The 72,089-nt window shown below is 35.2% G+C and overlaps 2 protein-coding genes across 9 annotated transcripts in view; both read right to left on the bottom strand.

Annotated features, from left to right (window-relative positions):
- Positions 1-12,312, bottom strand: part of Ing3 (Inhibitor of growth family, member 3) — a 21,905-nt gene extending 9,593 nt beyond the window's left edge. The window contains exons 1-6 of one of the 3 annotated variants that reach the window (XM_069826744.1): positions 12,294-12,312; positions 11,413-11,484; positions 11,133-11,261; positions 10,780-10,914; positions 10,587-10,673; positions 3,597-3,829 (exon numbers count right to left, since the gene is read on the bottom strand). In XM_069826744.1, coding sequence (XP_069682845.1) covers positions 3,597-3,829; positions 10,587-10,673; positions 10,780-10,914; positions 11,133-11,261; positions 11,413-11,440 — 612 coding nt within the window. In that variant the 5' untranslated portion in view covers positions 11,441-11,484; positions 12,294-12,312. Of the gene's footprint in view, positions 1-3,596; positions 3,830-10,586; positions 10,674-10,779; positions 10,915-11,132; positions 11,262-11,412; positions 11,485-11,739; positions 11,995-12,293 lie in introns of those variants that run through there. The other 2 variants (XM_069826742.1, XM_069826743.1) reach the window with 2 other exon arrangements.
- A 25,173-nt stretch (positions 12,313-37,485) lies between these two features.
- LOC138700249 (zinc finger protein Paris-like) lies at positions 37,486-59,567 on the bottom strand. Of its 6 annotated transcripts, XM_069826740.1 has the most exons (5): positions 59,354-59,552; positions 59,141-59,206; positions 56,025-56,192; positions 52,048-52,313; positions 37,486-39,247 (listed from the first exon to the last, which is right to left on the bottom strand). In XM_069826740.1, the coding sequence occupies exons 2-5, from the start codon at positions 59,168-59,170 to the stop codon at positions 38,188-38,190; spliced, it is 1,524 nt and encodes a 507-aa protein (XP_069682841.1). In that variant the 5' UTR covers positions 59,171-59,206; positions 59,354-59,552; the 3' UTR covers positions 37,486-38,187. The 6 variants fall into 6 exon arrangements, 3 of the variants coding, with proteins under 3 accessions (XP_069682841.1, XP_069682840.1, XP_069682842.1); XM_069826739.1 differs by having other exon boundaries at positions 59,141-59,552; XM_069826741.1 differs by lacking the exons at positions 59,141-59,206; positions 59,354-59,552 and adding an exon at positions 58,947-59,092.
- Between the last annotated feature and the right edge of the window lie 12,522 nt (positions 59,568-72,089).

The following is a 72,089-nucleotide window of genomic DNA, read 5'->3' as shown; positions in this document are numbered from 1 at the left end:
AGTTGATGCAAAAGTTCGTGTTTTTTTTTTTTTTTTTTTTTTTGTAACAAAAGTTATTTGAGACAACTAGAAGACAGAAATCAGTCAGTAATATATTTTCACAGAAAGTTTCACAATAACAGATTAAGAAGCAAAAAAAAGGTATTAACTAGAATGGATAAGAAAACACGTTTCAATTGGGTCCCATTACATATAGGGCTTATGGAAATGAACTTGTCGATAATCTTACAAAGAAGAAAACCAGAATAACAAAGAAAAACAAAGGCCTCGCTAAAAACAATAGTTAAAATATCATCTGATAGAATGGAAATGAACTTGTCGATAATCTTGCAAAGAAGAAAACCAGAATAACAAAGAAAAATAAAGGCCTCACTAAAAACAATAGTTAAAATATCATCTGATAGAAAAATTAACAATAACAAACTGAAATAGCACAGGATAAAATTTGGAAAAATATAGAAACATTATATACTGAAAATCATAAAAAATAATAAGGAGAAGAAAAGAAGTGGTAGCAGCTTTTCGACTCAAGACAGGGCATGATTGTCTAACAAAACACTTACATCAAGTCGTCATTTTAGACTCTAACAACTTCACCTTATGATTATATTAGATTAGATTAGATTAGATTAGATTAGATTAGATTAGATTAGATTAGATTAGATTAGAGTAGATTAGATTAGATTAAAGTCATGAGTATTATACAAATACTATGGACATAGTCGTAATAAAACAAAACAGAATGAATAAAATTATATTAGAAACATAGTAAGTTATTAACAGAGGACTCAAAGTATTCATTAATACTATAAAAGAGATGTTTAATCATCCAGCGTTTTAAAACATTCTTAAATGTGTTATAGTTAACAGTGTGTGCAGACTTATGTAATCTATTAAACATAGATACTGCCATGGACATAAATTGTTTTTAGTTGTTTCCAGTCCAACATTAGATTCAATCAAGTGAAAATTATATCTTGTATTATAATTATGATGATCAGATCTATGATAATAATTTGCTAAATTTTTCTTTACCTTCAGCAAAGAAGTGAAGATGTAAATATTAATAACAGTCAGAATAGCCTCATTTATGAATACTGGCTTACAGTGCGCATCATAAGCACAACCAGTTTGTAGAAGGAGAACATTAGATACATGTTATGTTTTATTTAATGACGCTCGCAACTGCAGAGGTTATATCAGCGTCACCAGATGTGCCGGAATTTTGTCCTGCACACTTAAATGCCTGGCCTGGGATCGAACCCGCAACGTTGGGCATAGAAGGCCAGCTAATTAGATACACTAGAACTATTTCCCCATATAGAAATACCATAGATTATTATACTATTGAAGAAGGCAAAATAAGCACTTCTTACATATGTTTTAGGCACCAGTGATTTCAATTTGCTTAATAAATAAATGACCCTTGAGAGTTCAGTACAAACATAATCAATATGTGGGGCCCAAGATAATTTGGGATCCAGTACAATTCCTAAAAGTTTAGCAGATGACTATCAAACTCCATAAAGGATTCGAACCACCTCAAACAATGTACCACGCTGAAAAATGCAAACAGAGATATAAAGCACTGTATTGGGATGCCCGAAGCAAAATGGTTTAAATACCACCAGCCTGATGCCATTGCAGAAGAAGAAGAAGAAGAAGAAGAAGAAGAAGAAGAAGAAGGAGGAGGAGGAGGAGGAGGAGGAGAAGAAGATTCTCTGCCAATGCTAGGATAATTTTTTGATTCTGCATCTGAAGAAATCTGCTAGTTTGGAGTTAAAGAAGTCGTCAAGCCAAGTTTGTAAAGCATCTTCGTTATTAAAGGAGTTCCCTTGAAGACTGTTGGATACAGAACAGAAAAAGTAGAAATCTGAGGGCGCAAGATCGGGAGAATATGGAGGATGTGGAATCATCTCCCAACCAACCTCCTGGATAGCTGCTTTTGTCATGTTAAAGAAATGTTGCAACAGCACATGATGCAGTCTTCCTTGTCGTTTTTCTTCAACTGCGGCCGCAAGACATCTGAGTTGTTCGCAATAAATGCCAACAATTATGGTTATATTCCTGAGAAGCCTTCTTTATCCCACCAACATAACACCATCTTCTGTGGATGAACTAACTTTTGTATAGGGTGTTGTGTGTTGAAATGACAGAACCATTTTCTCCGGTGGTATTCTCCCTGTACATGGCATAAATTTTTCGAGCCGCCTCCACTGCTTTTGCTCCTCTATTAAACTCAATGAGTGTTTATAAGCACAATACTCCAAGTAACAAATGACAAACAATAAACAGGATTACTGAAGAATGCGATACAGCCACATTAGACCTCACTGACGAAACAAAGATGGTGACGATGACGTAATTAATAATTATATATGCAAGGCATACCAAAAGTCTCAACAAACCTAACTTAACCTGTCACCGATTCTTGGCTTTACGAAAACTCTCAATCTTCCAAAAAAAGTAAAGTTCCACATCAGTAGACCATAATAAACAATCTCCTAACAACACAGTGTTATGAGGAACAAAAACATTACAAAATTATGCAGCAACCTAATATTTCCACTATTCGTTGTAAAGTCAGTTAGTTTTTACCCTCTCTAGTAAGATGGCTGAATAGATAGACCGGCATTTACAAAGTATAAACCTAGGAGGTTGTAAATCACACTTTTATTCCAAATAAATTCACTTACGTATAACAAGGTGTTACTAAATTTAAAATTAAATTAAAGAATCATGCTTAGAGTTTCATTATAAATCATTAATACAGTTATTTCATTTTTAAATGAATACAGGATGTATCACGAGGTTTTCCCCTGGTTTATGGAGGTGATTCCTGGTGTTATTTGGGACAAAAAATGTAAATACAGTAATGTGGTGACATTCATAATTAAGGAGTTACAACAGATTTTCGAAACACACCATAGTGTATGTAGCGCTAGACATGTTTGCGCAGAACTAACGATGTTTGGGGGGAAGATTTAACGTTTCATATTCCAAAGAGTAGAGAATTCTTCATGAGAATGGGCTGTATCCTTTTCGTGTGCAAAAAGTGCAGCATTTAGAACCACATGATCATGCCAACCGTTTGCTTGCCAGTTCCCCAGATTTAACACCCTAGATTACTGCATCTGGGAGTGGATGAAAGACATCGTGTACTAGATTACGGTGCAAACACGAGAAGAGTTGATTCAACGCATTCTCAATGCCGCAGCGACAATAAAGAAGGAACATGTGAAGTTACGAAATGCTACACACATGGTTCACACCCTTGCGAATCTTCGCCTTCAGACGCAGGGAGGAAATTTTGAACATTTGCTTTATATCCACTCTACATGCAAGAGACTGGTACAAAATGAAGCACTGGTTTGTATTCTAACTATGATTTCCATTTTTGTCAGTGACATCCTCAAATAAAGTTTTTGTTGCTTTTTTCAAATTGATGTAACTCCTTAATTATGAATGTTATCCCATTACTGTATTTACGTTTTTTGTTCCAAATAACACCAGGAATCACCTCCATAAACCGGGGGAAAACCTCGTGATACACCCGGTATTGTTAAAGTCTCATGCACACTACAAATCAGCTGTACCTGTTGTGTTGCTGCAATTGCTTGTGATGCTGCAGCAGCAATGGCATTTCCTCCCGCTCCAATGTGACCCAGATTGTAACTAACATTTGTTGGAGTAGTAGGTAAAGGAGTTGTTGGCAATGATCCAGAGCTAGCTGACAAAGGTCTAGGCTCAGGAATAGTTACTGTAGGCTTCTCTACTGCAAGGCGTTTTTCTGTACTAACAGTTGAAGCATTTGAATCTCGTCGTTTTTCTGTAAAAACACACCAGCTGTTATTAGAAAGTAATATAAAAGTTTATTGAAAGTTTATGTAACCATCAACACACTTCTTAAATATTATAAGGCAGTACAAAACCTCATTCCATCTTGAATCTTGCGTACACTACGTTTAACACTTAAATACAAATGATTGATAAAATGGCAAACTTACTAGTGTTAATTATATAAGCACGTGTGGCTTACAGCTGTTTCGGTGTATACTGTACACCATCATCAGAGCCTATTAGATTCTGGCATCATCTAGATATCGCTGCCTGTTGTACGAGTGTGTTTGTGTGTTGAAAAGTGGAGTCAAATAGTGAGTGTGTTCTGAAATTGATCTGTGTGTTGAGAATTTGATTAGGGTGTGTTTTAGTGTGTCTCTATATTTCGTATTGTTCTAGTGTGTTGAGTTTTTGGTTTTTGGATTGTATGTGTAGAATTTCCATGTCTGTATTTATGTTATTGTATGTATGGTTAGCATTAGTTATGTGTTCGGCATATGTAGATGTATTGTGTCCTCTGGTTATTGCTTTAATGTGTTCTTTGTAGGGTGTTTCGAATGATCTGCCTGTCTGTCCAATGTAGAACTTGTCGCAATTATTACATGTGAGTTTGTATACGCTGTGTGGTCGTATTTATTTGTTTGTGTGTTGAGATGTCTTTGTAGTGTGTTTTCTGTTCTGTATGCTATGTTGTATTTCTGCTTTCTGAATGAAGATGCGATCTTATGTGTGCTTTTGTTTTCGTATGTTAGTGTGATGTATTTCTTGTGTTTGTGTTGTGTTTTGTGTGTTTTTGTGTTTGTTTTGTCTTCCTTATGATGTTGTCTATTATATTTGGATTGTAACCATTTTCTTGTGCTATGTATTTGATTGTGTCCACTTCTTCATTGTAATGTTGTTGGCTCATGAGTATGTTGAGTAATCTGTGTATCATTGTCCTGAATGCAGCATGTTTGTGTTGTATGGGGTGGCTGGATGTGTTCTGTATGTGTGTGGTAGTGGTGGTGGTGGTGGTGGTTTTCTGTATATTTTGAAAGTGTGTTTGTTGTCAACTTTTATTATGGTGATGTCTAGGAAATTTATGGAGTTGTTGTTTTCAAGTCCCAGTGTGTAATGAAGTTTTGGGTGTATTTTGTTTATGTATTGGTGTAGTTTGTGTATTTGTCCTTTGTTTCCTTTTTTTTAACGGTATCATTTGATGCAACAGTAATACACGAAGGCACTTTTATGCCAACATTTAAAGTACAAGTGCAGGCTTATAATTTAATTGGAAGTCTTCTTCCAGCTCTCAGTAAAAGCCTGATATAGAGCAGTTTGATTTACCGCGAATTCATATTTAACACGGGGAAAGTATGTCTCCCAGTAAAAATCATAAAATATACACTACAGTTAGTGGAAATGGATCTTTAAAAAAAAAATCAATGTAAAAGATAATACCACATAGAGTGTTTCTGAAGTATAATGTACTGCTTCAGCAGGTATAGGCATAGCCCTTTGGACAATGACCTTTTTTCGGGGTTGTAAAACTGCAATCCAAGGGATTTTGCAGGCACAATGGGAAACAATTTGTGCCTTAACAAGTCATGAATACATTTTTATTTTAGTTTTCTCAAATCTTGTAAAGTGAAAGTTATACAGTACTGTGTTTTAGTCTGTGTCACATGTTCTGAGTCTTAATTTAATTAAATGTTAAGTGCAATAATATCGCAGAAATGAAAAGCATATTCAGTGAGTAAAAAGCTTAAAAATGGACTGTGTAAAAAGCAGAGAAACAAAGACAAACTTATAGCGGGAATGCAGCATTCCAGAAGGTTCAATTAGAGGGTGAAGATATCATAAATGTTATACAGAATGAAAATAGTGGTGAAAATGAAGAAAGCTACAATGAAGATGGTGGTGATAGACTGTTGTAGAAGAGAAAGACATTCCAAGTGTTACTGAAGTGACATCTCATCTAAATAATATAATGTTTTGGTTGGAAAGGCAAAGTGAACCAAACAGTGTTCGTCTCCTCCATCTTGCTAATATAAAACAATACGTGGAGAATAAATGCAGTGATTTAGTCCACCAAACAAAACTTATGGACTTTTTTTATGTCAGTGTAAAATCAGAATAGTTTATAAACAGTTATAACTATTGCTAAAAAGAATGTAATAACAAGTTTTATGAAATAAACTCCATAACTGGTGAGTGTTTATTTTATATTACAGTACGTATTACATTATTTAAATTCACGTTATAGAGTTATAGTGCATACCCATCTCCATGTGACTTGTCATTTCCTTAACACATGGACTAAAACCACTTCCGATATATCACGGTTCAGCTATAACGCGGGGATTAAATATGTCCCCCAACAACCGCACTATATCGGGCTTTTACTGTATATTTTCTGTTAAATCCATGGCGCTACAGCCCTTTAAGGGCCCAGACTGACCAGCCAGCTTCTGGCTTCAAGTCCACATGCCGAAGAAGAGGTGGACAGTCATTCAAACCAAAATAAAGGTATCATGTGATTATCACGATTATCCTCGTAGTCGTTATAACTGCTTTCGTAACCGGATTTCACCACCTACCACAGCTCCCCAAGTGCATCACGATGATGGGTGGGCACTGGTCCAACTGTTGGGCACTTAGCTTTCTTTTTATTAAAGATCAAACAGCTTTACTTTTGTTTCCTGAAGTTTCTATGAATTCTAAATTAGCTTTCTGTGTGTGTTGGTCCTTAATAGAAGCGGAAGTCAATGAAATGAGTATATCAGTGCAATGTCTACTGGGAAATTGCAGTTTGAAACCTTATTTTTGGACTTGTCTGGAGGTCTCTAGACTTAGAGATATATTTGGCGATGAAGTAAAAAACTTCGTTGAACAAGAAACAATTTATTGCCATTAATTTTGACTGAAGGTCCTTTTTGCTCCTAGGAACTTGTTTTTTTTTTTGTTTCCTTCCAAAGAAGTTAAGCCAAGCAGGTTAAAAAGCGACCACCCTGAATAAAGTTCACATTGCAATATGCTATGTAAGTCCAAGGACAAGCTAGTAGTCATTCGACCATCAAAGACAATGTACTATTGTTGCCACAAGTTATTTTGAACCTTCCATTCCCTAAGTCTATCTTTCGAACTTCTCGGTGTGGCACGTAGTTACTTGTCAACACAACGGCATGGCATGGATGCCCCTCAGCCAGGTAACATGAGTCTTTTCAGAAAAAACTGCTCCTTTCATTGCAAAGGAACTTGGTTAGGGACTGATAGTATGAAATTAGGTACCTATCTCCTCACAGTACTTCAATTTTCAGAGAAAAATATGATTTCGTAGTAGGTCTTCATTAATCTGTACACATCTAAATACAGTCGTGTATACTATCCTTCCTCTCTCATCGGAAATCGGCACTTCTTTCACATAAACCCCATTGTTTTTAACAGATTGCGGGGTGAAGAATAACTCCACTGCCACTCAATTTTCTGTTCTGAAACCATAATAATTTTTCTAACTGTTCTTAACCAGATAGAATTTTTCGATCGTATCCCGAATGACACATTAGCTTAAATCAACATCCAAGTCATACAGTGAGAAATCATTCATTTCAATATGTATCCTAGTCCCACCTAATAGCTTTCAATTGTAGTAATCCCAATATCTATTACATTAAATTTAACCTTGGTCTAGTCTTTTGAAAAATTAGACCTTCTTTTTCAAGTGTTTGCTGAGTCTGATGCCTTGAGTCTTCTATACAGTGCATTCTGTGTTTGCTAAGCAGTCTTGGTAAGTGTGAAGTCAGTGCATTTACTGTTAATTCTCTAAGAATATTTAGAAAAAATAGTTAAGATTGAATATGTTTAAAAATGTTTCTTTTCAATTTTAAACATATTGTTGGAATTTTTATTTTCATTTTTATTTCCTATCTTGGATACAACTGGTATTCCCTTTGTAATTTGGAAATTGCTATGTTCCTTTTTAAAGAGTCTACCGATATCTTCTTTCAACAAGCCTGACTGATGTTCCGATTTGGTACAGTAGAATCCCAAATTTAGATGACTTCCATTTAACGTTTTTCCACATTTAAAGTTAAATTTTCATGGTCCCAGTAATTATTATATAGGATTAATGCATTTTAAATTCGATTTAACATTATTCTTTTTGCTGTAAAACCCTCATTTTAGGTTAAAAATTATTCTTAAATGATTTTTTAAAATCTCGGCTAATGAAAAAATAAATGCATTTCTATTCATTGTGCAAAGTACAAACTTTTTTAAAGAGTTATTGCCTTTATACATTATTCAAAAAACAGGTGCTTGAACTGTTTTTAAAATTATAATTATGTAAATTCTTATCCTTTATTTTTTTTTTGTCACTTTAACAATGTTATATTCTTAATTTTGTATGTTTATTTATAGGCTATGGTACCATTTGTGTGTTTGTTTTTGTTTTTTTTTTCTTATTCTTTTTAAACTTTATGTGTAATTACAATTAACAGTTTAATCACAGTTGTAATTATTATTATTATTATTATTATTATTATTATTATTATTATTATTATTTAATTTATGATTATTTTTTTCTTCTATCCAGTTTTCATTATTGGTCACACCCGATCTCAAGCATCTTGCTTTTTCGGGTGTGACCCAGTTATAGTTTGAAAACTTCAAGTGAAACCCTGTAAAACACGCCAACTTCTGGAATCTCTCTCTTTCTTTCTTCTCTCTCCCTCGCTCCTCGTCATTCAGTCACCAATCACCACGTAAATATCTGAGAGGGTGTGTGTGTGGGCATCGCGACCTATAGAAGAACCACTCTCCAGTATTACCACAATAACGGATTCTTTATTTTTGCCTCGACTGTCAGCTAGGAAGGTTCCATTATGCTAGCATTGCAGGCAACTAGTCAACCTTTTAATGCTTTTGTTAGCAGGTTTGACAAACTGTGAGTGGACCTGCAAATACATAGTGCATAGTGCTCTCTCCCTTCCCCCCGTGCTTTCTCACTTGCTCCTCCCCAAGACAGCCAGCGCTCATGTAGTAACTCGGTCAGGGTTTCAGTTCGATTTGTCAATCTATACATTGTATTTATACAATAATTTGTAATATGTAGGCTATTTGACTATGAGATTGGTAATCAATTTCGAATTCTGAAGAATATTCATATACGAGTATTACGATAGTATTGTAAAATCTTTGTTATTACATATAATTTTTGCTTGCAATAAAAATCTTTGTTTGTTGTTGTTGTTCATTTTAACGCTGCTACTTTGCTGCCACGTGTTAACTGAGTGGGCCACACGGTCCCCACTCCCTCCCTGAACCTACACGAAGATGTGTGTCTGTTCATCTGCTAATTCCCACCATCCATCACAATTCACAACTAAACAGTATGAGTCACTTCTTGTCTTTGTTGTGTTTACTGATGCTCGTCAAGACAGTGCTACTACAGTAAAGAGACAGAATTGTTCTCACTGTTACAGTGCATATCACTAGAAAACAATGGCTGCGGAAAGAAAATATTTTCTGTCGCGGAAAAAGTTAATTTAATTCGCGAAATGGAAAAGAAATCCAAATGCAAAGATATTCGAAATGGTGAGAAGACTTGATTGGCACCCAGCTTCCCCTTAATGTTTTTCCCTTTTCTCTTACAGTATTATCTCTAATTTACTTATTGTAGTTTTTTTTGTAATTAAATTAAATTTTTTTAACTTTTTCAAAAATGTTTTGTCAACCTCCATTTAAGTTTAATTATTCTGTTTTCTAGAAAAACAATAAATAGGGGTTCTACTGTATATCATGGTTGTTGACGAGGAACAAAGTACAGCTAATGTTTGTCCGTTGTGTGCTATACTAGAAACTCCCAAGACAGAAACCACTGTCGTCGTTGTGTCAGTGAGAGTGAAACTCTTGGCCACGTTTTGGGTGCCTGTCCTTTCAGCGAGATGCTGCGGAACTCTAGACATGACAGAATCAGGTCCATGATTGCCGAAGCCTTGAGGAAGAAATGTCTCACTGTATACGAAAAAGTCCATGGCATCTCTCAAGAGGGATCCTGTCAGTGAAATGACATGCTTGCCATTCCACCAGGCTCTACATCCACCTACATTATCGACCCGACAGTCAGGTTCGAGGCACAGGAACAACAGCACTCTGAAGTCCACGCAGAAAAATGCAGAATTTATGAGCCATTCTATTTGGAGAAATATCACCTCACCTCCATTGAAGTAGTTGGGCTAATGGTTAGCGCTAGGGGCACAATACCTCGCCTCTTTGTCAGTTTCTGCAAGAAGTTCCAGCTGAACAACGATTTCATTTGTGATGTTTCCCTTACTGCTATCAGAAGATCACTTGCCATTTTAAAATACAACCTGTACTTTATTTCCTAAAAAGGAAGAACTTTTGTTTGAACGTCTAACCTATTTGTTTACTATGTTTATGCCTATTATATGTATGCTGTTATCTTTCCTGTCCTTAATTTCTCTTTTTTTGTTTGTTCCCTACATTTCTCTTTTGTGGTCTGTTTTGTTTTCACTCTATGTGTTAGTTATGCTTTGTACAATGGGGCAGTCCCGTTATTGGGAAAAAAAGATGTAAGAGTGTCTTTCATATTATTATTCCTCTCATAGGGTTCAATGGACCATACCAAATAAATTACAACAGCAGTGAATTTTGAAACCAAAAGTTACCTCAAACAGCAGACAGAGCGCTAGAGAATAAAACTGTGCCAGTAATCTTTTTTAAGACAACACAAAACCCATATACTGTACCATGGTGAGAACTTCTTGTTGAGCCAAAGTTATAGCGATTCTCCTTCTGGCTGCTGTTTTGCTGTGGTTGATCCAACTCTAAGGAGCCTGAAAATGTTACACAAACGTGAGAATAAAAAGGCACGATTCACATTAACTCTAGTTACATTACAAAACAAAAAATTATAATAGAAAATTTATTGCAAGGTCTTACGTTTTTCCAATACTTCAGTTATCCCTTTATTATCTGCTTCTAATTCCATCTTAAATTTATGAAGTTCTTGATCAAGTCGGCGAAGATATCTTTCTACAAGATCATGCATTTGATTTGCTAAGTGAACTTTCTCATCTGAAATTAAAGATACATCAAAAGTAATTATCTAAATTTAGCAAAACACAATAATTATAAAATGCTTCATGTTGACATATTTTAAGGAAGATCATAGGTATAATATAAATATGAAGTGGAAAAAGGATTCTAGCCTATGCCATAGAACTTATTTTATGGTTAGGTGAAACAAGAATGGAAATAGGCTATTCATAATATAGCAACATCGACAATCCAACCTGCATCTTCTAATGTTTTATAATAATCCTTTCTTATGAGTTCATATTCATTTTCTTTATCTTGTGGTTTCATTTTCTTCGCATTTGAAAAAAATGTCTTGACTCGTTTCTCTAAACTGTCCATGTTATCTGTAGAAAGAACAAAAATCGCAGTTTTTCTTTACAATTTTAATACGCAGAAAATACAGCATACTCAAAAATTAACTGTATTAAATACAAACATACACCATTGCTAAAAAGAAGAAAAAAAGTTTGTTGGACTATTTTATATCATGCTTACTTTGCACCGATAAGTCCATTTCACGCATTTCCGTAAATCTGTCTCGTAATTCTTGTGGAAGATGCTCAATCACTGTAATTATAATGAAAACAATATTAATATTCCTAATTAGTCAGCTTTAACCTCAAACTTTACATATATACGCCATTCAAAATATATCGTGCACACAATGAAAACACTTTAATATTTATCATGTGTTTTATTTTTATTACTATAAATAAATGCAGTAAACGAAGCCTATTAGCACAAGAGCTACATTACGATAAATTAACATGAGTCATAGCTTATGAGTAAAATGCAAGCGCATTATTTTGGAACGGTCCTTACATCTAGCGTGAATATGAACCCTGTTGTAATTTAACCGAACGAAAACATTATACATACTTTCGAGATAATCTTCCAAGTATAACATTATCAGTAAGTGGAAATTAAAGTTATATAATCCTATATTACACAAAATGTTAAAAAATATTCACAGCTTTAAAAATATAACTTATTTCCTATAACATTATTAAAGAAACTGCAGCTCAGACGAATGCACTTCTCTTTGTGTTCTTTAGGTTATGTGTGTATATATGATAAGTATTTATTAAACTTTTCGAATGAAGTTGTAGTTTTGTGATAAGATATTTTTATGTGATGTCAGATTGTTAAAATGGTATTTTAAATAATGTAATAAATAAGCATAAATATACAATTATATTCATTGACATTGTTACCAATTGTTAGGTACCGTTCAGCAAAGTAAGGAAGTTAATGTAAATTTTATTTAACGCAATTGTTTTAACATTGAAGCCCTTAATAATAGTAATATTTAAGAAAATAACTTTTTTCGATATTTAAGCGTATATATTAACAATATACTGCAAAAAAAGAATTACCATCGAGCTATGCCAAGTAGTAATAGGTTAATTAATTGCCATGAATCTCATATTTCTCTATTTGAATTGTAATTTTATATAATCTGCTTTTTAAACAGATACTGATGATTCGCCGAAGCCCAACACGTATTGAACTGAAGCTTGATGATATTCAAGAATATGAATCCATGAGGCGAGAACAGGAGAGCCGCAAGGAACAACAAAATGAAACCCATAGCTCGTCTGTCGAGCCATGGACACCAGCAGTCCCCAAGACAAAACAGGAAATAATTCACGAACGTATTGGCTATGTCCCACAACCTCGCATGACTTAAGGAAACCCAAACACAGGGCTTACTACAGATGGCATTCAGTTCAAAATACTTTTGAAACAAGTTTAGGCCCTACAATTAAACACTAAACACAGAAATATTGTGAATAAACAATGTATCTATTGTCGATATTATTTTATGTAAATTTTGTAATTCCATGTATAAAATTAAACCAACTTACTGGTAGCCTAAATACAACTACTGTTTCAAGCAGGCAACTCACTCATTCCTATATCAGCTCCCTCCATATGTCGACGCCAGCCGGCATTTGGGGAGTAAGCCTACTATGGAATGATGGAATGAAGACTGGACAGATTGATGTTGATACCTAATATGGGGAAATAGAAGAACCCCGAGAAATACCCTGTGACCTTGTCTGCCACAAGACATGTCACTACAATTTACAGATTTTTCAATTTGGCAACTCAGCCACCACATGATACACATACATTCAAGGGTGTGCTGACAATAATTTAACAAAGGGCTTGCAAAAAAAATGGGGCAGCCAGCAGAGAGATATGGAGCAGGCGAAGGGAGAAACAATAGTACATTACAATAATAATATACTAATAATCATCATCTTCTTCATCATCATTTGCAGATCAAGTATTAGACACTAGTGAATCCATTACAATCTCTTGCCAACGATTCATAGGATGTCCCAAATCCTTGTAATGTTGTGGAGTATAGGACAAGATCTGTTTAAGTATTCTGCTTGGAGGCAGGGCCGCCGAGAAGGGGGGGGGACAAAGGGGGCGAGTGCATATGGGCCCCTGAGCAATAAGGGCCCGTCAGATTAAGTGAGTCTGATTACTTTTTATTATCACGAATAATTATTCACAGATACATACGGGTACTATAACATTTTGTAAGAATATTTGTTACATAAATTTGACATAGGCCTATTAACTCAACAATAGTAGAATTAATACAAATTACCATTTCACATGTATGTAAATATTTGACTTTTATATAATAGAATATCGGTTTCCCGCATTAACGTTCACCGACATGACAATTGAGGGCCCCGGCATTTGCCTGAACTATGTTCCCGTCACTTATACTGAACACGTTCAATTATCCATTGGCTTGTCCTTTTTAATTACCAAACTTCTGCTGGCCCACCACAATATGCTTGCTAGTGGACTCTCTCAAACCGAAGTCGCAGGATACGTTTCTTTTTCAGTATATTGTATGTTTCGTGTCGAAACTTTCGTCTTTTCGTTGTCGTTTGTCTAGTAAATTCTGTTCATTAGTGTCACTGATTATAGTTTAACTGCACAATGGACAAGTACAGGCATAAGTCGAGAGCTAAGAAGCACAAGGAGAGACAGAAAAAATTGGAAGATATTAATATCGATGCTAGACTGGGTGAAAAATATTATGAAGATATTAAAAAAGAGCTCAGTGATGAGCCGAAATATTTAAAACGAATTCATGCCTCTAATTTAGGGCCAATCCCACTGAAATCTCGTAAATAGTCTGAGGGAATTAAAACTGGACAGTTTATTTTCAAATATTTGCATAGCTATTAGAATATTCTATACAGTTGCTGATGCTAAAAGAAGGAAATAAAAAATGTATTCAGATAAACAATGTGTCAAGAACGACTGAGTAACCTTGGCCTCCTTAATCTGGAGAGCGATCTTGCTAGGTCTTTAAATTTTGATCATATAATTTTGCATCAGTGAAGTCAAGGAGAGTTGTTTGTTGATGTTAGACTGCAAGTTAGAAATTACAGGCATTTAGGAATAATGTTTTATGAATATAATATATTGTGTTAATGTGAAGTTTTGCTAAAAGTTTCCAATGTAATAAAAGTGTATATTTTTTTAAGTTTGTATCTGTGTATGGGGTTACCTTTTATTTATTTTGCAAATAATTATTATGGTTAGAATAACTGGTAACTTGTAATTGCTAGCTTTTCAACGGGGATCCGAGTACAGTACTGTATTGCATAGGGGCCCATAAATTCTGTTGGCGGCCCTGCTTGGAGGCATCCATTCTAATAATAATAATAATAATAATAATAATAATAATAATAATAATAATAATAATAATAATAATATCTTTTTTATCTTTAAAATAGGTTTCAAACTGTCATTTTGTTTACCGATGGGTCTGGCTCAGGTGCAGAATGCACTCAAGTGCCAGTGGCGAGCTGATGATTTCTCAACCAAAATAGCACAAATGGGTCTACGTCCCATCTTTTCATAGGTTTTCTTTGATGTGAGTATAATGGTGTGTCAGTATGCTTGCTCAAAATGCGTGTACCTTCGCCCATGTCACATCCGAAGCATCTGGCAACTGACGGACTTTTTTTCTTTTATGTTAATTTTATTATTCAGTACAAGTAAGATGTAGATTATGTCAAGCTGACCACATCCAGTTGGTGATGCCCGCTCACTATTGATAGTACTAATAATTCGTACTGAAAGAAAACAGATAGTGCTGTAAGCTGTACAATCGACATTGAGCAGCCTGCACTACCTATGCTAGAGCGGGACAACTATATGACTCTCCTCCCCGGTAACCATGACAATAGTAGTTCAACCAATAAGATAGTTGGTTAATGGAATATTTAAACCTGATAAAAACCTGTGGGAGGAGACAAATTTTGAGAAACCCTACTCACCGCTGACAAGAGTACTGCTAGTCTCAGCTGCTTTTGGCTATGTTCAGCTGTATTAGCATACTCTCTCTATCTCTCTCCCTCTTTCTTTCTTCTTGGCTTTAGAAAATTGCGTTATGTACTCGAATTGTTAGTTTTTCTCCATGTAAAAGTTGTTTTATTTAGGCACTTTTTTCTCTTGTTTGCAGTATTGCTGTTATTTTTTGGTGTTACGTTACGATACATATATATATATATATATATATATATATATATATTTGTTGTTGTTGTTTTCTAATGCCAGGCGTTTGACAATAAAGTCATTTGACCTCTTGCACTCCAATATTTTTCAAAGATATTATCATGGCCAGCCACTGAAGCACAGATTTTGAGGTGTTCCAAATCCATTTCTTGGTTTGAGTTGCACAATGGGCAGTTAGGGGACTCATATATTCCAATTCTATGCAGGTGTCTGGCCAAACAATCATGGCCTGTTGCCATATGTATATATATATATATATATATATATATATATGTCCGGCTTCACAGCGAGAAGGGTCGCCTTCCAGATCCTAGTTGCAATCTTCTTCTGTCCTCCCAATCACCGTCTTGTAACTCTCTCTGTGACATAGCATTATTAACTCCTTCAATCCATGTATCTCGTGGTCGCCCTCTTCTTCTTCTCCCATTTGGAACCCATTTCAAGATAGTTTTCGGCAGTCTTTCATTTTCCATCCGCTGAACATGCCCGTACCAAATTAACTGTCTTCTTTGTATTTCTTCGATGACTGTTTTCTCTATATGCACAAGTCTTCTAATATCCTCGTTCTTAACCCTATCTAGTCTTGACTTCATGGCTGATCTTCTCAGGAAATCCATTTCAGTAGATAGAAGCTTATTTTTCATACGCTCAGGTATCTGCCAAACTTCACATCCATAGAGTAATGTGCTTTTAACTATGGATTCATATATCATCATTTTTGTTTTTGTCCTAATGTTCTTCTGCCATAGAATAGAATTTAGTGTTCCTGTAACTTTCCTGGCATTAATTATTCTTGAATTTATCATATTTTCATATCTTCCTGTATTATCAAATTTTGCGTTTTCTAAATATGTGAATTCATTACATGATTTTATTGTTATATTATTACTCAAATTCAGATTTTTACTTACACCCCCGTACACAAATATTCGGTTTTATCCCAGTTTATTGTCAAACCCCATTTTGTGTATTCCTCGTGTAATTTTCTCATCATGTATTCTATATCTTCCTCCTCTTGGGCAATTACCACCTGATCATAAGCATAGAGGAGTGTAAACAGCATTTTACCATCTTCTACAGGTATTCCCATATTTCTGCATTTTCTTCGCCATGTAGTCAAAGCAGTATCCAAATATATATTAAACAACAATGGTGACATATTACAGCCTTGTCGTAATCCTTTATTAACTTTAAAATTTTCACTAAGATCTGAGCCTTGCTTAATCCTGGATTGTTCATTATGATATAATTCTTTAATTACTCTTATTGTTGATGGATTGATCTGTGACTCGTCTAACACTTGGAATAATTTTATTAAGGGGATAGTGTCATATGCTTTAGCCAAGTCTACAAATACCAGATGTGTTTCTTGAGATATCTGTGTTCGTTTTTCTATTAGTTGTGTTAGCCAAAATATGTTGTCGACTGTGGTCAGAGCTTCTGGCTATAGTTCATGAGGTCCCGGGTTCGATTCCCAGTTAGAGCACAGGAATTTTTCCTTAAAAGGGATTATTCCTGTGTTCGTCCATGGTCTGGAATTTAGGTTAAGTTTAGATTTAAGACCTCTCCTGGCACTACATTATCATAATCATCCTATCACATCATCTGGGTAATGTAACTCCGCCTTCCAGGCGCCCCAACCTCAGAAGTGGGTTACAATTAAGCCACAGCCAGGAGAGAAGACCAGAAATGTCGAAAAGACAACCTGGTGTTATTGGATAAAAAAAATATATATATAAAACATATATTTATATATACATTTATATAATATATATTTATTTATACAGTATATTAAATAATGATAGTTTAGAAATAAATGCAGATTTGTCTCTAGTTTCTTCTAGTAGTAGAAGTTCAGTATGTTGTGACCTAATTGATTGGTTTGCAAAGGAAGATTGTTGAGTGAATTTGCTATACAAGTATGTAATAGTAATGAGTTACGTGACAGGCCATACTTTTTTTTATGTATGAAGTACAACCTCTCATCAGTCACGTCTTGGCTTCTTCAACTTTCAAACCCACCATCCACCACTACCACCTGAATCACATAGCATTGATTTTGACAACTGGAACATTCTCATTCCAGGACTCTAATTTCACACCTATTAACTTCATCTCAGTAAATCAGAGCAAGTCGAGAGTGAATTAAGTAGTCTTGTTAGACCCTTAGAACTTCCAAAGGCTAAAGCAGAGTTCCTAGCAAACCGATTTCAAACATGAAACATGCTCACTGAAAATATCAAACAATCTTCTTAATGTATCCAGCTGTTTGCTGATAACATAAAGTCCACTACAGTCCACTGTAGTCTATTCAGTTGTTTTTCACGAGAAATGGGGGGTATTTTGATCGGTGTTCATTATAGATGCCTGTTGCTACTAGCCAGAGGTGGGGTGTAGTCAATATGTACTGCAGGGCTGTGTCTTCTGCAACTGGTACTGATGATTTTAATTTACTTCTTTTGTGGTTTATGGATGGACAGTATAGAAGAATGTGTTCCAGATCTTCATCATGATTATTACACCACATAGAAGTAGGATTATCAGAAATGTGAAATCGGTGTAGGTACAATTGAGTGACAATGTGACCTGTTCTGGCTCTTGTTAAAAATGTTTGAACATGTCTGGGCAAGTTTTTGTACATTTCCAGGTCATTTGGTTTCTTTTGTACAGACTGTAAAATTTTTCCTTTGTCAGAAGAGAGCCAATTGTTGATCCATAGGTTTGTAAAATGAGACTTTACTGAAGCAAAAGCATTGGATAGAGATATCACTTGAAGAGGTCTTGGTTGCAAATGTTTCCTGTTTTGCAATATCATCGACTTTCTCGTTTCCAGGTATGCCACAATGACTAGGTATCCATTGAAATGTTATTTCCTTTTGAAGTTCTTTTAGTTTACTTAGTTGTTTCTGAATTGGAATAATTCTATGTGCGCATAGGTTTGGTACATATTTAATTATATCAAATATAGCCCCTTGGAGTCGGTAAGTATGCAAATAGATTTTTCAGAAATTTGAGTAACACACTGAAGAGCAGCATCAATAGCTAGTAATTCAGTGTCAAGACTGGAGGAGGATGAACATGGTATGAAATAACTTTCTTGATATTTTGGAATATAATACCCTGCTCCTGATGAAGACCTCTGTCTACAGAGCACATCAGAAACCTTCAGGATTATTTTTCGAGATCAATAATGACACTATATTCTGTAATGATGTGCAAGGACTTATGGAATCAATAAGTATCCAACACACAATTGTGTGCTCTTTTTTTTTTTAAAGTGGTTTTGTAAAGCACTACAGCAAAAAGAGTCTGAAAAAAAAATACAATCTGGCCAGCCGACTGCAAAATGGTGGACAATTAATATTGGCTGGTTTTACTACAGTAATAAATTTAACAGAACTAAACATGTTAAATAGTTTTGACTCGGTAAGTATAAGTGGCAAATATGCGGTGATTTGTAGATGGTTACGATCTTACTTCAGTCTACAACAAGAGTACACAAAGTATTGCTGTTTCCTATGTGAATGACGCAAGAGGAAAGATTGCCCACTCTGACAAAATTTGGAGCCAGGATCTAAGAATGTTGAGCAGTGGCAGCCATTCACTGAATCTAAGATTTTGATCCTGCCTCTAAACATCAAACTAGCAATTATTAAAAACTGTCTAAAAGGCAGTAAATCTTGATGGGTTAACATTTACTTACTTTTTCTCCAAATTTCCAGTATTAAGTAAGGCTAAGATTAAGGAAAGTACTCTTATTTTCATCAGATTTAGATCATAAAACTTTTCTGATGGTGAAATTTTGACAAATAAAGAAAATATTGCTTGAAAATCTTTTCAACCAATCACGCTCCAAAACTATTTGTGGACAATATGTTGCTCACTTATCATGAAATGGGATGCAACATGTTAAAAATTCGCTTCTCATATGGACTTTTCCCCCAGAAAACTGTGATATGATTGATTAGTAGTGAACATGACGACCATTTTAATTTAAAGATGATACCAAGACAAATGCAACAAGTCCAAGATGGCAGACTATTACTAGACAGTGGCAAAAAAAAAAATACCCTCAAAGTCGACTACAAATGACATAATAAAAAATGGTATCTCTTTAACATAGCTGGAGAGGGGGGAAAGAGTATTTCGAATAATGGAGAAAAATAAAAAGGAAAGGAAGCATTGGAAATTACGAGAAATTTAACACTCTTTCAATAAAGAAATTTAATTTCGTAACAAAATATAATTATACTGATAAGGTAGAAATTTATTTTTGAATTACAATTATTATAAATAAGTTCAATGTAAATATCACCAGATTATAAAAACAGGACCACTACCTCATCTTCTTGGCTTGCAAACGGACTTGAACCTGTAACAGAAGAAACTAATTTTAATTCAAATTATAAGGGTTGGATAAAAAGTAATGGCAACACTGCTGCTACATCAGCCACATAAGTCAGCCTTAAGGCGCGCTCCCACTTAGTAGAACTGAACCAAAACAAAATGTCTGCCACTGCTCAGGTCTATAGTTGCGCCGCTGTTATTCCCAGCGTGACTCCTCCTCTTTGCTTACGTCTTAGGAAGTCAAGGCTCTATAAAGTCTAGGTAGGTAGTATCGTTCGCCATTTTTGCTCTTTCGTTGCCGAGCTACCAGACGAGGGATCTATTTGCCACACCGGTAAACATTATCATGTCGTAACTCCTATGATAATATATCAAACGCACTGTAATTCAGCAAATAATTGAGCGGCAAATAAAGTCCTCGTGTGCTTTCTGTGAACGCAAATGAAAGAGCCAAAATGGCGGGCGATTATATTAAGTATTTATCGAGCCTTAGGAAATGTATAACTTCTTCATCAGCAAATCACAAGAGGCACACTTTTAAATGTAGCCGACCTGTAACGTGATTGGCTGCCGGAAATTAGAGTGACGGGACTTTAGTAGAATCAAATCAAAAAGTGTAATGAAGTGTAAAATGGATTGCATAAAGCTTTAGTAGTTATGTGATGAGGCGGAAAGAGAAGAAATACATATCCAAAACAAGAAAAGGAAATATTGCATTAATATTTTTAACTAGGGATATACATAAAGAATTTTCCACTTTATTTCACTGTATTGTGAGAGATGAAACAAAATTTCGTTCTATAGCACTTCTTTGGATTCCAATTTTTACCTTATGTTTCTGTTAATTTACTTATTTTGCTTCAAGCATTGTCACGGGAATAGTTATTACTAGAGCCAGAAAGTTCATGCATTTGCATATATTTTTCCATTGGTTGTAATTAATTGCTGATTAATTATCTTCATGAATCACCAACATTTAAGCTCATCAAACCAAATTTTATGTTGCATATATTTGCATATTTTGACGTGCTGCTCTCAACGATAAATATAAGTTTAATCTAGTTTCACCTATAATCAGTGAGGGAAGTGAGACGGTATGCGCCCGTATGGAATACCGCCACTGGTTTCTATGACCAAAAAACATACCGTTAGAGAAAAATGACATACCGTCACTGAAAAAATGTGATCCGTAAAAATTTGTTTATACATTTCTTCACAGTAAAGAGTAATATCTGTTTGCTTCGTAAATCTAACCCACAGCCTTCTGGAACTGTATTCAGCTTGTATTTAGACACGTTTATTTGATAAGTACATCCCTGGAATGCTTATCGACGGTAGTATTCCAAGTATAGAAGGCTGTGGCCTGTAGCTTGTGGTGGTCATTGTTGCCAATTTAGTCACTGTCATTTTTATTGTTGTTGCACGTTTTATTAATAATTAAGTAAGGCGCTTTGTAGCTTTAACATTATTTAAATGTAGTCTCAATGGACATTGCAAAATAATAGTAAATAACTGAAGTAACTTGAAATTATTTTATTAAGAAATTTAATGTGTTGCGTAAGCTTCAAAGATTCGTGTTACTAACTGCGCGAAACAATTTATTGTATACATCATGTATGTGTATGTTGTAAGGGAGATGGTATGCTTTTTTTAAATAGAAGTATGTCAAGGTAAAATCTTGGGTAGCATACTGCCTCTGGTTTTTCCTCACTTCCCTCACTGCCTATAATGTTATTTCACTCATTGATTTATTGCTTATTATTATTATTATTATTATTATTATTATTATTATTATTATTATATTTATTACTTATTACTGATATCAAGAAATATAGAATTTTATTAGTGCATATTATTTATTGGCATATTTTGAGATTTTTTAAAGGCATACTTGGATGCAAATTTATTAGGATTTTAGGACATGAACTTCCCGGCCCTAGTTATTACAGTAGTACAGTACTTTTGTGTTTTGTCATACTATAGCGAAAAATTATGAACACAATTTATTAATTTTTCTTCATTCATATTATTAAATTGTAATTTTCTGTATACTCTACGTACTATTTCAGCATTAAATTTCGATAAACAAATTATTCTACCAAAAATGGATATTGCTCATTTGATTTTTCACAAAGGCTTCATGAGAACATACAATCATAGCCGAAACAAGAAATTCTGTTCCAGCAGTGGGATAAATATTCTAGCTCAGTCTTCTTAGCTGATGTTATACCACCAGCATTCCATTGTAAGATGCTTAGTTGATTCTGTACCATTAAAGAAGTCCCCACCGGGAGATCGATTGGGGAACTATTTTACCTTAATGGTACTCATTTCATACTGGAGTGAAAATGGCAAGTTGTAGCCGATTTAAGTGAACACCATATTTTAACGTTTTGGTGGCTACTTCATTCACACACAACCCCCAGAATGTCTGGAGAACCACACCTGCTGTTGGTCGACGGGTCCACTGGACCTAGCTGGGAGATCTTGTTGATCACCAGCTTTCCCTCCTTAAGCCACTGGAGGACGATTTTAGTGCCATAGCAGGTCAGCACTAGGAACAGAAAAGTAGGAAGGGTAGGAAGGAAAGTGAAATGAACCCCTAGGCCTCGAAAGCTATAATACTGTTGGGGTCGAAGAAAGTAAGAGTTCAGTCAGAGGACTGGATAGGAAAGGGTAAAGAGGGAATTAGGTATTGAATAGAGGAAAATTATACCAAATTCGGTCATTAACTCATCAAGCTAACCAGTGCTAATTGATGAGTAGCCCCTCCCTTTAGTTCAGCTTGTAAAATTATGCTTACTAACAGCTGCACCACGGGAAGGTAGGGATGGGACATTGGGTATTTGTCCAGGTTGGTTCCTGAAAGCCTTCAATGGGAAGGATTAATGGCTCTTCCCCCTGTAGACTTCAACAAACAAAATTTGATAACACAATCTCAAGGGAAAAAATGGAACTCTCTGCATCATAATCCACAGTTGATTCACGATTTACCACGAAGAATTGGAATATATCAGTCTCCTAACTGTCCACTGTGCAACTCAAATCAAGCAATGGATTCAGAACATCTTAAAACCTGTGCGTCAGTGGCTAACCACGATAATATCTTTGAAAAATATTGGAGTGCAAGAGGTCAAATGACATTATTGTCAAATGCCTGGCATTAGAAAACAACAACAACAATATTCTAGCTTATGAATTCTATTTGATTCGGTTCGACACACTGCTTTCTGCTATCTTCCATTTAAATAAATTGTGAAGAGAAATTCTGTTCAATTCGATTCTGCTAAGTTGGAGTGGGCCCTTAGGGTGTTGTGGGGCTGAGAACAGAAGATCAGACGAGCTAGTGCAGCGAGTGGTATCGGTTGTACAATATTCAGTCAAATACAGCGATGCCTTAAAGTAGAGGAGGAGAGTGCAAGAACCCTAACAACATGTTTACAAAGCTGGAATACCATTCGTGGATCAAAATTGAAGTTGCATGAGATAGTAGTGCACAAGATTGTTATCAGGGGCTGCGTGAGGCATGTGTTGATGCAGCAATGTCATAGCCAGTGGAGCGATGGGTGGAAATGTTTCATAAAGGCAGGGATGCTGTTCAGGATGACCAACTACTCAGCTTCTTGCTTCCCTGCTGGATGTTGATCGCCGATGGATTGCGCATGAATTAGCTGCAAAAATAGGCATATGCCACAAAACCATGCTCCACATTCTGCATGATATTCTTGGGTTACACAAAACTGCAGTTCAATGGATACTCCATCACATCACTGAGGTGCAACATTAGGTAACGAATTTGAGGTAGTTTGTGATCACTAGAGCCCGGATGTTAGGAAAATGCCTTTTTTAAACTGAGTGTATGTATGAAAGACCTATTAGAGATAAACACATTTCCACACATATTCATCTCACACAAATATTTGCTGTGAATCTTATTCTCCAGTAATACATATGTTTCCAAGAAGTCCTCAACTTTTCTCCCCTACCGATTCCATCTTTTATGTCACTTAACAAAGATGTTTGAATAGTATAACCCTCAGTGCTCAGGTCACTTCGGGGTTTACCAGCGAAAGAAAGGGAATGAGGGAAGTATTAAAAGCAAGTCTCCAGGTCCCGTTACTGTTGTCGCTTGCACGCACAAGTCACGTGTATTTTTAAGTCTTAATCCCTTCTCACATCCCTCTTTTTGAGACAATACACAGTCGGTTTTTCCCGATCTCTGAAAGAAAGTAGAGATAGTCCTTCTGAAATAAGTTGTTTTAAGTTTGCTCCAATCACTTCAGTAGAAGTACAAAGATCTTCTTCCATCATGGAAAACGTTCTCTCTAACAGGTGGCTCACTATAACAGTTGACAACTTAAAAAAGCATCTTGCTGTAACATGTAACCAAGGAAAGTGAGTACGTATGAGATAGTTTATTGAGTATTTGTCTATGTTTTGTCTGTTTCCATGAATAATAAATGCCTATTTCACTGCCTGTTTTTACTATTTTTAGTGCCTATATGCCTGCCTATTTTAACCAAAATAAATGCCTAAACATCCGGGCTATAGTGATCACTGATGAAATATGGATCTACTACTAAATACCAGAGACAAAACAGCAGTCGAAACAATGGAAGCACAGTGATTTCTGCCTCCAAAGAAAGTAAATGCTGTTTATTTGGCTGCAAAAGTCATGGCGTCCATGTTCTGGGATTCTAAGAAAATAATCAGGATTGACTATCTAGCAAAAGGGAGAACAATAACCGGTGAATATTATTCAAATCTCCTGCAGAAACTGAAAGGGAAAATTCGCGAGAAGAGGCTGGATATGGCCAAGAAGGAAGTGTTGTTTCATCACGACAATGCACATACCTGCAATTGCAGTTGCTAAACTACACGAATTACGGTTAGAATTGTTGCTGCAGCCTTTCTTTTCCCAAAGCTCAAAACGCACTTAGCTGGGAAGAAATTTTCGTCAAATGAAGAGGTTATTGCAGCAGCAAAGTACTTTTTTGCAGACCTTAAAGAATCTGTGTCCAAGGAGGGTATAGCAGCATTGCAACACTAGTGAACTGAATGAGTGAATCTCAGAGGGAATTATATTGAGAAATAGATTGTTTTAGAATAATTCTAGTTTAATTTTACTTCAGGCCACGAACTTTTCAAACAACCCTTGCATTTATATAGACTAAATGTATAAACGACCTAATACCTGTTTCGAAATAATTTATCAATTTACCTTTCCTGGTTTCCCGTATATATCTAAAATTCCATCCTTTTTAATTTTTCCTTTTCCACCCACTGATTTTTTTTTTGGCTTGCCATTTGTCTTTTTATGCTTAGATCTTTCCACTGCGAGCAGTTTCTTTAGTTCGAGCTGTTCTTTCCTTTGTTTTTCTTTTATCTGTTTGTATTCCTTATAATTGTAACCTTTTTTTTTAGGAGGTTTAGCACCAAGTTTTACAGCTAGTGCAACTTTAACTTCTTCTTTCTTCTCTGGCTTAAAACCTGACATTCCAAATTTAAAAACTTCATAACGAACTTTCTTCATATCCAACTCTTTTCTTTCTTCCTCAGTTTTTCTCTTCCTTTTCAGATGATCATTATGATCGAATTTCTTATTGGAATTATTTTTAGAATTGTGAGTAACTATTTCAAATCCACTATTTGAATGTTGCAGGACTGCAGAACATCTTGTGGGAACAGGTGAAGTCACTTCCATCATCCTTCATTCGGCACCTAATAAGCAAAAAATAAGATATACATTAATGACGCAAAGAAAACATGCACGCACACACACGATCTTTCGAAGTTACTGGACTGTTAGCAGGTAACAAAGGAATAAATGCGTTCTTGCAACCCACCACTAATCTTTTACTCAATTATTTTACTCAGGACCCTTATCCTTCAATCGCCTACTATTCTTTATTTAAGCTCATATCACAGAACTTGAATTACTGACAACTTTTCTACATTACTGCCTACCTCTTTTTATCTATCTTTATATAGTAATTACAGTGAAACCTCTCCTTACGGACACTCCTTTATATACGGACGGATTTTTATGTTCCAACTGAAATAATATAGAAATAATGATAAATTAAACTCTCGTTTACGGACACTCTCAGACACGGACACGGACAGCTGTTTCACAGTCCTAAAGCTTGCTTTATCTCCTGACTGCGGACATAACTTGGATTTCAAGACCTAATATGTTAGAAAAATGGAAAATTTAGTTTTGAGAACTGTACAGAAATTCCTTAATATGAAAGAAGACAATAAGGGACTCGATAGGCTACCACTAGCCCAGCCGACTACCCCTTGTTAGCTGGAAGAAGGAGGATAAACAAAGTCATCAAATTTAACGTGTCTGATGGGTCCAAGGTTTCTGCAATCGTGAAATTGTATTCGACACATGATAGGATTAGTAGGATTATTCTCTTCACTTCAATCAGTTGTTCTGTTTCGAGAGACATGGCACCTGAACGTAAAGGTTAAGTTGAAAACTGTAAATTACAATACTGCATAACTGTAGACCTAGAATAAAATTGCATTGCACAGTACTGTATTTTTCTTTTTTCAGTCTAATCTACTGTAGTGCAAAGTTCCAAAGAATTTACTGTAGTATACTGTATTTAGAATTAAACTACAGTAATACATTTCATTTAAAGCGTGAAAGGGATACATAATGCATATTATAAATTTACTGTTAGATCGGGGAGCCTCCCTCCCAATATAGGACACCTCCCAGATGCGGACAGATTGTTACGTCCCTTCTATGTCCGTAAATGAGAGGTTTCACTGTATTGACTAATTTTCCATCAAGGATACTTCCCTAGTAACATCTTTCACTATAAACTCTACACGTTTAATTTTACTTTTTAGCACTGTTTTTTTCCATTTGTGTGTTCATCATAGATCACTTATCCACATTCATATTATGCTTCAAACTCACTTTTCCTGTTATTTATTTCATTACCAACTCATTCCCTTTCATTACTCTACATTTTTCTTATGATATTCTTAGCCCCTATGCTATTAACACTTTCATTCATTACACTATTCTACTTCAGTACCAGATTCACTATAGTTTCATTATTATCCATGATCTTCTCCAAGTTCTGCTCCTTAATCTATTTCAGTTGTACCCAAGAAGTGAAATGCAGGGCAAAGAGCATGTTAAACTCTCACTGTGTATACTCTGTGAGTAGAAGCTGATGTAGGCGCTGGATTTGAACTATCCAACTGGTAACTAACTATGCATGCCCTACAGATCTACATGGTCATGCACATCTACATTGCTTTTCACGAGACTTAGTTCATGTATCTCATCTTCATGATGCTACAATATTTTGGCATGTAACATTTAACTTACTATAACTAACAGCAACTGAATCTTAACATTACAACTAGGCAATGCTGCTTAATATATTATTACGATGTACTGAAGTATATATGATATTTCCGTGCAGAAATTCTGCGTCATCATATGATGAAGGATGAGTGGAACTGAGAAACTTTCAGCTCTATGTGCTGATGCTCTATCCCAGCCATCGTCAACTGGCCTGCATACTAGTTCGGAGTGCCGAGACGCTGGCTGAGGCGGTAGTAGTGTGCAGTGTGTCGAACCAAGCCAATGCATCCCATCACAGAAGCCAACTTTCTGACCATAATTTACAATGCCTTCTTCGATTGTGTTCTACACGAGTATTGACACCTAACATAAACCAATTAGTGAGGGAAAAACGAATTAAAAAATCCAGGAAAACCAATGCTAATAATCAGCAAAAATAATTTTTATCATTTGTTATTTACATTGTAATAAAATAATTTAGGCCTACTTCAGTCTTGTAACAGAAACGATAATATGTTTTGTTTCATATGTTATACATAATAACAATAATTGGTTTTGTGATATATAGTGTCAGATAAAAAATGGATAATTTATTTTATTTTATTGACGACACTTGAACAAAGGAATAGGAAGACATTATTTAAATATTACTAATGGATTCGATTTTTTAAATATTTCGTAATAGTGAAAATGCATTAGACCTATAGGTCTGTAAGTTCTCAAATACTTTAATATAAAAAAGATCTATTTACTTTCAAAACCGATACAATACATAACGGAAAAATACATATTGTTTCTTGTCTTAAACTGAAAAGTGATTTACTTATTACACAGTTCCTCTTAAAATAAATTAAGTACATGCTTCTTCCGTGTTTATTATGATTATTAGAGACTGATTAAAAGGGTTGAACAAGTGAACGGACGCCACTGCCATCACCTTATTCCTCCCCCCCAGCTCCTGCTGCACAGTTGATGTGGGATAGAACTGAGCTAGCGAGCAAACTGTGCCTGCACCATAGTGCACTGAGATGACGACTCCTGATCTATCCACTAAGCCCCACCGGATTCCCATCCCAATGTCGGATTGAATCCTCTCAGTTTAAGTTAACAAGTGCACCTCTGCACATGTGTGGACATTGTGCCAATGTCATACATCTATGACGCAGTGCATGAGGATAGGCCACTAGAGGGAACCCAAGAGGTGGAACTTAAACTGAGAGGATTCGATCTGACATCAGGATGGGAATCCGGTGTGGCTTAGTGGATAAAGCATCAGCAAGTAGAGCTGAAAACCCGGATTCAAATCCCAGTGTCGGAGAGAATTTTTCTCCGTTCCACTCATCCTTCATCATATGATGACACAGAATTTCTGCAGGGAAATATCATATGTACTTTGGTACATCGTAATAATATATGATATGCGAAAAATAATCACATATTTAAGATGGCACTTATTCTGTCAGATCCCGGCCACTTAGTCACTCATAACGAGTGCACCTCTACACGTGTGGACATTGTGCCACTGTCATATATCTATGACGCAGTGCATGAGGGTAGGCCACTAGAGGCAACCCAAGAGGTGGAACTTAAACTGAGAGGATTCAATCTGACATCGGGATGGGAATCCAGTATGGCTTAGTGGATAGAGTGTCAGCATGTAGAGCTGAAAACCGAGGTTCAAGTCCTGGTGCCGGAGAGAATTTTTCTCCGTTCCACTCAGCCTTCATCAAATACTATAAGCTTGAATGGCTCGTGTTGTTCTGGATGGCTAAAAAGCAGCGACCTCATGAACTACGTCACATGAAAAGGGGTATAACAACAATTTAAACTAGTCTGGTCTAAACATACAGACAGTATACTTACACAAAATGTCAGAAACAGTGTGTTCTTTAGAACAAAGATAATTACCTATTAATGTTTAATGAGAACAAATATATTTGTCAAATATGGTGTGGACAAGTGTTTAGTTTGTGCAAAAGAAAGCATAAACTCACCAAATTTAATTTGCAAAGATATTACTCTTCATTCCACAGTGCAGAATAATTATAATAATTAATATAAAAACCAGGAACTTGCGGCTATTATTGATATGCTCAAGAACGAGTTGGAGATAATTACTGCATATATTATTATTGTTATTCTTGTTATTATTATTATTATTATTATTATTATTATTATTATTATTATTATTATTATTATTATTACTGACTTCATTTTTCACTAAGCACCGTGTTTTACCGAGTTGATTTTTGCAGTATTGAAGTTTGAGTAATGCCCTTAAGTTAACTATATGTATGAAATTAGATGAACGTCTGTCTAACCCTCCTACTTTTGGAATAAAGAGAAACGAATCCACATAACAATTTTAGCAGGTGTAAGAAGAATATAGGCATATTAAAATTTATACAATCAAACCTCATGACATGTATATGTTACTTGTACAGTTGTTTCGCACTTACTCATTATGTTTTCAAGGCACCAGGTTTTTACCATTAAAATTTAAACGAGTTCCACGTTTTCCATTTAATTATTATTTTTTTCGTTTATAGGTCTATACCACTTTTTTCCAGTTCTCATATCTTAAATACTCTCAGAAACATGTTATCAAATAAGAAATTAAGTTAATTCAAATATATTGTTAACTTGGAATGACAGATGCAGAACTAATAATAAGAATTAATTGTACCCTTAAAGGTATATGAATAAGGAATGATTTTTTCCTATTCTGTCTACATAACAAGGTATTTTCTTCGATTCTTTCTCATGTCCACTATAAATCTCAAACGACTGTTTTCAAACATAAATGGATTCCATTAATTGTTGCTCAAGACCGCAAAATTTGTTGATACGCTCTTCTGGTATGATGTCCTCGATATGGTGTTTGGAGAACATTGTCCAAGAAGCACAAAACGTTTGGGAGGTTCAAGACTTGTACAATAAGGGTACTATCTTACGTGATCTAGTCACAGCGTATTTCTGCTGGTTAAAGTACGGTAGTCTTTATCAAACTTAGATCTAAGTGTCACTCTAAATTCCCCATAGTCGCCTACGCTTCCTGAGGTGAGTCTTTGATACCTCTCCACAGTATACACACGATATAAACATACTTCCAATAAATCATTGAAACCTTTTCACATTCCTCAGCTTCACGTCATTTAAATATCTCAATTGAAATTTCAGTATACGGATTCCTCACGGACAATTATATCTTAAAATACTAAAGAGGGCATATTTGTCTGCATTTGTTGAATGCACATCATCATGCTTACGAAGTCACCTTTCAGTACCAATAATTTATTTTGTGTGCACAAGGTTGGAATTTAGAAGTAAGAGGGAAACGAAGAAATCCGTGTGCTGAAATTTATCCCAAATATGTGAATAATTACGATGTTGGTCCTTTCATTCTCAATTTTGTATGAATTACCGGTATAAGCGCACATACCCACGTAGTGTAGAATAACTCAAAATCACCATAAACATGTGGAATATTTATATTTGTAATGTGCTTAATTGGGCGAAAAAAAAATAATTAATTTCCTTTACCTGATATTTTTATACACTATTAAACTGAAATGCTACCATACATTCCACCAAATCTCTCAATCTGGAACTAAATAATTATACAAACATGTTTGTTTATGTATACGATACGCCATAAACTTAGTCGTCATTCATTTGTTTTTTTGACCAACATAAAAACATAAAACATCTCACGCAATCACGGTCCCCTAGATATCGCAGCAGATCAGGATGGCCAAGGCAAGAGCGTGGAGGGAGTAGAATAAATGGAGTTGGCGTTGTTGATGAATGATGACGAGGGCCTAGATCATATTATTATGTAACAGATGGCTCATCCCTATGTTAAAATCGACAGCATTTTGAAGAGAACAACCGCCAAGATCGCCACCCGTCCGCCGTAAACGAACACGAGATGGCAGCACAGTCGCTAATGCAATTCAAATGGGAGTTACGATGTGACTCCTTATGTAACAACTAGATGGCAGCATAGTGAACATGACAAAAGTTATGCAAATCTATTCTTTCAGGTGAAGCTCCCTGTAAAGCAGATTTGAATAATTTCAAGGGAAAAATTGTTCCCGGGCCGGGTATCGATCCCGGGACCTCTGGTTGAACGTACCAGCGCTCTACCACTGAGCTACCCGGGAACTCCACCCGACACAGTCTCAACTTTTCTCTTTATATCCACACAACTCACGTGGGCTGACGAAACGCCAGAGACCCACAACGAGTGCACACAATCTGTGTGACTTGGAATTGTGGTTTTCTGTTAACGTGGAGTTCCTGGGTAGCTCAGTGGTAGAGCGCTGGTACGTTCAACCAGAGGTCCCGGGATCGATACCCGGCTCCGGAACAATTTTTCCCTTGAAATTATTCAAATCTGCTTTACAGGGAGCTTCACCTGAAAGTCTAGATTTGCATAATATATATGTTACTGTGTACGTTAACAGAAAACCACAATTCCAAGTCACACAGAGATTGTGTGCACTTGTGGGTCTCTGGCGTTTCGTCAGCCCACGCGAGTTGTGTGGATATAAAGGGAAAAGTTGAGACGATGTCGGGTGGAGTTCCCGGGTAGCTCAGGGTAGAGCGCTGGTACGTTCAACCAGAGGTCCCGGGATCGATACCCGGCCCCAGAACAATTTTTCCCTTGAAATTATGACAAAAGTTGTTACCGTCGAAACCTATAAGGCCGAGCAATCTGGATTATGATCTAGGTCGAGGGGAAGCATGCCAAGTGGCGGAAGGGGGGAAGAGATTTGCTGGGATAGACTACACGCCACTCTGCAACGCGTTTGAATACAGAGCATAGGTAGAGTTATGGAGGGAGGATATGGAGGGCACTGCCCCCCCTCCAAACTTGTCTGAATTTTTTTTCTGCTAACGTTAGAAAATACTGAATTCAAAAGATCTTTTTTGCTTTTGTTTACGATTTTCTGTTCTTAAATTGATGAAATGTCTTCAGATCATGGTCTGGACTATAAATATTTTAAATTTCTGAATGTATAAGAATTTCTATACCTCGTTTGAGGAATAGAAGCACTTTAATGTTCCTTTTGTAACAGCCTGTAAAAGTCTGCAGGTATTCAGGCCCCCACTTGGAGAAATACGAACAACATACTGCACAACGATTCAGTAGAAAGAACAGTGATCCCAGTATAACGTGTAAACTTAAAGATGAGATTAAATAAAATAGAGTTTGCCTTCAGGAAGGTAAACTTTATATAAAAAAAAGTTTCTGTTAGTACTGTTAGTAGTTTTATTGATGTACGCATGTGTTTCTGTACGAGAGAGAAAAAGGGGGGAGATTGTTTAAAGTTATGCCCTATTATAATTTGTAGTAAACCTGTCGATCTGAAGTTGCGCTCGGGCGCGGGTTCGATCCCCGCTTGGACTGATCTTTTTTTCTCGGTCTTCAATTTGTTTTTTTGATGGTATTGTTGCTATTACTATAATAATTGTTGATAGTATCATAATTATGATAATAGAGTATCTTGTTAATATAATTATTTATCTTGCTTATACAAACTTTTTGATTGGAAATCAAATATACTAATTATATTAGATAAATTATATTATCTGGTTGGGTTTTTTCCGAGGTTTTCCCTAACCGTAAGAAGTGACTGTCAAGTTCAGTGCCAGTTCTATGAAATCAATCTGACAAACATGTTTGAACTTAGTATTCCATAGTCTATTGTTCATTACATCCTGAGGAGAAAAATCAACCCATACAAAGTGCACATGACGATATGACCCAAATATAGTAGGATCGTTCTATGCATCCCCAGTTAAAGACAGAGGCTACCGCATGCTGAGTGGTTGGCTTTTGAAATAAGATGGTCCCCCAACCTTTTCTGTTCACTCGGGGGATGGGGTAATCTCTGTTTCCGCTTTCTGAGGCAAACATAAATGTTGCCAATTCTTCCCTGAATGCTAACACCAAATGCAGTCTTTCTTAACGTGTTCAAACAATTCACAAGTGTTTTTGTTCCCTGTTTGAAAGTCTTCTGTAATTTTATTAATATTATTATTATTGCAATTGTTTTGTAGCGTATATTATAAATTACATAGCTTTTTACAACTCCAAGATAGCAATGATGGACGAACAGCAATGTTAAAGACATAATTAACTTTATGAGGTACAATAATATTACCGTGACCAACCCCATACTCATCAAGGCAGTTATGTTGCAGGAAATCAAATCGGCCAATATTTAGTAAGAAATATGCAGTGGAGGAGCTTGCAGCCTCATAGGGACACAAAGTGCTACGACTTCCTCCATACCACTGTATTCTAAATTCTTTGGAAATGATCTGGCACCAACTAAAGTCTTATGTTAGGAAAAACAATATTACCATGACTTGAGTCTAGTGTGTCAACTTCTGCGTGATGGAGCTGCGAAATCAATCCCCATAATTGGTCCTCCTATGTTCAACATGCAATTAAAACGAAAGAGAATTACATGAAGCATGACAGGGATAGTAACCAAGAGAGATTTGTGATTCATTAAGGAAAGGGTGACAATGAGCAGATGTAAGAGAAGCAAAATGCTGTTATATTTTATTACTAGGGCGAGGATTTTGATGACCTATAAATCATGAAAAAAGTCCTAAAAACAATGCATTTATGACCTAAAAATCTTTCAAAAATGCCCTAAAAATTTATCTTACATAATTGGCTTAGTAGGAAAAGAGGTTTTGTACTACTTAATATTTAGATTAGTAATTAAATTAAATTTTACATAATTTTTTCTAAGTAGTACACTTTAATTAATTATTTTACCTGATGTAGTTTCCATGTATGATAGTTTATTTCTGCGTCAGCATGTGGACGTGAGGTCGGCAGTCAGTTGGTCGGTCTTGGCCCTTCATGGGCTGTAGCGCCATGGATTTACTTTACTTTTAGTTTCCATGTAGTCTACCACAAGGCCATACTTAATCCGGAATTAGCAGGTACAGAGGAGTCTATATTGAATAGGTGGTTGGACCGATCCAGTACATGGGGTGTACTACATTAAAATGGCAATATTTGTGTAGAAAAACGATTAAAATATCATACAAAATAATGGGTATTAAATGGACAAAATATGTAAAGAAAATATCAAAGAAAATAAACATTATTTTACATTAATAATGTGGATTTATGGCCAAAATTAAATGAAAATGCCTAAAAAATGACCGAATAAAACAAAAGATGCTCTTATGAGTTGAAACAGGCAAAAAATGCAAAAAAAATGACCTAACAAATGTGTCTTGAAACACTCAGTTTATCACTTAACATATAAATACTAAAGCAGCTGTTTCTGGCTTACCAGAAAAAAAAAATGCAATTTCATCAAAATCCTAACCCTATTTATTACATACCATTTTAGATTTCGCGCTGTGGATTTACACACGAAATACAAATTGACACTATCTTCTTTCGGTGTTTATTATTATTATTATTATTATTATTATTATTATTATTATTATTATTGTTGATATAAGTATGAAAATATATTAGTTTGAAGTTGACCATACAATGGTTCTATAACAGATCTTTATAGACACAGTAATTCAAAATTAACCATTCATTAATTTGTGATTGATTGAATGAAAGTACAATTTGTTGTATAGACATAAATATAGCTACGATTGTTTCATACCCACGTGTCAAAGTCAATGTAAAATGTGACAACTGCATGCCTAGAAATTTCCGCACGCATCCCTTAATGACCAGGGTGGATCGTGCAGCCAAGTTCTTCTAGCAACAAAAGAGACCGACCGGGGATCCTTTGAAAAATCCTACTATAGCATTAATGATTCCTGGACAAGATGACTGAGGAGAATTTCGTATTTCATACACAGCATCACATTGGCCAATGATGTTAGGTTTTACATAGATAGCAAAGTAAACAATACATGCATTATTGGACAATGAAAAACCTTCACTGGTACCCTCTCAAAGCAAGCAACAAGAAACCCCACACATTATATAGCATGTGATCATTGTCATGTGCATTTTCAATAGAAATGTGACTGATGAGTCACATCTTGCAGATAATGAAAGATTGGCTAATGCTGGAATTGGACACCCTTGGTGACAGGCCTGCATGGTTCATGTAAGACCATGCCCTGCCACATTAAGCCACAGCAGTGAGCAATTAGACGACAAATTTCTCTGTTGGACTAGTTACAGAAGTTCCATTAAATGGGCTCCATGATCGTCAGACTTGAATCCCTTGGATTTTGCTAGCTGAGGATACGTTATGTCACACGTCTACAGCATCAAAATTTGAGACATGAAACATCTATGCCAAAGGACCAAGGATGTGTGCTATCAGCTGGGTTTGTGACCTGTATTTATAAACAATATGCAGTTTCACCTCCTGACGTGTGTGCAGCTTCATGGAGCACATATAGAATTCAAACTGATTAGTTCTACGCTGTGAAACTTTTCAGACATTCTGTATTTTAATACTCACCCTGACTAGTCCTTTTGCAGAATCACAAGTTTGTGAACACTCATATAAGTTCACATAAATAAAATTTATTGAATATCATACAACAATACTAATAAATCTAGTAATGTTAAAATATGTTTCTGTTGATGCAATCATGCCCTCATTTTTTCATTGTATACACGATTCACATAGTAAAATCAATTTTATGACCTATAAACTGTGAAATATCACGATTTCTTTCGAAAAAGCGCAAATCTTTGGGTATGCTATCTTGAAGAACAAATAATCTACATAACCCATCCCTATGATACCTAGTTAATTTCTTTAAAATTGACGGCAATATGTCAAGGAAAGCGCATCAATTGCTCTAGTTTTCTTGAACACAGAGATGAGGTATGCCATTCATCTGTAAACACTGTAAGAGCTATTCCATCCCAAATCGACCGAAATATAGAGAAAATTTACCTTACAATTTCTAAATACAATGAAACTTTTTCTGTACGTAGAGAACTGTGATACAATGCTTTGTGCGAAGTTTGAGAACTTCATAGTGTTTAAATTAAAAAATATTTAAATTTATCGTATTTTCATAAAATTAGCTACTTTAAACTGTTGTAGCTCCGAAACCCTTTCACCCAATGATCAAAATCATGGTTTATTTTGATGCTGAGAAATTAAAGTTTATATTGACATATAAACAGATTTTCTTACTTTTTATGGAAATGAAGAAATTTAGATTTTTCCTCATTAAGACATCTTTGCCTAAGAAAAAATATTTTAAAAATATATAGTTAGATTCCACATTGAAAGTACAAATAAACACATATTTTTACTGATGGTATGTTGATAAGAAAGTATTGAAAATATCAAATAAAGAAAATAAATAGTACGCACGTGAACTAACCAGCTGCAAGACGGGAGCTAGCCGAGATGAGCAAGGCCAGGAGACAAACACGTGATGTTTCATCTAGTAGTGCATAGCTGGGCTAGCTTTATCACAAGTTTTCATAAACACAGGAGTAAAATGACGCCCAACGCTCGCTTATATCATCTCTCGGCCAGTGCGTGCTGTACTGCGACGTTCAAGTCTAGGCGTGTGAAAATAATTTATTTAATACCCTCGAAACTTATTGCCGTACCACTAAGCAAACAATGCCAAATTCCTTTTAATAATGCAAGGTTTTTTCTCAATATTTTTTTACATTTTTACAAATGAGCCTAAAAGTAAGTAAAATCAGATTATCTGTCTCTCTGTACACAATAAAAATAAGGATTACTTCTTATCATAACCTACCAAATGTCAGCTTCAAAATGAGCTCTCGTTCAGTGTTCTACAGTAAATGGTTCCAGAGTTCTGAGCGCTGAAAGAGGATTGTTTTTCTAAAATACGCTAAATTTGTTGCTCAACAATACGAAAACCGTTTGACTTTCGATAATATATTTTTTTCAAATGCACTCTCCTCAGCACCTTCTATAAATAGGGTAAAAATTAGAGTATAAAAAAAATGAGAGGTTTTTTTTTATTGATCGATTTCATATGGAATAGCCCATAAGTGTTATATTTTAGTTTTATTCCAAGAGTTGTAGAACCTAATTTTGTCAACTAACAAAAACTTAGTTCATTCTATAAAACGAGCAATATGTATCATTTTCACATTACCTGAATTATGAAAACTACAAACTTCAGGTGTAAATGCAACTTGTTACCAAAGGAAAGGTGCAGCAAAATGCAGATAGCCTGATGTGAACATTCCAATTTCTTATTTAAATATGCAAATGAAAGCAGGTGAACTACTTACATAGTAGTTGTGGTGGTGGTGGTGAGGAAGGAGGTAACATAGTATTTTTCAATTAAGGAGTACAAATTTTGTAGTTATTTATTTTAAAGATAATGATAAAAGATTCTTTTTTACATAACATACCTATATAACAGTCTCGAAAAAAAAATCCAAAACAAAATTACGTAAGGGAATTGTACACCCTTAATACGAAAATTGGTCACTGTTCAGAGACAAAATCCCACCTTGGAATAGCTCAGGAATCATCGTGTACACTCTGTTCACACATGTGTTTTACATAGAGAGATTCGAACCCCAGTCTTTTGAACGAGAAGAAAGAGCTCTACAGCTAAGTCATAAAGGTTTTGTAGGAAATATGTCGTTTCATAACATATAAATATGTCGCTACTATGACTTTGGCTTCATCCTTGATGCTTAATTTTTCACCATGTGAATCATACACTAACCCCATCAACACTTAGACAAATTCATGCCACAGGAGAGCTACCATTTTCCATGTCTAAGGATGTACAATTTTCCGAAAGTCAAATTTAATTTCATTATGAATGAAACCTGAGAAAGACCACTGGATTCTCTCATCTAAAAGGGATATGACATTAAATTTCACGTACAGCAAAATATATGAACATGTTGAATGTTTTTATGGGTTAATAATTCAAATATCTTAATAAAAGACTTAAAACTAAATGAAATAAAATATACCTATATGTACCACCATGAAAAAGGTTACTACTAAAAATAAAAATCATACAATAGAGCTGATATTTTAAATTTCTACCCTCATCAGACTGTTTATTTTTTCAGCTGTCAACTTCCTATTGTGAACAGTGGTTTGATGATTTAACATTCCTGATTCTGATGTGAATATCTTCCTACAAATATCACAAACTGTCACCACTTCATCTTCCACAGTCACTTCAGAACTTGCTGTATTGTTCTTAATCTCATTTGCTTTCTGTTGAGATTTTTCTTTAAGGCCAAGAACTGCAAGTAAGGACGCTTTGGGGCTGATTTCTGAAGAGTTCTTTGTTGGTGAATTTTGTTGTAGAGGCGTCTTTACATCTGAAAAATCTTGTTTTTTTCTTGATGATCCTCTAACTCTAACTCCTTCCACAATACCTTCTTGTGTATTATTTTTTGTTTTCTGTTTTCCGTTACCTTTATCTTGCTGTAGTTCCATCGAGGCAAAACTTTTTGCATTGCGTTGTTTCCGAGTCTGATTAATCTTTTTCATTATGACAGCACGTCTGCAAGTACGTAAATGTTTTCCGTATCTTAAGTTATGTCCAAAACTTTTTTCGCAATATTTGCATTTAATCATGTGAGCTTGTTTTATGTCAGATATTCTGTTTGAAGTACCATCAGATTTTTCATTTTCACTCTTTCTTTCGCCATTCTCTTCTGGTTTCACTTGAGAACTCTTTCCTTCTGCTGTCGTAATAGATTCTTGGCGATTAACTGAAGCTCTTTTACAACCATTTACTGTGTGAACATTCAAATCAAATGAAGACTGAAACTTCTGTTTACAGAGCCTACATATAAAACTCTTATCTCTGTGATTTTTCTCATGTCTAATTCTGTTATCTGCATTACCAAAAATTTTTGCACAGTAACGACATGTGTACTGGAATAAACAGTTTGAAGATGTAAGGTGATGGCTCAGTTTAGTCCTGGAGGGAAAATTCTTTGAGCAATGTTTACATTTGTGCAAATTTCGCTTGCAGGAAACCACTACAGGTACAAGTGATACTTTACTGGTACTGCTGTTTTTTTCTTTTTCATGCTTTGAATGTGCTTTTTTAACTGCTGCAGGCTTTGTTTTATTGCTGAAATAAAGACAAAAGATAGAAATTAAATCTTTAATACAAGTTCTGTTATCCGAAATTAATTCAAATCATACCAATTGTTTAAAACAGATTATAGCCTCACAATTTTTATTGGTATTTAAGGCCCAAATTCACGGTCAGCTCATATAAATGAGGAGTCTTTTAAATATAGATTTCCATTTCATAATGTTGGAAGGAATGAATGAACATTAGCTTCAACAAATGAGCTAGCAGACTCTCTTAACCTGGAAATGCTCATGCCTATTATTGTCATACGATAACTCCCACCTTAGAGTCTATCTAACATTATTGATTTCTCTGTTTATTAATTTATATTTACATTAACAAATATGTTACACACACAAAGATTTGTTACGTTATTGTATCTATGTTTTTATATATGTACATACAATAAATACAATCTTTTAAATGATGTTTTCACCAAAAAAACAGTTTTATAAACAAAATACACAAAACTGAAATCTGTGTTTTCACTGAAACAAATAATTATTTCAGAATTCAAGGTATATTTTTCATGACTTATTTTACTGTTCTGAGCACATACATAACAATTATATTATTTTATAATAAAAAGGACTGCTTTATAAACAAATTATACAATATTTGAAATCTGCATTTGAAATATTCATGTAACAACACTTTTCACCAAAAGAAACAAATAATATTTTATAAATTCAAATTTTCTCAGTCATTTTATTGATCTGAGTACAAATAATATATTTAATATTTTATGGTTTTATCATAAATAATTTTGTTTTATATACACTGAAACCCCGATAAGACGCTATTCAAGGGACCGGGTGTGAAATACGTATTAACAGGGACCGCGTATTAGGCGGATATACTAATTTTGACTTACATACAGTATCTATTGGCATTTTTCTTTATTGAAATACATGATTCATGAAAGGTAATACAGTAGGCTTTTACTCCATTATGTAATTACTGTACTGTATGTCAAAGACATTTACAATATAGGCTATACTGTACTTAATTCCTTCGAAAAAAAAATCATTTATAGTTGTTTGCAGTGTGCGTGTACTCCAAGTCTTCAGGTTGACCACACTTCAGTTTCCTGCGATTACATCCTCCCAACATTGCAGCTGTAGTGATTGAGTTCCGACTTTTTATTATCGTTCTTAATATCAATGATGGGATTCCTAATGAATCAGAGAGTTGTTTCCGAATAAGAGTACTGTTCTCATCGTACTTTCGTAAGATTTCCAAATTTTTCGACATAGAAAGTGCTTTGTAACTCATTGTAACCACATTCACAGACACTTCAATACACTAAAGGACAACAAACTGCCCAGCAAAAATTTCCAGAATTTTATTACGGCCAAGAGAGGAATGCTGTTTGAGAGGGAGGGTTAGCAAGAGGGTGAAGTATTGTAACTGTATGTAGGCTTTAACCGCGCAGGTAAGGAGTCGAATAAGAGAGCGTAACAAGAGGGTGGGGTATACTAAGGTATGAAGTATGAAGGTTTAAATGCGCAGGTAAAGAGTCGAATACCAATACTTTTCAGGTTAATGGCACCAGTGAGTTCAATGACCAAAATGTTTCATTGATGTTACAGTACATTACTAAAAATTACATCGAAAATATTCCACAAAATCAGCGTATTATCCGGGACTTGAGCACAACAAAAGGGGTATATTATAAAGGTGTTATATATGAAATGTACAAGGACCGGACAAAAAAAAAAGTATTACACGGGATAGCGTAATAAGCGGGCACATCTTATCGAGGTTTTACTGTATATAGAATTCACCAAGACTGAAAACACACTGCTGTTGCAACCAGAGTTTGCTGAAACAATTTCGATGGGAACTTTTTGATCACCCTATAGTCAGCACCTTGCTCTTAGTGATTTTCACCTTTTCACAAAGCTCGAAGAGTTCCTGGGCAGGAAACATTTTGGAAGTGATGACGAGTTGAAGAATGCTGTGAACAACTGGCTTAAAAGACTGGCGGCAGATGACTACAACACAGGAATTCTAAAACTTGTGGGCGGATATGACAAATGCTTAAATAATGGAGGTGATTATGTGGAGAAATAAAGTTAGCTTCAAATTTGTAAGCGACATGTTTTTAGTTAAATTTTTTTTTTTTTTTTTTTTTTTTTTTTTTCATTTATTAAAGCCGAACTGCCATTACTTCCTGGATTATCTTAGTATTTTACTAAACCAAATCACAGTAATTTTCTTTTGACCTACATTGACAGCAGATAAACACAGCTCTTTCTGTGTGTTTTTTACATATTGGGCTAGAACAACTATTACAGAGATACTGTGTGAATCTGTTCTTTCTTTTGGGTACATCCAACATGATTTTATCTACAGTAATTAATAAATTCTTGTATTGTTTTATGAGAAAGTAAAATAAAATGTTTGGTACATACAGAATAAAACTATAATAAAAAGACGAATATAGGTTCTATTTGATTTTAACATAAAATACTCAGAAGAAGGAAGATACACTAATGATCAGTGTTGAAGACGCAAAAGATGCAATAAATAATCAATAAACTTCATTGCACTAAATTTTACGAAAGACTATGCTTATGACAGTATAATTTTGTTAATAGTGGCTCAGCAGAATGACTACTGGTAAGCTGAAAAAGATTATCATGTCTATGTACTATGAACTGTAGAATAAGTTGAGAAATACCACAATAATAATAACTTCTTGTGGAGTATTATACAGTACAGTAATACAAGGTAAAGATCACTAGGGAAAAGGAAGTGAAGGAAGAAAGGCAGTTTGTTGAGTTTCCAACAATACCTACTGCTGAAAACTTAGGAGAAATTGCAATTAAAACAGGATTTCATATATAGGCATTTCATCTATTTATGTATATTTCTCTAGTTTTTCTCAGGTTACAAATTATTTAAAATCACTGATTACAGGGTAATTCTTGTTTACAAGTTTATATAGTTTTCAAGTATTTCAATCACTATTAACAGCCATTTTTCATTTTTTAGAGTTTAAACTCTCTTTTAAGAAAGTTAATCCAATTGCACATGTTTTTTTAGATAGGCCTCCTCGTTTTTAGCAATCTCAAATTGCTACTCAATTAGTTCACATCCAACTGACTGTTTTTCTTCTCCAATATTTCGAAATCTCTCATTATTATAATAAATACCTTGTCTTTTCAATTAATGAAGAAGATTGCTCAGTGAATGGACTGAATGGATCTTTTTGTTAGTCCCTGAAAAAAAAATAATTGATGTTATATTTCGTCAGTTATGCTGTGTAAGAGAAAGGGAGAATGTGTGAGAGAGAGTTTGTGTGTGTGAGTGTGTGTGTATGGAAATGAAAAGAATTCGAACCTACTTATTTTATATACACTCGTGTTTTGTAATTTACCTTCAATAGCTACCTCTCAGGGGCGGATGCAAGGGGGGGGATTAAGGGGATATATCCCCTCCCGAAGTTTTGAGGAAAATACGAAACAAGAAACAAAAATAATATTAATTTTAATTCGTGAATGTACATAGCAATTAGAGAGTTTTCCACGTAAATTCTCTTTGCTAAAATGTTAAATTCCAAGAATTGCATGAAGACAAACACAGCATTCTTACTTCAAGACAGAGAGTCATGAAGAGTATTTTAGGCTTGTAATTTTCCTTCTCTTCTTAGACTATTTCATTAGTCAGCTCAAGGACAGGTTTTTAAATCATAAGGGAATCCTAAAGTCCATACAAACTTTGTTGCCTAAAAACACAGTGCGAGCATCAGATGAAGATTTAGAAACTGCTGTTCAGGCTGTAGTAAATCAGTGGCCCAATGATGTTGATGCATTACCAGAGTCTTTCTTCAATGAATTGAAGATGTGGAGAGAAATTTCCTTGATCAGAAAAATCTTCACCTAATACGTACTGATTTTATATCATCTGTGAACAGGTGCAATGAAATTATTTTTCCCTGCACTCGCAAGGCGCTGAAACTTTTCTGCACGTTGCCTGTAACTACAGCTACACCAGAACGGTCGTTCTCAACGTTGCGGTGTTTGAAGATTACTTGAGGAGCACGATGAGAGGAGACAGATTAAATGCACTGGCCTTGATGTATATATACATAAAAATGTAGAAGTAAAAGCTCATGAAGTACTGGATGAACTGTCTAAGAAGCCTCGTCACCTTCTTCTGTAAATGTCATTCTGTCATTGTTTTTGTATTGGAATCATTTTACATATTAAAATTTAAAAAAACTATATATGGTTTATTTAACAACGCTCGCAATTGCCGAGGTTATATCAGCGTTGCCGGTGTGCCGGAATTTTTTTCCTCAGGACTTCTTTTACATGCCAGTAAATCGACTGATATGAGGCCTGTCGCATTTAAACACACTTAAATCCCATCGAGCTGGATTGGGGTAGAACCCGCAACTTCAAGCACAGAAGGCTATACCGACTACGCTACTCAGGCCAACTTGTAAATGTTTGTGACTCGGAAACAAATTGTAAGTATATAAACTTATTTCTCATTACTCCATTTTTACTATCTCCTCAAATCCCTCCCCGAAAAAAAATCCTGCATCCGCTCCTGCTACCTCTTAATTGTTGCCCCATCTCTATGTTAATTTAATTGGCAAATTCTGTAACAAATAATTAAATATTCGTAAAAAATATGAAAATTGTCACAAAACTTATTAGACTGACTGTACTTATCCTCAGAACCTGGCACTTTTCCCTCATTTCCTCAATCTTCAGCATAAGCTTACGGAAGAGACAGAATCACATCCTCTGGGAAACAAAAACAAATAAAAACAAAATATTAACAGTAATGAAATAAACAACATTAAATCCAGACGTTTGAGATGGGCAGGGCATGTAGCACATATGGGCAAATCCTGAAATGCATATAGAGTGTTAGTTGGGAGGCCGGAGGGAAAAAGACCTTTGGGGAGGCCAAGACGTAGATGGGAAGATAATATTAAAATGGATTTGAGGGAGATGGGATATGATGATAGGGACTGGATTAATCTTGCTCAGGATAGGGACCAATGGCGGGCTTATGTGAGGGCGGCAATAAACTTCCGGGTTCCTTAAAAGCCAGTAAGTAAGTAAGTAAATAATGAAATAAACAGATAAGATATTATTGCTAAAATGTACAAGTTTGTAAACAATACTGTAGTATCAACATGAATTCATATCTAACTGTAGTAATAACAGTTCGTGATTGTAAGTATACAAAAACTTTTTTTTTTATTCTAATTATATTATTTATAGCTTTTGTGGAAACCAGAATACTGCTTGCCTTGAAACTGCGCTAATAGTAACAACTACGTGTCAGTGTATCTTAATTTCGATCTCTACATTGCTACATGAATTTAGTTCAGGGTTGTTTCTTTCTACTTTTAGAGATGGACCACAACCTGTTTGTTCAAACGTCTACTTCAGCATTCCAGCGGGATTTTATACTTACCACAACTTCCTTAACTTTCCTGTCTTTCTGTAAACATCACACACACAAGTAGCCTATTCACTTTATAGTAAGTTAAGAGAGATTAAAAAATGACATGATAGGAATTACAAAATCTAAAAATTGAGAAACGCTATGTTAACATGCACATATTTTAAAATTATGTTCTACTGTCAGCAAGTTATTATCACTGAATTAAAAGTTATTTACGGTACTTGTGAGATAAGTGCATCTTTATTGCGCGAGTGGAAAGATTTAAGCACGAGGCGTCAGCCGATTGCTTAAATTACACGAGCGCAATAAAGATCACGCTCACAAGTACCATACGTAATTTTATCCATGACCATAACGAAAAATTATGTTTTATAAAAGAAAATACGTTGAAATTAAGTCCTCATATAATCACCAGGGAAAGGATTTATATGTAAATACATATTTACTTATAAAGCTAATATAATTTATATTTTGCATTATCTTTATGTTTCACAATGTGTAGGGTTGAAAAATCCTACTTTTATTTTCCATATTTTTCCATATTTTAGAGTTTAGTACATATTTTCGTTAATTTCCATATATTTTCCATATTTCATATAAAACAGTCCATATTATATTAGGTTTAACAATAAAACAAAACAAAATTCCATTAACTTTTAAAAATACATTTCAACAATAGAGATTTAAACACATGTTCAGTAATCCCTTTAACATCAGAGTTATTTGAAAATTAGCAGTCCTATCAACAATGGGAAAGTAAGTTACAAAACTGTATTAATTTAATTTAAAATTTTTAACAGACTTCAGTTGTGCAGCTCAACAGTTAAATGCCAGTCAGAGTACACATAGGTTCAGTTTTGTAAATCATACTATAAAGACGGTAAATATGCCAAAAGTACGTCATTCAGTCAATTTAAAATCAAAACTAACAAGTTACATTTCAGAATTTAAAGAAGATGGTTTATCAACTGACAATAAAATATTATTTTGTAATTTGTGTCAGTGTGCAGTATCATCTACACAAAAGTTCCTGGTGCAACAACACATTACAACTAGTAAACATCAGGCCAACAAACAACTAAATTCCAAGCAGAGACAATTGTTTTTAACACAACCAACAACATCGAATGTAAGATCTGAGTTTAACATCGACCTGTGCCGTTCTCTCATCTCTGCTGATATTCCTCTCTACAAACTAAAGAATAAGGTCTTCAGGGAATTCCTTGAAAAATATACTCAACATACAATCCCGGATGAGTCAACACTTAGGAAGACGTATGCTCCATCCATCTACGATGAGACAATACAGAAGATAAGAGATGAAATTAAAGATAGTTCAATTTGGGTTTCCATTGATGAGACTCCCGACAAAGAAGGTAGACTTGTTGGTAATGTAGTTATCGGTTTGTTAAGTGAACAATATTCTGAACGAATTCTTTTACATTGTGATGTTCTAGAAAAGTGCAATAACAAAACTATAGTTAAACTGTTCAACGAAGCTATGGGTATCCTGTGGCCAAAGGGTATTATGTACGATAATGTGTTATTCTTTATTAGCGATGCTGCCCCTTATATGGTCAAAGCTGGACAAGCATTATCTGTTGTATATCCTAAATTGACTCATTTTACTTGTGTGGCGCATGCATTTCATCGTGTGGCAGAAGTGGTCAGAGACAATTTCCCTAAAGTAGATTTGTTGATTTCATCAGTGAAAAAAGTATTTCTCAAAGCTCCCAGTAGAGTTAACGTGTTGAAAGAAATGTACCCTGAAATTCCATTGCCACCAAAGCCAATTTTAACTAGATGGGGTACATGGCTAGAAGCAGTTGAATATTATGCCGAACATATAGACTCTATTAACAATGTTCTCCTTGCATTGGACTCTGAAGATGCAGTCTCAATTGATACTGCGAAAACAGTTACCTGTGACATAAGTGTGAAGAATGACTTAGCTCACATTCAGCATACATTTTCATGCATCATAAAAACGCTCAAAAGTCTCCAAAATAGGCACCTTTCACTATCTGAAAGTTTTGAAATTATAAATAGTACTGTGGAACAACTGAATCGTGGTAGAGGTAAAGTTGCAGATGCAGTAAGAGCTAAGGTGGACACTGTACTTTCAAAAAACCCTGGATATGAAGAACTACAAAAGGTTGTTGCTGTGATGAGTGGTGAATCAACAGTGAAGATTAACTTGGACTTATCCCCAGCAGACATTGTGAAATTGAATTATGTACCAGTTACTTCTTGTGACGTCGAACGCTCTTTTAGTCAGTATAAATCTATCCTCAGAGACAATAGAAGAAGATTCACTTTTCAGCACTTGAAAGAAATGTTTGTAACCTATTGTTATGGTAACAGACAATAAAAATTGTGTTTTGTTGAAACTACATTGGAAGATAAGGTACGTCCATTATATTTTTTGTTTAGTTTGATTAAAATGTACCAATATTTAACATACATAGTCATTTTTTTATAATTTTAAGTCCATATTTAATTCCATATTTTGGTAAAAATCCATATTTAATTCCATATTTTGGTAAAAATAACTACATATATATTTACATATTTCATATATTTTTAGTCCATATAAATCCGTTCCCTGATAATCACATATCATGGCATGGATTTTAGAATCGATACGTGTACTAGATAGGTTATGATGTAGGAGGCCGTGATTAGTGAAGAATGGTATCTAAGGCGTTGGATAAATAACAAATTATTATTAATTATATAATTTTAATATATTTTTTTTCATTTTAAACGTGTATTTTCGTCTTTTTGAAGTTTCAGGAATTAGTTAGAAGTGTTCACGGGACTAATGTAATTAAAATAATTTCACATTTTACTTCTGTAAACTTACAAGGAATATTAAAACGTAATTAATCATCGTGTCTGTTTAGCTCAGTTGGCTAACGCGTGTTGTTTTAAAAGTTTTAAAATCCTATAAATCTAACTTCGCAGGTTCAAGTCTCCTCGCTACCCAAAAGGTAAATTATTACAAAATTTAAAAAAAAAAAATACGTACCGGTATTAGATATGGATGCAATGCACAAATTACGACGTAGTAGATACAGAAAAGAGAAGGAGATTGAGTGTATGTATATTTAAGAAATGGTAATAAACAAGTGGAGCTAGTGACATCTAGTAACTAATATATTAACTTCTTGAGTAATAGTTGAATGGAAAAGTATATGTGCATGCCCGGGTACTAGGAAAATAGTAATGAACTGTGAAATAAAGTTCAAACTGTGAGGTAAAGTCTTTATCTCACTAGTGAAATAAAGTAATGTTGAATAAAAGCCTACTTTACAAACGCAAAAGTGTTTAGTAAAGGCATGCTTTTCGTTGTGGTCATGGATAAAATTACTTATGCCATAATCTCTGCTAAACCTCAAATCAAGTTAATTATTATATATTAACCTACACAAGGTATAAATAAGTAAGGAAATGAATTACTTACGCCTTTTGGAAGATAGCATTGAGCAATCTTCTCCCACACCACCTTCTTTTCCTGGAGACACCATCAGTTTATTTTCAACGTCAATTCTTGCAGTTGTTTCCTTTCCTACTCCATTAAAATGTTTTTCCTTAGGCGTTTCTAATCTATAAAAAGTATTCCTATTTATTTACTAATGAAGAAAAATTCGTTCCGGCTCCAGGAATCGAACTCAAGATCCTCAGCTGACTGCTCTTACCATCTGAGCTATGCCAGGATCCGATCCACAGTGATGGCCGAACTCATCTTCTTTGTACCGTCAATGGTCTACTGCCTGCATTTTAGATATGTGTCATATATGCAGGAGCGCATATTTTAATAACTTTATGGCCATTTCAATATCAGTTTTAGATCACGGTTAACACTGATAAATATAGCCTATACAGGTTGATTGAGGTTTTTTCCGAGGTTTTCCCTCAACTCAATATGAGCACTCGGTGTTGGACCCCGAACTCTTTTCACTGTCATTATCACCATCTCATTCAGATGCTAAATAACCTAAATGTTATTTATTGGTCTTCCAGTAATGTTGACATATGCAGAACCATTTCTGGGGTGGGTAGACAGCCTGAATGCCTGCACCTATACACCTTAAACATAGCATTAGTTTAGTGTAACTAGTAAGTGACAATACCAATACTATTATGAATCCTTTGACAAATCACATTGAATAGAAGCACAAACTCAAAAGCCTATGAACATAGGCTTAGGCCATGACGTCACAGCTGGCTAAAGGCTGTGGGTGCATACCTCTCATTCAAATCACTATGAAAGAACACTTATTGCAAACATACCTATTTTCTGTACTAATTGCTAATTTTATTCGACAAAAATTTCAGAATTTACTGCAAAAACCAAACATTTAATAAAACTGTTTATCCCAAAGTGGCATCGGTGTCGATTAAAGCCATTGAGATCTTACATTTGACATCAAAATCAGTATGCTACCACATCAGAATCGTGAGATATGTCCGGAAATTTTTCCTATGTCCAAAATGGTCACCAATTTCCAAGAGTGCTCATAAGTACAGGCCAGTTACTTTATGGTGACAGCTCTGGCCTGGCGACGCAGTGGTTTGGGCGAGTTCACTGTTTGTTCGAAGGGGTGTTCATTTTAGTCTTCCCCTGGCTGCGCTAGCGGTCACATCTCGGGAGCGTGTGTGGGCATACAGTCGCGCTAAGGACGTACTACACCACCACTGTCTTGTGTATTGCAATTTAATGTGTTTGTTAAGTACATTTCAATTAGTTACTTAAATAGTTGTAGTGCTTCTGTTTTGTATTGTTTAGTGTGTAGTGTGTAGTATTTATCTAGATTCACTGCTATTTTCTGTTTATGAAAATGCTGCCTGTTGGAAGCAAACTGTAAGGTCGGGTATTGCATTCGCAGTCGCGAGAAGACGTGAGCAACGTGTAGCGCTTTATGAAGATAGCGTCAGAAGAAAAAACGTAACAAATGTTGGAAAACTTGTAGCAGAAGTTATCGCTGTGTCCGTGAGCAGTATTAGCCAAATAATAAGAGAGACTAAAGAGATTGATTCCTGGGCTTCAGCTTCTTTTAATGCTCCAAGTAAAGAAAGATATCGATCGGCGCTAAAATCAACTGTGGACAACTTTAATGAAGCTGTCATAAGGCGAACCATACACGAGTTCTATATTTCACAGAAACAGAAGCCCACAATTTAAAAAAAATATTATTGAAATTGAAAGACTATCGACTTTCAGGGAGGTATCTCGACTTTGAAGAAAGTTATTTCAAAATTAGGATTTCATTGGGGGGGGGGGGGGGGGAGGTAAAAAAACAACAAAATAATCGCCAAATTCTGGTCCAGCATCACAGCATTAAGGCCAAAAATTTGCAGTATTTGAGGAAAATAAAGAAGTACAAAGAAGAAGGCCGCCCCATCATTTACATGGATGATTATGATGATGATGATGACGATGATGGGAAAAGTACAGTGAAGCACTGAAGTAGATTTCATTGTTAATTAGTGATTAACTGTTAAATATAGTGATTCGATTGCTGCTCATTGTATTTCCACATTAGTGTTTATTAGTGACTATTGTTCCGAACTGCTGCTCATTGTATTTCCACATTAGTGTTTATTAGTGACTATTGTTCCGGAGTATGAAGGGAACACAGTGATAGGAGCTCAAAATTATGCAAACGCTGCAATATGCGAGAGAGCAACGTGAGAATTCATTTCTAATATGACTATATTTCCCTCCCTCCCTCCATCTAGAAAGCGCGTCGCTCCGTCCCTTCCACACTCAAACCTTCTCCTCTCTCGCGTCGACGAGCTGTCACCATAAAATAACTGGGCTGCACCTCGCACATGCGTAGCACCAATTCACGGTCATGCTCGCATCATAATCGTATGCCCGATCGAATGAGATCAATTTATATTTCAATTGTGTCACGAAGTTAATGTCAGAATGAATCACCCTACAAACGTTAGGCTACATTGCCTTTTTCGTCTTGATACCCTATGTGTCGCGCTGATTTTAACAAATATTAACGTAAAATCTTTAACGTGAATGTTGGAACGCAGCTATGATGGGGAAACCAGTGGAACCATTGCCGGTTTCTCTACAGGGAAATGCCAGATTCTACCTACAAAAGAAGGTCAATAAAAACATACTTGTGATTCAAAGTACGAGCTCTTACAATTTATTTGAAAAACTTTACATGCTTTGTAAGTTATTACGAGGGAGGATCAGAAAGTAACACACAATAATTTTTTTCTGCATTGGTATTGCAGCTGGGATGTTGACGTTTCACCGAGATATAGTTTGAAGTTTTCACTACAGATAAAATTTGTTTTGCATATGCAGCTCTAGTGAGAGAAGCGTGAACTACGCAACAAAGATGGCGCGCATGTTACTGTCGTCAACTTGTGACGAGCAGCGAAGTATTGTGCGATTTTTGTGGACTAAAGGACATAACCTGAGTGAAATTCACAGGGTCTGTGTGGCGTGTACAGGGAAGACTTTATGGACCATAGCAACATCTCCAGGTAGTGCGCATTCTTTGCAGATGGCCGTGAGAACCTTTGTGATTCGCCATGTTCCTGGCGGCCAGTAACAGCTGCAACCCAGCAGAATGTCAGCAATTTTGCATAACTGGCAGATTCAACTGCGAACCTTAACTCATAAGGTGCAGTGTCCAATATCGTTCATGACACATTAAAATTTCATAAAGTTAGTGCCTGCTGAATACCTAAAACTGACAGACGATCACAAGGGCTGGCGAATGATGACATGCTTGGACCACTAAAGACGTTACGCTGCAGAAGGGCATGACTTTCTGAAAGGAATTGTCACTGGTGATGAGTACTGGGCATACCACTACACGCCGGAAACAAAGCACGCCTCTATGGAGTGGAAACATGCTGCTTTCCCAGTAAAGAAAAAATTTAAAGTGACGCAATCTGCTAAGAAAGTGCTTGTGACAGTGTTCTGGGATATGCATGATGTTTTGTTGGTGGAATTTGCTAAACACTGGACCACCGTGAATGCTGCAGCCTACATTCAAACATTGGTAAAGTTGTGCCGTGCCCTTCATGACAAACGCCGTAACATTACTGCTGACAATGTCAAACTTCATGACAATGCTCGCCCCCATGTTGTAGCTTCTGTTCGTGAGAAAATCAATACATTGGTTGGGAAGTGCTCTAGCATCCACCATACAGTACAGACCTTGCACCATCGGACTTTCATCTGTTTGGTCCCATGAAAAAATTCCTAGCCGGCCATCGCTTTGCAACTGATGCAGAAGTGCAATCAACTGTTCGCAGACTGTAAAAACTGAAACAGTTTCACCATTCAAAGAATGAGGCTAATTCTTATTATTTACCTCTTTTTCTTCGTAGATGGATTCCGTCTTGTAACTTTTTTGTTTTCTTCCAACTTTTCTTTCATTGAAGTTCTGGCTTCCTTTGCACCCTCATTCTTCGTTACATCTGTATTCATAGTGCTTACACTCTCATTCACAGGTAAAGATCGAGAATCTTCAGTAGTTTCTTTCTGCACAATATCAGATATGAGGCACATAAATGGAACTTCTTGTTCGACAGCAATTGGATCTGATTCGTTAACTTCAACTTTCACTTCTTCTTGCATCTGAAATAAAAACATTACCAAATAGGCTACTTTGTCACATTAAATACAAGTAGTGACCAAGCTAAGTAAATTCTAGCTGTCAAACGAAATCAATAAACAATAACAATATAATTAATTAGACTATTATATTAAGTCGTTAGAAAAAAAGTAAGTAGAAGTAACTTTTCTACTTTAGTCATGTTCAGATTATACAGGTGAACCAAAACTGGCGCATATACAAGCCACCATGCAATTTACCATTGCAAACTATGTCCAAATTATTCTTTCCGAAAATTGAACCCGAGAAGAACTGAGTTCAAATTACACAATCTGGCACTGAGCATGAGAATGCACAGTATATTATAACTTACTGGAACTTGGAAAATTCAGGTGGCCCAAATTTTGTTTCTGGGTCTGTAAAATACACAACCCAGCCCTACAAAATATTGTATCTCCTCTATTCTCTGGAGAAATAAATTCAGGTTTGCTGTACAAAGAAGTCTGAACATTTGAATAACCTTTCTCGCTTACAGGTTTTCAGGTGAGAATTTCCACATGTTAAATAGTACAATAAAATATTCAGTGTTTTTCTTAATTAAGTCACTATTTCTCTCTCATTAACAATAAATAATCCATGGCGCTACAGCCCGTGAAGGGCCTTGACCGACCAGCCGGCCTCACGCCCACATGCCAAAGCAGAGGTGGACGATCATCCAACCAGAATGGAGGTATGTGGTTAGCACGATGATCTCCCCAGCCGTTATAGCTGGTATTTGCAACCGATTTCGCTACCTATCATAGCTCCCCAAGGGCATAATGATGCTGGGTGGGCACCGATCCCATACACTGGCCGAAATTTCATGAGAAAATTTCTTCCCCCATGAGGACTCGAACCAGCGTGCATTCCGTAACGCGAGTCCTAGGCGGGATGCCTTAGACCGCGATGCCACGGCGCGGGACCTCTCATTAACAAGTCCGTGGCAAAATTTTCCTTTGTTAACCGCACAATAGTAGACTGGAACAGCTTACCTGCAGCAATCTTTCAGGGTGGTCCTCTTAAAATCAATACATTTAAGGAAAGGTTGAGAAGATTAGACTGAAAATTTAATTGGAGGTGCAGTGTAATTATTTAAGTTGTGTCATGTAATTGAGTTGATATATAATTAAGTTGATATGTAATTAATTAAGACGATATGTAATTTAGTTGATATGTAAATAAATTAAGGTGATATGTAATTAATTAAGATGATATGTAATTAATTAAGGTGATATGTAATTACTTAAATTGGTAATAGTTGGGTGAAATAGAAGTACTTATAGTTTGATTTACTTTTGCTTATCGTAGGCGTTATTATAGAATAGTTTTTATTTATAGTCCTAGGTTTATTGCATCTACTATTTATAGATTTACGTTTATTTTATTTTATATCACGTAATTATAACTATTGTATATTATATATCACTACCACCGGGTGTATACCCAATAGTAGTGTTAATAAATACATACATATATTACTTAATTTCCCATATTAATAACTCAAAGATCTACTTACTTTTAAAGTATATTGGGGAAAAAATGACTTCAGTAAAAGTACTTAAAGCTAACACACAAGGATGAAAAAGGGTCATGTCGTCTGCTGAACGCAGTGGATAGTTTGTCTTTGTCCCATATATCTGCTGTCTCTTATCTCTTGTGTCTTATGTAACATGTGTCAAAATTGTACCATCGCCAGCACTCTACTGGCTTAGGCCATATGCCTTCCTATTCTGAAACCGCTTTAGCATTGTCTTTAAGTTATAGAACGAGGTACTGCTCACTTCAGTATCTCAAGTCACACTAAAGCAATTGGCCCTGACTTATATTGTGATGCAGCACTGAAGTCACTAAAGATAGCCACGTTCATCCCTCCTTCGCACCTCATGCATCTGGTCCAACCAGATTATATATTGTTAAGGAGACACATCTGTCCCCTGTCCAACTCAAATCATTAATGTAGTTCGTACAGTTTCTGAGCAGTAAGGATTTTAAAATTTTGCAATTTTTGGAGTATCCAAAATTCTGTACACACTCCTTCACCCACACTCGAGGAAAGACGTAGTTCTATGTAAAAAACAAAAATAAGTAAGAAAAATAAAATTTTCATACTTCTTTTCATTTCTGTCTTTATATCTCTCACATTTAAATGTAACAAGATAGAGCCTTCTCGTTCAATATTTCATAAATACTTTCTCATTCCATGAATCCTGGTCTTGAGATAAAAATGTAATTTATATTCGAAATGATTTACAGATCAATATGGCGGCAATGAGTTGTTTCAAACTGTAATGAATAATATGTCATTACAGACAATTAGATTTATTTGTAAATTAATACCATAGTTAAGTATTTCAGAATTCGACATGTTAAATTAATTATTTTTGTCTTTATACTCCCTACATTTATCAATCACACTCACTTCTATACGAATAATAATAATAATAATAATAATAATAATAATAATAATAATAATAATAATAATAATAATAATAATAATAGTAATAACAACAACAACAACAAATTCATTATAATGTCACATTTATCTACTTCCCCTTTATGTTTTATCATAGCTGACATGCACTTCTGGATTCACCCGTACCTATTACATGCTCTGGCCAACTCAAACTTCTGGATTTAATGTTCCTAATATGTCAGGTGAAGAATACAATGTGTGCAGTTCTGCATTGTGTAACTTTTTCCATTCTCCTGTAATGTCATCCCTGTTAGCCCCAAATATTTACCTAAGCACCTTATTTTCAAACACCCTTAGCCTCTGTTCCTCTCTCAAAGTAAGAGTCCAAGTTTCACAACCATACAGAACAACCAGTAATATAACTATTTTATAAATTCTAACTTCCAGCTTTTTTGGGAGCAAACTAGATGACACAAGCTGGGCGCACTTCTGAACAGGGGCAGTGGCAGTTAGAGCCCAGTTTAGGTGTGTGTGTATTAATCGAAAATTTGGGGCTAGAAAATACTGAGAATAGGATGCATGTTTATGACATTTTTTTTTTTTTTCGATTAATACACACACATCTAAATTGGGCTCTAACCTTAGGGGAAATGCTGCTGCCCCTGTTCGGAAGCACGCCCCACAAGCTTCTCAACCGAATAATAACAGGCATTTCCCATATTTATTCTGCATTTAATTTCCTCCTGAGTGTCATTTACTTATATTTGTTACTGTTAATCCAGATTCGAAACTAACTTACTTTGTTAAAACATAACAATTTCAGTCACCCAAGGGCTATTGTATTGACGTCATCATATTAACAGGTAGTGTGATCAGATTTCTCTAATATCAAGCACAGAAACATTTAATGTTAAAAATCTTATACGCAATTCGTAGATCTCGTGTCTAAACACACTTTCTTCTTAATCACTGTTTCTATGTTAATTGATTTATGCAAGTTTTCAGCTTTTATGAGAAAGATAGTGCAGTTTTCATTTGTCATATAGAGAATATTTTAACATCCATAATATACAGTACAAACATGTGTTAATAATTTGTAGTGTGATGGCTGGCAGGATAACAGACAGACGAGACAAAAATGATTTGCAAAGAACCATGGATTAACCAAGCTTTCAATTTTTTCTCATTATCTTTGACCCCACTATATTCAAATTGTCCCATTGGAGCAACATGAGTTGATTCTTGACTTTTATCCAACAGATTTTAAATTATAGAATCTCACCTGCACTACCACTGTATGACAAGTTGGAATCTGAACTGGTTCATGACTTGTGTAACGTTTTAAAAGCTGTTCTGAACGGACACAAGAATTACGAAACTCTGAGAACATCTCCAACTTGTAGATACACTGACTGCAAATTAGTTTGGGTAGAACATCATCTCGTGTCACCTGTAAGCATGAATGACAACATTAGTAATGATCATAAATATCTTATGTTTCTTTTTTAATTAAAAACTCCAATTAAATGGTCATAATTTAATTTAATATCTCCCCCTCATATATGAAGACAATGTACCATAGCAAATATCTAAATTACATTTTATTAAGGAGAGAGGATGGTATTTTTTAAAACTTTTTTCCTATTTGGTGTAAAATATTAATTTTTTTATGTAGAGAACTCATAGCTATGGCAACTCAACCAAATAAAAATATTTTGAAAAAAAAAAAAAAAATATTTGGGGGCCCAAATTTGAAAAAAATATAAATAATGCGGGAATGCACTAAAACCGATATATCTAAACCGTTTTTAAAGATAGATTCAAACAGTTTTTTGCAATGTATTTGCAAAAGCATGTTTTACAAACTGTCTGTAACAGAATGTTGATATTAGTCCCTACGTTTGTAAAATAAACAATTAAAATTTAATAACAATTTTCTGATTTCCTTTCTTGCAAACAAACGGACGTATTTTTTAAATGAAATCAATTAACAAAATTCTGTTACAGAAAAAAGTTTCCTAATAGTCTAAAGAATGTGTGTTCTAAATTTCATGCATGTATCTTTAATAGTTCAGAAATTATATCCATTTTTGTCTTGCAATGTAGCAAAAAAAAAATGAAGTTACTGGAAACCTATAAAAGCGGGCGTGTGATTAAAAAATCCATAGCGCAGGAAGTTGAAAAATCACGTCTCAACATCCGATAAGGGCACAAATACCCACAAAATGTTATGCAATGTATTCCACACGTATCAAAATGTATTTAAAAAAAAAAAAAATTTTTTTTTGAAAATTTAATTCACCGGAAACAACAATAAAAGTGGGCGAGTGATTTAAAAATCCATAAAGCAGGAAGTTTAAAAACGGCGACTCAACATCCGATAAGGACACAAATACCCACAAAATGTTATGCTATGCATTCCACACATATCACAAAATTTTTTAAAGAACTTTTTTTAATTTACTCATTTTTCACCAAAAAATATCATCCTCTCCCCTTAAAACAAAATAAATTTCCATAACATTTAATCCATTTTCAAAGTGAAACAGTACCCTGCCACTGTTTATGGCCAAGCCAGTCCATAGCTTTGGCCTGTGCATGTTGCAACTGTCAGAGTCGTTCTCTAAGCGGTTGAATCACAGTACCTACGTGTTTTGGGAAAAATTTAGCTAGTGTTGCCTATGGTTTCCTTGCTGCCAACAATTTATTTATTATCTCAAAACAACACATTTGTCTGTGTTTGTCGAATGTGCACCATCGCACTCATGATTTTCTATGCACAAGGTAGGAACAATGGGGAGAAAGCAAATGGAAGGAGACCGTCAACTGAAGTTTATCTGAACTTCGTCCTCTGCGGTTGCTGAATGGTCAGACCTTCAGACTGTCACGCAGGCGGCCCGGGTTCGATTCCCGGTCAGGTCTGGGATTTTTCATTGAAAAAATCCATAGTGACACTTGTGGCAAACAAGGTCGCAGTTGAGGTTTTTACCCAAATTAGGATTTACATCATTCTGCCACCATTTCTCCATTTTCATTATCATTCCGCAGCGTTCCCCGAACACCGGCTGGCGACACATAGAGGGGGGATGACTAGGGACGAGTGGAGTTGCCTGCTCGAAACCTGGACCAAAGAACCTTAGTGTGGTCAGCCGATGTGGGTTTGAGAATGCGTCACCAGAGGGCTAGCAATAAATCTAACAAGATCGCAGTGCTCGGCCATAGTGCCCCCCTCTGTTAAATTCAATTCAATTATCTGAACTTCACTGAGTAGCAAATCTCATTTCACCCTCTACTAATTACCAACGTAACACGAAAGAGATCCAGGACGAATTACTAGGGAAATGGTCTGTTTCCCTAGTATTGTATCCTGGATCTCTCGAGTAGTAGGTCTACACTGATAACAAGAAGGGGGAGGGGCTACAACAATGCATTGGTAATACAAATAAATAGGCCTATTAAACAATTTTTATGGTGAAAGTATTTGTAGTTGCTAACTAAAACCACATGTTCATTACTAAATACACAGAGGCCAGTGAAACAAAATAAAATTGCCTCGTTTAACGTAGGCTAACTTTTGTGAAAATTTAAAATTAAATAGATTAATTCAGGAGGAAAACCTCTCCATGAATTTTATAAGTTCTGAACATGTATAGTTCTATATTCAATTCTCATCATCTATAGCCTATGCGTAGATTGTTGAGGGCAAATTATGGTTTTACACTTTTAGATTTTTAAGGTTTCACGTAGTTTTGGACGGTAGCGTTACATTAGGTTATGTTTGTTGGTAGGCGATGTTTACTGCTTGGTGGCGATCGGAGTGAGACTGGACAGAAAGTATAGCTGCATATGAGGTAGGTGTGGTGGGGGTAGAGAAGGAAAGTAACCGTGTTCTGAAATTTATTCTAGGTTAGTTTAGGTTGTGATAGGTTATGTTAGGTCGAAATTATGTGTTTCCGAAATTTTTTGTATTAACTTTCGAAAATAGAGCATAAAAAATCGTCGTTTGTGACAAAAAGAAAAGTTCGAAAATCGTGGAGTGGTTGTCCTACAGAATTACGGCTAACTTACAGTAAAGTTGCAACATAAAAATGTACCTAGTTAAACTTTCGATGTTAGCAATAGAAGATGTTTAAGCTATAAGTTATACTTACCACGCATTATTTATATTTTAATACCAAGTGACCTTTTATATCGATTAACTTACCTATATTAATGCTCATTAGCACGTCAAAGTTAGTTCTGTAGGTCTACGCACGGCACATCATTACCTACTGACCTTTGTACGCAAAGTAGGTACGTGAGAACAAATAAACGTCAAATGGTGAGACAACCTTAACGCGGCGAACATAATATTATATTAATATACTATTATGTTCATGGCGTAATCATCAAACTTACCGATATGGGTAGGCACATCCCAATTTTCATAGGTATACCTTGAAGTTCTCCTTCTTCGCCGAAAATCTGTAACAATTTATTACTTCTCCACAAACACAACCTACAAAGATCTTCTGAAAATATCAATCCTTCCATTGCATACCCAAAGTCGAGATTTTATGACGATTTTGTAGCAATAGCGGAAGAACGGTATTCAAATTCAAAGTTTCGTACTTATCAGCAGTATGTTATCTTCTCCGGAAAGGTTATATTATAATCATTGTGTGGTTAAATGTTCAACGAACACCAAACCCATTTCGCGTCTTTTCGTAAGATAATCGAGCTAAACACACAACAAACACAAATAAACAAAATAAAACTGCAAAAACTTATGGCTTCATATATTATTTATTCATGCTCGAATCTCGATAGACGTATATTACATCTTAATGCCAACATTACGATAATATATTTCTCTTAATACACAATCATTTTTATGATCACTATCATGTGTATACAATTTCTGATGTGAGAGTGTGAAGTTTATTATGCATTTTCTTATTGGAATAACGTAGATCAAATTTATGTTAAGTAGGTATACCTGTTATCTACGATTACAATTTTTTTCCTACACATTGGGATTTTGGCAGTTTGGTAGCGTTGCAACAAGGCTCTGTCGATAAAGTTGACAAATGCATTACCTACTAACATACAATTACCGTACAATAAATAAATATATATGTATATAATATAAAATATATATGTATATAATATATACACAAATCGTAAGGTAAATATATGAATGAACTAAATGATCTCTGACAGCAATTTATGAACATTGCTCTTTGAAAAGCAACATTAAAACTTCAATTCACTGCAAAACTAATTTGCATATCTTACTTTTTCATCCTCATGTGTTTCCTTTATGCGGTGCTTTATGGTATGATTGTATTTCAAGAAATTAAATTTCTCTCGAGAAAAGGGGAATCTGAGATTCGTAAACTTGAAATCAGTGGCATAGGCACCGGCTGAAACTCTTCCCCCACCCTCCCATAGGCGAAACTAAAACCCTAGATCATAGAATATGATCTACAGTAAATCTTTTTTAAATAATCGTGAAAATTTTGTGGACTCTCGAAAAATTAGAGACGCTTTAAGAGAAAAAGAATTTGAAAATTGGTGTACATTGCAACAAAAGGGTAAACGAGTGATTCTTAACAAAGAGTTCCCCCCAGCAAACAGACGGATAAGAAATCACGAAGGTCTAACCCTCTCGGAATGGATAGACACCCTTAAAATGGTAGGCTATGTCACTCCGGTCCGAGCTGTACCATGTATTAGTCGGGATGATACCCGCTGTAGGCGCTGTCTCAGCGAGACAAACTCTTCCCTATATCCTTGGCTTCTGCCCCTATGGTGAGGCCCTTCGCAACATCCGTCACCATGCTGTCTGTTCTATGCTGGCCGAGGCATTGAAGGAAGTAGGGTTTACAGTCCATCAAGAGATACAGGGACTAGCCACACAAGGAAGTATTCGGCGAATTGATATCATTGCCATTAAGAACAACTTGGCATACATTCTCGATCCCACCATCAGATTTGAGACACATCCAGATCAACCGCATGAGGTGGACAGTGAAAAGAAACGGATCTATGAACCAACAATCCCGTTGTATAAAGATAAATATAGCCTGTCCCACATTGATGTAATAGGTCTGATGGTGGGAGCACGAGGTACCATACCCTCCTTCTTTGCCAACAAATGTAAAAACTGGGGCTAACACACAGCATTGTGAAGGAAATAGCTATTAGTGCCCTCAAAGGATCGGTTCAGATATTGAGAAATCACTTGTATGGGAATGATCATGGAAATTTCAAATTATCTTAACCAATGGCTGTTGATTGGTTTAGATATCAATGCCAATAAATCCGTCCGTACTATTATTTTTCTCGTGGTATTTGGGATTCAAATCATTCTAACCGATCTGATGATTCCCCCCCCCCCTTTCTTAACTGTAAATGAGCACAAACGCTATTTAGGTGTAAATTTTTCTGACATTTTGTATATTCGGTTCCCTAACCGTTTCAAATGTATATCATTTTACCTTTTAGGTGTGTTTCCAAATTATGTGTAATACGCTTTGTCAAATCTGGCAACCTTTCCATAAGGGAAGCTAAATTTATTATTATTATTATTATTATTATTATTATTATTATTATTATTATTATATGTGCCATAGGCACTATTAAGCTGTGGGTAAATGTCCACTTTTTCTAAAATATTGAACTCTAGGAGAGAATAAAGATGTGAGTGCGCACTTCCATATTTATTTATGACTTAAGTGCGCCAAATCACTGACATCAAGCTTTACCCAATTAGGTTTGCTACTTTCTTTCTCAAATAACAAGCATGGAAAACAGTACAAACGATTGGTCGCCTCACAGCTGGAAATCCATGCATTTCTTCCATGAACATCACACTCATTCTCTTTTAAAGTCTCTGTTCTTTTTTATTTTATTACCTGTACAATGTGGAGCTGAGATGTTTGTCTACCGTTGTGTTTCAATTCAAACTTCTTATTAAACGATAAGTTAGAAAACAGCATTTTTTCAACACTCTAACTTTACTAGTCATTCTTACAGGATGCCTCAGCACGAATGGCATGTGCACACAGAGTAGCTTATAGGAAAGCTACCCCCACTATCTTGCTTTTAAGAGTCTGCCAGTCTTTCTCCCACTGTCATGTCATAACACATGCTACTAAGTAGACGACAAATGTAATCTTTCTGCTGCAGTGCAAGAATGTTTATTCTTTCTCATAGAGCCCTCAATTGATACTTCCTACACATCGAGATAATTCATACACAACTGACATGCCAGAGTAATGATTTTAGTCACTGACAGCTGATAAGGGACAGCTTGGGGGTTGGGCGAAGGGCTAACAACCCATCACCGTAAAAACAGCTTGTTACGAAACCTCAAAATAAGCCTCGGAATGGGACTGATTCTCTGGCACGATCTTGTTCAGGAGAGAGAGACCGATGGCAGGCTTACGTAAGGGTGGCAATGAACCTCCGAGTTCTCTATAAGTCATAAGTAAATAAGTGTCAGTGTTCATTGGCATGGTATTATTCCTTTTAGTCGATTATTTGACAATCTAATTATAATATTAATACTTACTAAATGGTTCTACATTTCGTCTTTACTACGTTTTGTTTTTATTTTTTAAACACAAAATAATTGATTTTTGTAGCCTTCCTAAATGACTGCATCTGATCTGCTGAACTGACACTCCATCATGAACAATGCTCTTCCAGCATCCACTGTATTGAATGTGTGTATTTTTATTTTAGTAAATTATTTATTATTATTATTATTATTATTATTATTATTATTATTATTATTATCATTATTATTGTACTTGTAGGTGCAGTCCATTATGTTAAGTTGACTGAAATTTCACAAAACTTGAAAAAAGATGGGAAACACGTGTGGCATCTATGATTTGTTGAAGAAGCTCTGTGTCAATTTGGAGCTGTTCCTGGTGAAGTAAAGAGTGCAAATGTGTACTGTCTATAAGTAAAAAGCCATGAAGGCTCTTGGGGGGGGCATGGAGGTAGAGCCCCATGCTTTCCATAACCTCGGCACTAGAATGAGGTGGTGTGGTCGGCACCACGCTCTGACTGCCTTTTACCCCCGGGAAAGACCCTCGGTACTCAATTTTATAGGAGGCTGAGTGAACCTCGGGGCCGTCCTGAAAGTTTGGCAACGAGAAAAAATCCTGTCACCACCTGGGATCGAACCCCGGACCTTCCTGTAGCCAGCTGCTCTACCAACTGAGCTACCCAGCCGCCACTGTCTTTTATTTCCTCTACTGTCTATAAGTAGAGGAAATAAAACAAATATACCGAATAATGAAAGGTGATACTACTTGTACAGTTGTGGTAGACAGAAGTCTGTCAACAGACATGTTCCAGTTACATCAGTTGATGTAAAACTATCTTTTTCTGTGACAACTTTTTCTTTCAACAGAAGGAAAAATTTAATATCAGAAAGTCTAAAAATGTACCATGTGGTAAGGTAATGTATAACCAATACCGGTAACAAGTGTGTTGCATCAATATCATATAAATTAGCTGATAAAATATATTACAGCCACCATCGTAGCATAGTTCAGGTGACAGCACATTTTCCTGGGTTTGATTCCCATTTGGACTGGTTAGGTTTTCCCCAACTGTAAGGCGAATGTCAGGCAATCCCATTCCCATGGCAAATCCTCCACCTTATCTCACTATCATCAATTTTCAAGCTAAATAAATTAGTAGGTGATACAGTGTTGTTTAATAACAGAATGAAAAAATATAATGCCTTTCTTTAAACTTGCAGTGCCCATTTTTCCTGTCTATTGCGCCTTTGTTAAAAATGTACAGTGTCGTTTTGCTTGCCTATTTTAAGTACCGGTATTATAAATGTCTAAACATTTGGGGTGCTATGCATAGAAATTTCGCTAGCCCGCACTACGAGCGAGCTAAACTAGCCCCGGCTATCGAGTGATTATTTGTACAGGATTCATATCATATCATATCGCTAACACTGGTTTATGAATACATAAAACGTTAGTTCGCTGATCATCCACCGGAAGCCCGCTGTGCTAAGAATGTCTATGAATATGGGCCTTGGACTCCAGAGAATAGTATTCTAAGAAGGGCATATGCTCCCATTTACTAAATCAACAGGGCTGAAAACATAAAAAAATGAAATTTACAAAGAAATTAACACTGTTATAGCCTGGCAACATACATTTTAAAGTGCACAGAAACCAAATGCTGCTGCTGCTACAGATCAGATTGGAATGGGGATTAAATCATGCAGAATAATAACGTCACGCATGAATCGAGAATGGAAGCACTAAGTTTTGAATGTTGCCTGGCTATAGATACTGTACAGCAAATTAAAATGACTGCAATGGGGAGTATATTTCATACAAATGGATGATTCTAGAATCCCACAGATTTTAAATGGAACATTTCATGAGAAAATATCCATATGAAGAACACATGTGATATGAGACATAATATTCAAAGTGATTATACTGGGAATTATAAACATTACAAGAGACAGGAGACAATCAATAAACAGACAACTAAAGGTGCGTGATTGAAGAGAATAAGACCTGTAATAGTCTGTCGAGCCATTGGAAAAGATATATACACAAATTTTATTATATTCGCGATATATTACTTAGAATAATGTTAAAAGAATAATAATTTAGAATACTTTCTCTATACAGATCTTAGTTTATCTTAAAATAAATAGTTATTTACGTAAAATCAGGAGAAGACTGGACATAAAAAGGCTGTAAGTGTCAATATCTTTGAAAATTAATTTTTTCCCCAAATAGAGTTTATTTCCCTGGTTCAATCCAATAAAAAATGTATAACTAGCTGCACAAGAAAACCTTCTTTTCTAGAGTTTTTCTCTTTGGTACTTAGAGAATTTTTTATTTACAGTCTTCAGTTGTTTTCTATTACTTTTTCTGAAAAGTGTTTCATTCATTAGTTTTAAAAAGTATTTGAGAATGCTTTTAAGTTGCTAGGCTTATTCAGTGTCAGTAAATGAATGGAACACTTATTGAAGATACTGATAGGAAAAACCGTGGAATAAAATCTCACTTATCTCAGAGAGACGGAACATTACGTTGGCTAAGAAGTGACAAAAATGGTCATTTAGTTTAACTATATTATTATTTAGAATAACTTCGATATTATTATGTTCACAAAATTAGAAAGTTAACTAATATTTTGTCCTCTAGTAAAAGATCTTACAAAGCAGAAACATATGTAAAAAGGTTTGTCTATTTTTAGAGAAATTAATTTTTAAAACCTGCAAATTCACAGACATGAGGTATAACTTCTTAGCCATCGATTAACATATTGAAAGACTCAACTGATTTACTGAGTAATGGATCGGCATGCATATGAAATAAATTAAATATTAAAATGCATTAAATCATGAGAAGTACTGTACTAGAGGTTATATCATATTAAATACTCAGACCAGTATACTCCAAATTGAAATATAAACGAAACAATCATACCAATCCCTTATAATAAACGAATAAATAATTATCCCAGAAGTAATACACAGATATACAACACATTCATATTCAATAAAATAAAAACAAATATACAGTAAAACCTCTTTAATTCGAAGTACATTGGACCAAAAATTCGTGCTTCGAATTTTCCTAAGGAAACACCCACTAGATAGTTTGAAAAAAAAATTACAGTTATTGAACAACTAAAATTAACCACACATTATTATAAAACCACATTAAAACGTCACTTTTTAATTTTAACTTAGTGATATTACATAATTACAATTATAGTTTAAGAAAGAAAAAAATTTCTTTCAACTGCACACAATGCCATTCTTGTAAGATTTGTGTCTTTATAAATAGAGTGTGTAAACAATGAAATGGAAGTGTCACTTTTAGATCTTTATTTTTTTGTACACTTCTTAAATTATATTAAATTTTTTTACCTGAAGTTCTTTAAAGAAGCTGCTTCTCAGTCATTATCATACGAACTTAAAAGAGACTTTTAACATGAAGTAAAACTACATACTGGGAGTAACAGAAATACATAGTGCACCACACTGTACAGTATGCGGAACAATAAAGTAAAGAAATTTGAAGCCCGAATGACTCCTGCCAAATACTGACGAAGTTTGTTTAGTAAATTTCTTTATTATGTTTACATGAATACACGGCCTATACTGTTTGAATTAAAGTGCTATCTTTTAGGTTTTAAATCTACATTTGCCTTTGAATACAAATCAATCATATTTCGAATTAAACGGACTTAACCTTCCTCATAACAGCTCTTGGTATATAAACAGACCAACATGTGAGGTACATTTGTACCCCAGAAGAAATCATATATTCACAAGAGTTTAAATTGCATATACATTCTTAATAACAAAATTTGACTTGTCTTACAGTATTTACAAAATAAGGATTAATTAAAAATTTCCTGACATGGTGCAAAACTCAAATTATATATATGTATGTGTATGTGTTTTGAGGATGATGATCAAAAGCCAATAATGTGAAAGATAAAAAGAAGTCTATTTACAATCCATGTATTCCTCACTTCAGTGAGAGAAACAAAATGAATATTAATACATGCGAAGTGAAAGGACTTCTTTTTGGCGCTAGGAGAACTTCATTTAAGTTAACCAAAACCATTCTCCTTTCTCTTAAATTTTCTAATGAGGACTTTAACGAAATTTGTCTAATGGTATTGAGAGATTCATTATCCAATTTACTACACAATCACTTATATAACACTACATAATATTTTTTTTTTTACTTCATTTCATTACTCTTCATTGTACTTTCATCTCATGTTTCTCCGAAATCAAATTGTACTTTATTTTTAAATGTATCATTGTTCCGTATTCTCTCCGCAAATCATATTGTATTTTATTTTTAATTTAACCTCTGCTTTGTATTCTGGATCCTAGTGGTCAGCCGTAGATGTCGGCCAGATGTCCCAAATTATGGAATTTGTGTATGTATATATATCTTTACTTTTTTTTTGGAGATTTGCTATTATCACAGAATTACTTTTCATGGTAATCTTCAATGCATTTTTGCACATTTTACTATCTTATATTCTGAGTGTTGTTCTCTGCAGTTCTAGCACAGAACATCAACTTGTGATGGCACTCACTTATGATGAAACATACGAGACTTCCTCTTTCTTGAGCAAATGCTTCATTGCGTTTATTATGTTCACAGTCACTTCAGTTGTATTTCTTACCGTACTTTGTCATGCGAGATATGAGTTCTTATCCTAGCTGTAGTAAGAATTTTTTCCTTTGGTTATTTGCTAAGACTACCCAAATAGGAGTCTTAGTTTTCTAAATTATGTATGCATTTATTCCTGTTGTAACTAACATATCCATAAACAGTAAGGAGGCAAGTGTTCCGTGGTTTGATTGCAAGAATATTCATTCATCACTTCATCTATCATAGTATAAACTCCTTTTGTGTTTTTCTTTGTTCTTTTTCTTTTTGTAGGTACTGAATTAATGAGGTTCATATGCCTCTTTTTCACCACTACCATTGTCATCATGACACTTAGTGCTCAGAAGTATCAAAGACTTTTTCTTCTTAGGAATATAGGAAACCATAGTAAGGTCTTCAATGAAGGAAACATAGCTGACAAATCTCTCTTAACTTGCATAGGCTTAAGTATTTCTCATTTGTTTTCCCTTAGTACTCCAGTTAGAATCAGCCTTCGCCTCAGGAGTTCTTGTGCAAGTGAAGGTAAAGTCAACACCACTACAGGCCAAATCAGCCCAAAAAGTGGGAGGTTAAGGCTCCCACCTTTACAATCAGCATTAATGGCAGTAAGAGTGTCAGTTCTATGTGCCTGCCACCTTTACCCCCAAGGAAATACCCCTGCTACTTAAAGGATGAGTAAACCCTAGGGCCATAATGCTGCCAGGATTAGATAAATGGAAAAAATTCATGACACCAATAGGAATCAAACCCACAACCTTCCGGCTTTGCAGCATTATGCCTTAACCATAATGCTACTGTGTGCCATTTGTACAAGTGAAAAATTTGTGAGTTGTAAATCCATGTTCTTTTCCCAAATCAGAGTTTAGGTCCTTGATTCTTCTCTTCTCTTCCCTCGTCAACATAAATTTTTAAGTTTAGAACAAAGAAGATAGAAACATCATTTAGTATATTTTGCAGACTTTGACTTCAAATATATAGGAATGGGACAGCTTCTGTGAAACCCAACAAGTTGCTCTCTACAGTCAAATGGCTGCCTGAGGAAAAGTGTTTCTGATATTGCAATGTTTAAATATAACTTATTCAACAAAGCTTACCTGTTTAAGTTCATCACATCTGACATAAGAAATAGTTCAGAAGCGCTATGGCTAGAAAATTCAGCAGAAAAACATTTTCTTAGAAACATAAGATCCTCCATAACTTTAGTATGGATTCTCATATAGCTTTCAGCGCGCCCTTTGTTATAAGGTGACCAACATACACATAAACATTGTGCTTTTTTATTTGTAGAGTCAAGGCAGCCACAGAGGTCCAGTGGCTAGAGTGCTTGCTTTATAATCCTGGTTCGATCCCCAGTGTACCAATTTATAACTTGTGTTGGGCAAGCTCGTTGTCTATGTGGATGACGTGAATATGTTAGGAGAAAATCCACAAACGATTAGGGAAAACATGGGAATTTTACTGGAAGCAAGTAAAGAGATAGGTTTGGAAGTAAATCCCGAAAAGATAAAGTATATTCTCGTGACGAGAATATTGTAAATGGAAATATAAAAATTGGAAATTTATCTTTTGAAGAGGTGGAGAAGTTCAAATATCTTGGAGCAACAGTAACAAATATAAATGATACTCGGGAGGAAATTAAACACAGAATAAATATGGGAAATGCCTGTTATTATTCAGCTGAGAAGCTTTTATCATCCAGTCTGCTGTCAAAAAATCTGAAAGTTAGAATTTATAAAACAGTTATATTATCGGTTGTTCTTTATGATTGTGAAACTTGGACTCTCACTTTGAGAGAGGAACATAGGTGTTTGAGAATAAGGTGCTTAGGAAAATATTTGGGGCTAGGAGGGATGAAGTTAGAGGAGAATGGAGAAAGTTACACAACACAGAACTGCACGCATTGTATTCTTCACCTGACATAATTAGGAACATTAAATCCAAACTTTGAGATGGGCAGGGCATGTAGCACGTATGGGCGAATCCAGAAATGCATATAGAGTGTTAGCTGGGAGGCCGGAGGAAAAAAGACCTTTAGGGAGGCTGAGACGTAGATGGGAAGATAATATTGAAATGAATTTGAGGGAGGTGGGATATGATGATAGAGAATGGATTAATCTTGCTCAGGATAGGGACCAATGGCGGGCTTATGTGAGGGCAGCAATGAACCTCCGGGTTCCTTAAAAGCCAGTAAGTAAGTTGGGCAAGCTCGTGGTCCAGGTAACACAGGGGTTTTCTCCAGGCACTCCGGTTCCCCTGTGACATACCAACAAAATCCCCATTGTCATCATCATCATCATATCTCATTGCAAGTGTAGTATAGGCCAGCCTCTTGGGTAATGACACAACTGGCTTCATATGAGTGAATGATGAACAGTCAACTATAGGGGAAAAAAAATGGTTATTGTCAGTAAATGTTTATATGACTTCATGCCAACATAAGCGTAGTTTGAAAATTACACTGAAATTGAAGGTACCTCTTTTTAGCATCAGTAAGACCATTCATTGTATTTTGACAATGTCTTGTTCTTCGTGCATAATAGGTAAGAATACATTGTTTGCCATATTTACTCCAATTCTGTTAGTATATGTAGGTGTCTCTCAACACAAATTCATACTGTAAGATTGGTTGTCATCTTTCCCCATTTTACTGATGCAGACTTCAATAACACAACAATTATTATATCTCCTACATCTTCTACTTCAGATGTGTCAGAACTTTCACCATGATGAACTGGACGCAGGTCTATAATAATATCTATAATTTCTTTACTTCTTTTATATTTCGTTTAACACTGTAGGTTTAATTTTCTTTCTGGAATTTAATATTCTTTTTCACATTTTATATTCTTTTACAGTTACTGAAGTTCTGAGAACTACATATGCTACGAACAATAATAATAACCATTCTGATTCAACAATGAGCTGCAGTAATCTGAAATGTGTTCAATGAGCAGAGAATACGGTGCAGGTGTACCACCACAGTGAATAACACGTGTTCATAAAGTGTTTATAATGCAAAACACAAAGGGGGAGGGAAGGATACCCCAATTGGGTAATTCATTTTAGAAATTAATGTATCATTTATCTGCATAAGTATATGCAATATAATTTAAGAAATAATCTGGAGAAAGTACAAATTCTCGGCTTGAATTCTCATCAATAATTAAACAATTATATGAAAATGGAATATGCCTGTATGCTGCTTGCTATGAAGAAGGTTAAACGTGTATTAAAAAAACCTAGGTTTTGAACAGGAAAATAATGAATGGTTCGAATTGTTACTTTGAAATAGATTATTAAAAAAAAAAAGTTTTTACTGTACTCTTAAATCTGAGAAATTTATTGTATAATTTCTTTAATAAAAAATAAATATATGCATAATTAATAAATATTAATACTGTACATTAAATTAATATTTCTCTGGCAGTGACAAAATACATTACTTAACTTACTTACGTTACATTAACTTAACTATAAAAGGTAACCTTAACGAAAAATACCCAAAATTACGTTACTTCAACCAGTTTTATTTTTACTTGCAATTATATACAATGTTATATATCGAAGGCATCATACCAGAAGGACGTATCAACAAATTTAGTGTTATTGAAATATTTTAATGGAACCTATTAATGTTTGAGTATTACAATGGACATGAAGAAAGTACCTTGTTATGTTGACAAGGAAAAATCACTCCACATTTAAATTGCTCCAATGTATACTTGCAGTTTTGTTGATATGCTTTTCTGGCATGTTACCCTTGATATACTCTGAGACAAGCCTTAGCGACTTTTTCCCTTATGCTAGTCATTTATCAAGCATGGTTGCTAAGGCTTGTCTCAAGAGTATACGTAGGAAAGTCAATATATAAGTTGCAAATCTGCACAGACTGAAAACAATTTCAAATGCAGAGCACATTTTTTGCCAGGAGATGGCAGCGCCAGTGTGTATGAGAAACATAATCAATGCTATATAACTACCTACATCATGCATGAACAGCTAAAATTCCATAAAGTTTACATAATGGATCCCATGCCAGTTGTCTGCATAACACAAAATGAACAGAATGAGCTTATCCATGCAATACTTCATGCAGTATCATGTAAACGGGGAGGATTTCATCAAAATAATCATTTTGGGGGACAAATGGTAGGTCCACCATTTTACCTGGAATCGAAATCGTAACATTCTTCCTCCCAAGCAGCAAACTGATCTACCAAATACTGCTGGATTAATTTGTGTAACAATGAATGTTATCCCGTATATTTTCAGTAATATAGGCTATTGTGAGGAATCTATTGCTGAGATGCGGAAAATGAGGCAAATGATATGTCAGAGTTGTAGAATCTTATATGCGCCCTAAATAAAATTGTCCTTCGTAAATCATTAGCAGTTTCAGTGTTTCATTCGTTGCTGGTTGCGGGAAATAAACTTACTCATCACGGTAGCAAGAAGTCTGATCTACCAAATACTGCTGGATTAATTTGTGTAACAATAAATGTTATCCCGTATATTTTCAGTAATATAGGCTGTTGTGAGGAATCTATTGCTGAAATGCGGAAAATGAGGCGAATGATATGTCAGAGTTGTAGAATCTTATATGCGCCCTAAATAAAATTGTCCATCGTAAATCGTTAGCAGTTTCAGTGTTTCATTCGTTGCTGGTTGCGGGAAATAAACTTACTCATCACGTAGCAAGAAGTAAAATGGCATGCTATTTTCCCTACAACAAAATATGCTTGGCAGCAATCACAAATCTAATCGATTAAACCAAAGAAATATGAAATTAATTTTGATGTAGTTTAAGGACGCAGATAATATAGGAAGCATGACTCAATTACTACCAAGGAAAATTAGAGAATCAGACGTATAAATATCGATATCATTAAATATACCGTATGAAAAAGACCCATACTACTTGATTAATAACTATAAAAGTACCGGTATTTCATTTTTAATAACAATAATGTTACCTTACGTAAGTTTTATAATTTTCAGTAACATATATATAGCCGTTACTCAGTAAATTATAGAAATGAAGATCTAATATAAAATATTCTTTCTTTGCATCTACTCACTTAAAGCCCCAAAAGGTTTCACTTTCATATCATCAGTATACCATTATGTGTTGCATGAACTATAATAATATTTCATTT

The sequence above is a fragment of the Periplaneta americana genome, chromosome 5, assembly GCF_040183065.1.
Source record: "Periplaneta americana isolate PAMFEO1 chromosome 5, P.americana_PAMFEO1_priV1, whole genome shotgun sequence".
Classification (NCBI taxonomy): Eukaryota; Metazoa; Arthropoda; class Insecta; order Blattodea; family Blattidae; genus Periplaneta; species Periplaneta americana.
The sequence above is the reverse complement of the archived record's forward strand: the minus strand, read 5'-3'. Positions and strand labels throughout refer to the sequence as shown.

Excerpts from the sequence above, each read along its gene's own strand:
- LOC138700249 (XM_069826739.1), bottom strand. The coding sequence starts at position 59,275 with ATGGAAGGATTGATATTTTCAGAAGATCTTTGTAGGTTGTGTTTGTGG. Across the intron at positions 56,193-59,140 it reads GGATGTGCCTACCCATATCG|GTGACACGAGATGATGTTCT; the intron begins GTAAGTTTGATG and ends TCATGCTTACAG. Across the intron at positions 39,248-52,047 it reads CCATCTACGAAGAAAAAGAG|CAATAAAACAAAGCCTGCAG; the intron begins GTAAATAATAAG and ends TCTTTATTTCAG.